The 72089-nt window shown below is 39.1% G+C and overlaps 6 protein-coding genes across 6 annotated transcripts; 5 read left to right on the top strand and 1 right to left on the bottom strand.

The window, feature by feature from the left end:
* Positions 1–1053: 1053 nt before the first annotated feature.
* LOC307166666 (uncharacterized protein) lies at positions 1054–4829 on the top strand. The gene is made up of 5 exons (XM_079885162.1): positions 1054–1305; positions 2289–2411; positions 2545–2613; positions 2970–3066; positions 3876–4829. The coding sequence occupies exons 1-5, from the start codon at positions 1300–1302 to the stop codon at positions 4094–4096; spliced, it is 516 nt and encodes a 171-aa protein (XP_079741288.1). The 5' UTR covers positions 1054–1299; the 3' UTR covers positions 4097–4829.
* Positions 4830–7474: 2645 nt separating this feature from the next.
* Positions 7475–9770, top strand: LOC307167827 (zinc finger protein 618-like; the record flags this gene model as incomplete). Its single annotated transcript, XM_079887133.1, has 5 exons — positions 7475–7535; positions 8105–8328; positions 8576–8900; positions 9005–9212; positions 9424–9770. Exons 1-5 carry the CDS (start codon positions 7479–7481, stop codon positions 9768–9770), a joined length of 1161 nt encoding a protein of 386 aa, XP_079743259.1. The 5' UTR covers positions 7475–7478.
* A 24479-nt stretch (positions 9771–34249) lies between these two features.
* On the top strand, positions 34250–35245 carry LOC307166669 (olfactory receptor 1E16-like; the record flags this gene model as incomplete). Its single annotated transcript, XM_079885165.1, has 1 exon — positions 34250–35245. The coding sequence occupies exon 1, from the start codon at positions 34271–34273 to the stop codon at positions 35243–35245; it is 975 nt and encodes a 324-aa protein (XP_079741291.1). The 5' UTR covers positions 34250–34270.
* Positions 35246–51723: 16478 nt separating this feature from the next.
* LOC307167826 (putative olfactory receptor 10D4) lies at positions 51724–52419 on the bottom strand (the record flags this gene model as incomplete). Its single annotated transcript, XM_079887132.1, has 1 exon — positions 51724–52419. The coding sequence occupies one exon, from the start codon at positions 52417–52419 to the stop codon at positions 51724–51726; it is 696 nt and encodes a 231-aa protein (XP_079743258.1).
* Positions 52420–64898: 12479 nt separating this feature from the next.
* LOC307167824 (olfactory receptor 52E8-like) lies at positions 64899–65876 on the top strand (the record flags this gene model as incomplete). The annotated part of the gene is made up of 1 exon (XM_079887129.1): positions 64899–65876. The coding sequence occupies one exon, from the start codon at positions 64899–64901 to the stop codon at positions 65874–65876; it is 978 nt and encodes a 325-aa protein (XP_079743255.1).
* A 3353-nt stretch (positions 65877–69229) lies between these two features.
* Positions 69230–70174, top strand: LOC307167823 (olfactory receptor 1M1-like; the record flags this gene model as incomplete). The annotated part of the gene is made up of 1 exon (XM_079887128.1): positions 69230–70174. One exon carries the CDS (start codon positions 69230–69232, stop codon positions 70172–70174), a length of 945 nt encoding a protein of 314 aa, XP_079743254.1.
* Between the last annotated feature and the right edge of the window lie 1915 nt (positions 70175–72089).

Below are 72089 nucleotides of genomic sequence, written 5' to 3'. Positions count from 1 at the left end.
GAACGAAACCTTCTGTCATTTTTACTCTTCAAAGTGTCCACTTGCAGGTGTTGATAGCCCCATTAAATAATAATATAGATAAACAAACGATACAAAGTATATAATTATCTAACAAAATGCTAAATGGGGGATATAGCAGCATATAAAAATATTTTCAGAACGTCGTCTCTCAGTTGCTGAATGTCGCGCAACAACGTTGCTACAGCCCTGTCGCATCTTACAATTCTACGTTGTTACAATGTTGCAAGCACGTAGACAGCGACGTTGCCATAGCAGAGATGCAACGTGCCAGAGACGTTGCCACAACGTAAATGTGTTTGCTGGGTAAGAGTTAATAGAGCTGCAAGCAGCAATTATCGGGGCCAAGCGCAAGCAGATGACAGGATATGCCAACATGGCTGAAGGTGTCAGACCAACTGCAACAATGAGCAATTAAATACAATTAAAGAGGATTTTAGGCAAAATGGCTAAAAATCATATAAAAAGTCATTCAAAATATGATTTAATGGATTATCACTTTCGACCAATAGGTGGCGCAGTTACAAAACTGATGTGATGTGGTCAGAGTGAAGTGACAATGACACATACAAAGTTTGGTGTCAATATGTCAAGGCATTGCAGAGATAAAGCCTGAATAGTGCTTTTAGCATCATGCCTCAAATTTGCTGCTACGCTATACGAAAACAGTTTCGTCTATAGACACGAAATCCATAACTTTTAGTCAGCACAGTCTGGAGATGATACGATTCGATTTTGGTGAAAATCGGACAAACGGTCTAGGAGGAGTTCGAAAAAGTAGGTTTTGACAGAAAATCAAGATGGCGGACAGGAAGTTCGGCCAAATAAGGAAAACTTGGTATCTATGTTCTTGGCTTGACCCAATGAATCTATTTATACCAGTGGCATTTCAAAAGCCAGATTTATTCAAAAGTTATTAGCCTTTTTGGAAATTTTGTCATAACATTTGATCACTAGGTGGCGCTGTCTCAAAATATTTTGGGTACCTTCAAAGGATGGTGCTGATGGCACATTCTGAGTTTCGTAATAGGCCATTATCACGCTGATACGTAGTACTTCCGCATTCAGTGATCTTTGTGCACTGCCACTTCCGGTGAATCACTCATCACTCTGGCGAACCCACAATGGACGACCCTAAGTTTAGTTATACTGCATCCCTGGTAAATTTACCCAAAATAACTTTTTCTGACGTACATCGACTAACTGAACAACATTCCATCACAGCCCGCTCCAAAGTGAACAAGGGATACAGTTTCTTTTTCGAGAACTTCATCTACGATTATGAAGGTAAGTGGCTAACGTTACTAGCTAGATAACATAACATTGCATTAGTAACGTTAGGTTAGCTTATCCTAACGTCAGTTTGGCGTCAGCTCAGATGTTCGTATGGTTATAAGGTGTTTAACCTACGTCAAACACAACTAAAGTAAGATTATTCACATTTAAATGAGGCTGAGTCAATACTACAGAGTCCGGGAAGTCATCACAATCCGTTCCCCCGTGGGCACGGTTTATGAATTTGTGGGTACAGATTTCAAAAACTGAAGGCACGGTTTACAAAATCTGAGAGCGCGGATTATAAACTCGTGGGTACGGTTTATTAATCCGTGGGCACGATCATTTGTTAAACCGAGGGAACAGTGAGAATTCGTGAGTACGGTTTATAAACTGAGCGAAAGGATTGCAAAACCGTCGCCACGGATTGTTTTTTTCTCTCCGACAGGTGACTTCCCGGGCTCCGTACTATTCACCCATTTCATTTGTATTCTGATAGGAAGAAAGAAGAATCCACAAATGCATTAATTATAGTTTTGTCTACCAGTGTCCAACATCATTGACAGGGCGGTGGTTGTCAGGTCTAGGTGTTACAGGTCGATGAGGAAGAGAGAACAGCCCCATTATTTGAAGGTTTTTTTAGGAAGCTAAGGCATAATGGCAAGAAGTTTAACCCCTTCCACTGTTGCCTGTTTACATTAAGTCAGTCAACAGCCATGTGCAATAAATTGCTATACCTTTGTGACATACGTACGGAATGCAAATATCAATATCATGATAATGTGACTTTGCATTTAAATTCTTTAATATCCTGTTTGTTGAATCCAACATGTTAATGGTGTAAGGGGTTAACTACTCTACTGTGGTTGCAGATTTCCTAGAATTTTTTGTTAATTGAAATGCTCTTTCTTAAATTTCTATATTATTCGCAACAAGATTTTCATTTTAGTTTAACTTTATCAACTAAAATTATTAGTGTTGTGTCTTTAATGTAGATTGTTTTCCAAGCTGATGCAGCTGAACTTCAAGAAACCTCATGCAGCTGTACAGCAGGCAAGGTTCTGTGCAACCATCTAGTGGCCTTGTTGTTCCAGAGTGCCCATTACAGCATGTTGCAGGTGAGGGCTGTGGTCTGGGATAATGTTTACATGGGCAGGTTGATTGGAGTGACACTGGTTCTAGGGGTCTACTTTTGATTGTTAACAAGCACATCCTCAATCCCGGTTTGCTGTTCTATCTCTTGTTCTGCAGTTGAGAGCTGTACCACCACCTGTGGCCTGCACAAGCTCTCTGCAAACATGGCATCGACCAAGGACAAAGGTAAGATTGTAGCCGCGCATTGCTGCACCGCATTGAATAGACTTCCAGTCTATTTTTCAGCTGTGGCATGAGCTGCTCCGCGTGCCACCCTTCGTTCCGCGAGCAGTGTGTCCCAAACGTTACACCTGGGGGACACTTTTCGTGGAGCGAAGCGTGGTGCGCGCGGCGGCTGAAAAATAGACTGGAAGTCTAAAGCGGTGCAGCGCGAGGGGCTGCGCAGCTGTACGTCTGGCTACATTAACATGGGGGTGAATTGGAAGCGTTGCCACTCCACGTGGTTACCTCGAGCGGTGTGTTTACACCATTACAAGCAAGATACTATTGCAATCATGGCTACTTGTTAATATCATTCCCAGGGGATCCATGCAGAGCCGGTTCAGGACTTGGTTGTTAGGAGACCAAAGCCATCTGCCAGGAGTGTATGCAAATCAACACTCTATCAAGCATACACAGGTAATGTAACTACTGTAACTAATATCATACTGTTGGCTGCCGTATAATACATAATTGTATCTTGCCACTTTTATACACATAGATTATGTAGCAAATATAACACTGCAGTGAGCAATTCTCCAGAAAAACTCTTAACATCAGAATTGAAAACCAAAACAAGCTTAGGGCTGGGTACCGACCGAATTGCCTTGATACTATCGAGTATTGAAAAATTACTTGTTTTTCGGTACCAGATTTCGATACCTAAGTGAAGAGATACCTTGTTGATCACTCTGACAGTGTTTATATTGCAATAATGACATACTGAATGTAGACTGCCGTTCAAAAATGTGTTGGTTTTCAGAATTCTTTTTCAGTAAGGATGCATTAAAGTGATCAAAAATTACCTCAAGTCAAGTCATCTTCATTTATATAGCGCTTTTAACAATGTAGATTGTTTCAAAGCAGCTTTACAGAGATAAACGTATAATTTAAGGTAACAGAGATTGTTTTGGCTTTATAGCGGTTCTTTAAAGTTATTTTCGAGCTAAAGTTAGTTTTGATTGATTCGCTTCCGTTGCAACGATCATTTGTTATTAAATTAGGGGCCGCTAAGACGACACCATTTTCTCTACACAGACTTTAAACGCGAACCTGTGAGAAACGCTGAAGGCGTTCACATGCGCATCATGAATTAATTCTATAGTTATGTGCGTTTGAATATATGTGCGCAGGTTTGTAATTCCCTACAGACCAAGTCTAATCAAAGTACAAGCTGCAAGAGATGTGTAGATAATTTAACTCTTACTGTTTTTAATTTTACGTTTCAGGATCCCTCCCTGACCCGCAAGTGTTGTCTCTTGGGAAAGGACTGAAAAACCTCAGGCCGCAACCACTAATATCCTCAGTGCTGCTTGGCTTGTCTCAACTCTCCATGGTCGACTCCTGGTTCAACATGGTTCACCCCTGTCCTACCAGTGTCCTCCTGTGGTCAAACACGGAAATTATGTCCAACACCCAGATACACCAACATTCCCTAAACTGCCTTTAGAGGGGTCAACATTTCCCACTACTTTTCCAAACTTTGACCCAAACTCCCAACAGTTTCTCCATTTGGACAGCTTAACTGTGACGCACGAGATGGCAGCTGAGAGAGAGGAGCAGACACGTGAGCAGTCTGAGTGCCCATTATGGCAAGCCTTACGCAAGCCTAGAGTGACAGCTAGTAGGTTCTATGAGGTTAGCCATGTGAAAGGGCCTTCTTCTGGCCAGACCCTGGCAGGGCGGATACTTAAGGGAGTAGGCCAAACTCCCGCCATGAAGCGGGGCCTTGAACGCGAGCCACAGGTGCTGGAACAATATTCAAAACATTTTAATGTAAATGTCTCACGCTGTGGATTTGTTATCCATCCTGATGCTCCTCACCTCGGGGCTAGCCCTGATGCAAGGGTATATGACCCTAGTGCAGTTCCCTGTTTTGGGCTTGCTGAAGTTAAATGCCTAGACATCTCTAGCATTTCTGAGGCAGGACATGTAAAAATGGTGAATGGTCAGGCAAAACTGAAGCAGAATCATAAATACCACTGGCAGGGTTAAGGTCAATTGGCAGTAACTGGATTGAGTTGGTGCGATTGTATAACAGACACTGAGGGAGACTTCACCGTTGAAAGAGTCTGGAGGGATGATGAAATGATCAAAGAGATGAAAAAAAAGGTGGACCTGTACTTCTTTGGCATGTATATGAATGTGTATCTTAAACAGAAAGTGAAATGAACTGAATGAATAAAGGATTTTATTAATTTCCTTTTTCTGAGTACATTATTTACAACATTATTATATATTTACATCATTTTAAATACTTTCAGGACAGACTGACCTGAATTGATTATAGATGAATGACTTCTCATTCAACTATATACATCTCATTCAATTATATACATCTCATTCAATATGTACAATGTTTTCAGTATACAGTTAAATGCATGTGATCGGGGGAAACACTATTCAACAGGGATGTAGCCTTTTAAATCAAGTGGTCCCTGGAAGTTGGTCATCACACAGCAGACGGTCCACAGCTGGTTGACTGTCCCAGACAAGGTTAGAGGGACAGTATGTTGCCAGATGCGGTATTCCTTGACTCTGCGTATTGCCCTTTCCACGAGGATTCGAAGTCGGGCGATTGCTTGTGTTTTTAGAGCATCCTCTTTGGTGAACTGCGCTGTGGTTAGAGATGAAATAAGTTAATTTCTATTATTTCAGTGAGTGCCTCAGCACTTTATAAACATTTGTCTGCACATCTTAATGATTATCATTTTGGTCACAGTTTTAATTTGAAATGTTCATTCTTTTCATGCCTACCTGTCATCTTGAAGGGTGGTATAATCAGCGTTGCCCCACGGTCAGCTAGCAGCTTCTCGATGGTGAAACCCTTGTCTGCCATGCAGCCATCTCCTGGCTCCAGTAAGTCGAGCAGTCCACTTCGTTCAGTCAGCTCTCGGTCAGAGATGGAACCGGTGAAGAGACTTGACACAAAAGTCACAGCACTACATGGGGCAATTCCAATTAATCCCTTCAAGGTTGTCGTGTTTTTGTACAATGAGAAAACCTCTGACTGGAGAGTGAGGGATGATGGATTCTGGCATCGCACCTCGGTGTAGTCGATGATTACCCGAACATCTGGACTGTACTGCACAAATTTGCTTGGCATGGTGTTCTTGACTTGCTGTTTACTCATCCAGATGGGAAGGGAGCCAAGGAGCAGGTAAAGGTAGTTGGCCCACGTTATAATAACACGGGAGACAGTGGACACACTGACCTGAAACATGTCAGCCAGCACCTTCTCTTGCAGGCCTGCAGCAACTCGGCAGCAGAAAAGAAAAAACTCATCAACCAGTTGCAGTCTACGCGTTGGACTGGGAGAAAGGGGTTCAAATGTCTGTCCCTTTTTCTGAGCTTTCGACCAATAAACCACCATGGAGGCAGATGGTTGAATAGCCTCCCAGAAGTCACAAAAAACATATCTTGAAATGAATCTTGTGTAAAAAAGGATGTCCTTGTCTGAGACACAAAATCGGTGAAAAAGCACTTGACTCACTTTCAGCTGTGACAGCTCTGTTGTCAGCTCCTTGATTTCATCTTCCAATTGCTGTATGCATGCAGCAGCAGCATCCAGTGCACCTGTATGAGATGAGAGAAAACATTTATTTATTTTGTCTTTGACTTGCATATTGGAAGTAGTTTGGACTAGAGGCTGACATTTTTTCGGGAATCCCACGGGTCACGGGATTCCCGTGGGATTCCTGCAGGATGGGAGTCATCTTTGCTATTAATCACGGGATTTGGACGGTACAGGATAAATGGTTAACGGGAGCAGACGGGAGCGGGAATCAACCAATAGCAAAGACGACAAAAAAAAGAAAAAAGTAAATGCACCATTTTGTAGTTTCCTTTTAATACGCCTACAATGTAACGCAATTAAAAAATAACTACACGACCCAGCCGTCCCAGAAGCCATCAAGTGCTTTTTGTCACGGCTTCCCGCCGGAATTCAAAGAGCAGTGATGGAGGGAGCTAACAGCCGCGGAGAAGTTGATGTGGCAAAAAATGATTTACAGCGCAAAGTCAGAAGTAATGACATGTCTATTAAGTTCACAGAACTGGTCGGAAAGTCTGAAATATTAATTAAGTTTATGAGAGTAGAATGTGACGGTGATAGCACGATGTACGCTGCTTGTAAGACATGCTTAGTCTTAGTCAAGTACGCAAGTGATTCAGGGACGAGCGGTCTGAAGAGGCACACTTGCAAGGCAAATTCGGGAAAGAATCAGCCAAGCGTCGCTTCGTTCATCAAGCGAAAATTGCCGTCAGGTGTCAAGTCTCGTCTGACCGACAAAATTGCTCGCATGTGCAGCCAAGATCTCAGACCCTTTGCGGTGGTAGAGGGGAAAGGCTTTACCAACGTAGCACAGGAGCTGCTCGACATTGGAGCCAAATATGGAAGTAACTTGCAGGTGGAAGACATACTGCCATGTGCACGCACAGTTTCCCGTCACGTAGAAGGGGAGTATGAGAAAATAAAACTGCTGGTCATGGAGGAGCTCCGTCAGGTATGTCACTCTGCACTATTTTTATACATAAATTGTACCTCTCACGCAGTAGTCTGTGATCTATAGATTCTAAACCCTATACACCAGATTTTCCTTACAATTTTTAAACGCCATAATATCTCCATATTCTAAACTGGTAATCTTTTTTACATGTAAGATATTTTGTGGCCCATTAAAAATATAATTCTTCCTTTCATGCAGACTAGAGACCATGCTGTAACCACAGACCTTTGGACAGAGGAAAGGACCAACACACACTACATCACTGTTACAGTGCATTACATCCTTGACTGGAAGATGGTAAACCGGATTCTGGCCACAAGAGAGATGGAAGGTGTTAAATCCAGTGACCACATCAGAAGGACTGTGGAGAGAATCCTTCAGGTATCTCTCTCCGTGTGTCTGTCTGTCTTTCAAATCAGATCATCTTTATCCACAAGGCATATGTAATTAATATTGCTAATTAATGATAAAATTGGGAAAAGTATGAGAACAGAGTGCAACAGTAACAACAACAAAAAACATGTTTACAAGAAAAATTATACAATAAGAGAAATATATCAATAAATACAACAGTAGCCATGTGTGTGTCACTGTCCCTTACTGTACTGCACATCAGTTTGTTGCAGGCAGCTGCATTTGCTGCTCTCTGTGTCGGAGGCAGTTTTACTTTTTTGATAGATTAAGGAAAACGTTTCATAAAAATTTCAAACTTTTAAAAATAGTTTTCATATTTTCATATCTTAGTGTCCTCCTGTGCTGATATGCATTAAGCATATGTGTAAACACTGTATGTTTTGTCCTAATATAGTTATAAACATTTATTGAAAAGTTCTCTGTTCAGTTACAGGACCGTTAGTCATTCTGTTTTGATGCTCTTATATCTGGGCTTCTTTTTGCAAAGCTTTTGTGTTAGTCTTTTTTGTATCTTTTTTTTTTTTTACCTCACACAGGAATTTGGCATCCTGAGCAACGACACCGCTTTTGTAACGGATAATGGCTCAAATGTGGTTGCAGCATTCAAGGACTATGTCCGACTCTCCTGTGCTGGCCATAATATCAACTTAATCTTAAAACATGTATTTGACCACTTGGACGAGGACAACCCAGTGCACAGCAACATCATCAAGCTGTTTAAGGACACAAAGACCCTTGTCACACACTTCAAAAGAGCAGGGTAAAATAGCATACAATTTTATGACTTCCTGGTAAAGCTGCTTATATAATTTGAAAGAAATTAAAGTGAAATAAATAAAAAGAAGCTACTGTAATTTATACCTGCACAGGTCTTTGTTTTTTTTACTCAATTTTAAATAAATCTCTTTTTTTTAAATAAATGTTGTTTTCCCAAAAGAGAGGCCAATGAATTGGAATTTATGTCACCGTAACATCCATTTTTCTTGTGCAATCTCTTTATATTTTAGGTTGCAAAAAGCACTGGACCAGTCACTGAAGCAATCTGTGGAGACGAGGTGGAATACCAGACTAGCAATGCTCCAATCTGTTAATGATGCTCTGAGATCTGGGAGGCTGCATGACATCCTGCTTCGCCGAAACGAGCTCCGTTACCTCAACAACATAGACTGTGAACTTCTTGAAGACATCATCCAACTCCTGAAACCTTTCGATGAGGCTACCAGGCATCTCTCCACTGATCAGACACCTACCCTTCACCTTGTCCTCCCGACCAAGGCTACTCTACTGAGGGGTTTGTCGATCCAGGATGGAGACAGTGTTATTGTAAAAGAGGTAATACAATACATTTCTGATTTTCATTTAGTTGGTGGTCATTCAAGTAGCAAACATAAGCACAGTGCAATGATGTTGCATGTATCGTCATACTCCTCCCCTAGCTGAAAGGGAAGTTAGCCCAGGCAGTGGAGATGAAATTCAAAGTCCACCTGTACCATAAGGTAGCCACAGCTCTCTCTCCTAGCCTGAGGAGTTTCTTAAGGAAAACTCTCAACGGTCAGGAGTATGAGGAGGTCATCAGCACCCTGACAGCACTCACAGAAACGTCAGGGACAGAGGAGAGAGTGAGAGGCCTTGTGGAGAAAGAGGGTGAATAACACTAGCATCAACAGCATTTGCAGAGCAAATGACAAAATTTATTTTCATTTATTTAGAGTGACACACACATACAGGAGAGGTGTGAGGATTACTTTATAGGTAATGTTTAATATAGGTGTGTTAGACAATTGAGTATGTTAGACTACAAAGAACTAGATTGTAAATGACAATGTTCTATAAGAATCTGTATTTTTTCCTGAAGATCCACCCCCAGAGCAAGGAGCTACGGAGGTGCATAACTTCTTTGCAAGTTGTGTAGAAGAGGAGGAGAGGAAGGAGGACAGTGGTGATATGGAGTCACATGGTCGCCAGTTGGTGCTGCAATACATGAATGACACTAAGTTGACACGTTTCCAGTGTCTTCTTGACTTCTGGCGGGAGATGTCAGGTGGGCTCGTACCAGTTGCCAAGAGGCTGCTAGCTATCCCCGCAACAAGTACTCCTTCTGAGCGTAGCTTCAGTGTTGCGGGAAGACTGATAGAGGAGAGGCGTTCTACCCTCAATCCAGAAAATGTAGATGCACTTTTGTTCCTACACAGCAACATATAACTAAGATGGACTCATTATGCAAGAGCATAATTGATGAAAATCGTAAACATGTAATTAAAAAAAAACTATAAATGTAAACTATAAATGTATTGTTTACTCAACAATAAATGAGTAAAATGCAGCTTTATGTGCTGTTTGGGTTTATTAAACTATTGTAGACATGGTGTGAACTATGTACTGTTTTTCTTTTATTTGCTGTCTTCCATTTTCTGGAGAAAATCTAGAAACGGGCTCAGCAGCTGGTCTAAAACAGGATGGAGAGCAGATTAAATCAAATTCTATGTATTAACTAAACACTAATTGAAGAAAAAAATATATGGGAGCGGTACAGGAGCGGGAGTCAGTTTAAACAGGAGCGGGATGGGAGTGGGAGTCAATTTACCAGGAGCGGGATGGGATGGGATTATTTTTTTAACTTTGGTCTGGGAGTGGGACGGGACAAGATTTCTTTCTATGGGAGTGGGACGGGACAGGAGTGAAAATCCACTCCCGTGTCATCCTCTAGTTTGGACCTCTAAAGCAACATGAAATAGCTTTTTATAGCTCAATATACACCTTTACGTTTAACCCTTGTGTGGTGTTCATATTTTTGTTATTCAGCCAGTGTTCGTGGGTCTGGTGGACCCACTTAATGTTTGGGTTTTTAATTCAACATAAAAATTTTATGTTAAAATACTCAACAGATGTTTACTTCATCCCAATTACAAGCAATATAAAATGCATATATGGTTAATATTTTCTCTTTACCTTTGTTAGATCACATTTAAGAATTACAACTCTGTGCGGGAACGGCAGGGAAACACAAAACTCACTCTTGCACTCACACACTCTCATTCGCGCGCGCGCACGCACACACACACTCGCTTAGATATGTGGTTTACGGGGACTTTCCATAGGCGTTATGATTTTTCTAATGTACAAACTGTATAATCTACCCCCCTACACTAACCCTACCCCTAAACCTACCAATCAGAGAAAACTTTTTGGCCTTTTTTGAATTTCAAAAAACACCATTTAGCATATTTTTTTAAGCCGTTTGGTTTATGAGGACACAGATGTCCTCATAAACCACATTTCAGAACACAAGCAAGGCGGCAAACAATGACATACCTGGTTTAGGAGCAGAACCATAATCATGTTCAGTCATCACCACCGCAGCTGCGACCTCCTCCATCGCCTCTTCCTCACATGGCAGGGACTGCTCCAGAGGAAGGGCTGGGCAAACGTCATGGCCTAAGCGAGTTGATGCTCTTTTATATGCGGACTCCCTTCTTGGCAGTCCCCAGTTGTTCCACTGGAAACGGGAGGGCACAGACCCGATTTTCAGACGCTTGATGCGACCCCGTTTGGTAAAGTTAGCCATGTCAGCTAACGCTAGCCTGCTAACGTTAGTGTAGTAGTCTGATTCACTAAAGTGCCGGCTACAAACAAACGTGCTACCTTGTTTTATTTTAAAGTTTGGCCCTTCATCCCGGCGAACCGCTTTAATCCACTTCTTCCTTAGACTCAATTCAGTCGGGAATCCATGAAAACTTAAGTAGGGTTGGCGTTGTTTGTTAGATTTACAAAGTGGAACAGAGCAGTGACATCTAGCCTTCGTTTCAGCCATTGTAGAACTGCGCCGGAAGTGGATATGCACAGAGTTGACAAACCCCGCCCATGAAACCCGGAAGCGTGATAATCCCCTATATTACAGCAATGCATTTGTTTAGTATAGCATTTTAATTCACAAAACTGTATTGAAGTCAATGGGAATTTCATGTTTTGTTCTGTTATAGCGTCACCAAGAGGCTCAGTCCCACCATTTTTTTTATGTGTCCTCAGAGTGAGCCCCCACATATGTGTGTCAATTTTGGTGAAAATATCTCAATTTGCTTCTGAGTTATAGACATTTATATATTTCGAAGATATAGACAAATGTTTTTTAAGCGCTAAATCACAATGCTACACAAACCGTAAGGCGAAACCTAGCATGTTTGGTATCGTAGGACTCGGCAATGATTCAGGAGTCTAATTAGATGAGTCGCGTTAAAATAAGTCGACCACACCCAAAGTTATAAGCATTTGAAAAAAAAAATCATCACTAGGTGGCGCTGTTTCGAAACTTCGCAGGTTCTTTCAGGACATTGTGCTGATTACCCATACCAAGTTTCGTAACAATCCGTTCATGCGTTCATAAAATACAGCATTTTAGCACATAATTCAAAATGGCCGACAGTCAAAATGGCCGATATGGTAAAATTGGATATCAGTCGACTCGGCATGTTGCCCTGAATCTAACGAGACCAATTTTATGATTTTTGGACAAACTGTTCAGAAGTTATAAGCAAAAATAGCCATTTTTCATATCTCCGGACCAGTAGGTGGCGCTGCGCCGAAACACAGCATGTAGCCTCAGGTCATGCTTGTGAGTAGAAGTACCAAGTTTGGTCTGAATACGATAAACTGTTGCGGAGATACAGCCTTACGTCTGTTTTCGCAAGCGCTACATAAAATTTGTTCGTGGGTTTATCGAAAACGGTTTGACGAATCAACTTGAATTCCATATCTTTTTCTCGGCATGGTCTGGAGATGATCTGGTTCAATTTTCGTGAAAATCGGAGAAACGGCCTAGGAGGAGTTCGAAAAAGTAGCTTTTTCAGAAATTCAAAATGGCGGCCATATTTATATGCCGGAAAATGACGTCATACACTGTAAAAAAAAAAACAGTAAATTTACAGGAAACGGTCTGTATTTTTTACAGAATTTTGCCGTTTTGTCATTATACAGTAAATACCTGTTATTTTACAGATATTTGTTGTAATTTAACACTAGAACGGCCATGACGGTCATTTTGACCGTTTTGAATTTTATATCTGCAATAACTTTGTTGAAAAAATAAATACAATCCTGCTGGCACCTGACTTTTCCTAAAAGTATCTGTATTTTCATTTAACCCTTAATCAGTGTTTGGGGTCATTATGACCCCACTGGACTTTTCTTTCATTTTTTAAAAATGTTACCTTCATCTCAGGGGCATGAAACTCTGGGACTTTTCCTAAATAACCTATCTAAACATGCACAAAAAAACTGGGCTTGATTTGGTTGTTCTAAAGGTGTGTAAAAAAAAATTTACCTTTTAAGGTGTTTGGGGTCAAAATGACCCCACATTGAAAATGAATGGGAAAATGAAAAAAATGACTTTTTTTTATTTTGTTTGTCAAAAAAATCAAATTAAATCCATTATAAATCTGAAAATTTCTACATATAAACCAAGGTCTGGTCCTAGAGCATAAATAAAAAGTAGAACGAACTTTCTATCTCATACACACACACACACAGACACACACAAACACATAAACAAACAAACAAATGTATGTTTTTGCAACAGAGAGCATTTTTACAGAATTTGGCAAATAAAATAAACAAAACTGGCATAAATCTAAAAAAAATTTACATTTAAATCAAGGTCTGGTCCTAGAGCATAAACCCAAAGTGGAACGAACTTTCTATCTCATACACACATACACACAAACGCACACAAACACACACAAACACACACAAACACACACATGTATGTCACTGCAACAGAAAGCATTTTTATAGAAATTGGCAAATAAAATAAATAAAACTGGCATAAATCTAAAAAAAATTTACATTTAAATCAAGGTCTGGTCCTAGAGCATAAACCCAAAGTGGAACAAACTTTCTATCTCATACACACACACACACAAACACACACAAACACACACATGTATGTCACTGCAACAGAGAGCATTTTTATAGAAATTGGCAAATAAAATAAATAAAACTGGCATAAATCTAAAAAAAATTTACATTTAAATCAAGGTCTGGTCCTAGAGCATAAACCCAAAGTGGAACAAACTTTCTATCTCATACACAAACACACACAAACACACACAAACACACACATGTATGTCACTGCAACAGAGCATTTTTATAGAAATTGGCAAATAAAATAAACAAAACTGGCATAAATATAAAAAAAAATTACATTTAAATCAAGGTCTGGTCCTAGAGCATAAACCCAAAGTGGAACGAACTTTCTATCTCATACACAAACACACACAAACACACACAAACACACACATGTATGTCACTGTAACAGAGAGCATTTTTATAGAAATTGGCAAATAAAATAAACAAAACTGGCATAAATCTAAAAAAAATTACATTTAAATCAAGGTCTGGTCCTAGAGCATAAACCCAAAGTGGAACGAACTTTCTATCTCATACACACACACACACACAAACACACACATGTATGTCACTGCAACAGAGAGCATTTGTATAGAAATTGGCAAATAAAATCAACTAAACTGGCATAAATCTGAAAAATGTCACATAAGCAACATGGAACAAGCTTGTTCCACACACACACACACACACACACACACACACACACACACACACACACACACACACACACACACACACACACACAATCATGTCATAGTGGTGACTTGTAATGGTTCTGCAAATGTATATAATAATTTGATAATAATTATATAATTAATATTATATAATTATAATAATTAATTTGATAATAATAATAATTAGATTTTTTATGCATTTCAAAATGTTTAAATAAATATTCACATATATATATGTATATATATATCAAATTTGTGAGGAGAAGTGAAAATGAGTGAATGAATGGTTCTCTATGGCCCTCTATTGGATACATTTGGCCATTGCACTTTAATTCCTTTCCCATAAGAAATAAGTTTTTTCGACTAACCTTTAGATGGCAGTATTCCATCCCTAACACATAGAGCAATGCCCAAAAACCATTTATATTGAATTAATATCATTATTTAAGTGATTTTTTCTTTAAAAAATCATTTTTCATGAGCCAATTTATGGCCTAGTTATGTAATTGTGCAGTAAATAGGTAAAAAACTTCAAAATTTCCACAAAAACACAGCATAAATGTATAGTTGAGAAGTAAATAAAAAAAATGATATATAGTTTTCCATATAAAAATGTATATTTCCTTATGCAATCGCTCTTTAAAAGTTTGGGGTCAAAATGACCCCAAACACCTTAAGTGTCGTCCTTTTCAAACACTGATTAAGGGTTAAAATGTGTTTCACATAAATTACACATAAGGCAAAAAAACAAATGAACATATTTACCTATTTCGGCCATAGGCGGTCAAAATCCATCAACATTCCGTGCATGAGCTACTTTCTGACATTCTAACTGAAAGTGGGTGAATATCAAAATACATGATAGAAACATTTTGTTAAACCACTTACAAGTGTTATGTTGACAACACTATTGAAACAATTACTTTTTATTACAACTGTACATGAATAGATAGGCCATTTGGCCCTGGACTGATAGGGTATTCTATTTGTCCATTCTATTGGCTCTATTCTATTTTGAAGACTTGTGCTGGCTGCACAAGTCTAATTTAAGGCTCTCACAAATAAATAGTATGGGTATATTATACATTTTCTGAGTCATCAGAGTGCCTTGAGTATTGAAGTTGTTGAGTTTTGTGTCCGTGGTGTTCTTTCATGCCACAGGGATAAAAGAAAGCATACAGTTTAGGCGGAAATTGGGAAAAAATGTGTGTTATTTCTGGTTTAAAGAAGTCATGTGACCTCTGTGTTTGTCAGACAGATTCAGTACTGGGCTTAAATGAAAGCCTAAAAGGTCCCCTTTCCAACGATACCGAGCACCATATTATAGAATATTGACAATATCCCTGAGCCTAAACCAGATATACACCAGATTTCAAAAACGGAATTTATTTTAGGGGGTTAGTAACTTCATGAGCTCAAAAAAGTGATTTCGCTACCACCGCTGCACTGCTATCGTGATTTTTCTAATACTAGGGGTGTAGCCTATACCTTGCCAAAAAACAATGATAGCATTTGCCCCCCCCCCCCCCAGAGCTGCCAACTCTCACGCATTCAGCGTGAGACTCACGCAATTTACACTTTTCACACGCTCTCACCCACACATCCATTTTCTCACGCACAGAAAAATCGCGAAGCATAGAGGACACGGAGACCGACAGACTAGACAGAGCAGGTTACATATGATATTAAAAAAATCTCAGCTCTCAGATTCTGTCACTTTTATTACGAAATTCAGACAATAAATAGCGTTTTGGCGCTTGTAAATGTGACGCGACAGATCCCTAGCAGCACGTGAACCGATCATCTCTACTAGCTAATAGTAAATAAACAACAATGTTGAAAGATACAGTACAACTTACCGAAATGTATATTCCTCATACATAATATCGACCAATCAATCAAACAAAGGGGTCAATAAAACAGCTGGAGAACAATTAGGCTATGTCACATTACATTTACCTCAGGAAATCCATTTGATGACCATAATATAGGCTAAAGCACGTAACGTTAGTTGGCTAGAAAAAAGAGCTATAGGGAGTATTTTGTTAAATATAAATAATACTGCCAGCTGATGGGGCTCTCTGTATGTTTACAGCATTAGGTGAGTTGTTTTTTTCTTGAGAAAAATGAATGCCTATCTTGCGTAGCCTACCTAATATTTATACAAATGTGTCATTATTAAATCAAATCCCAATAATTGAATTGAAATAATAAAAAAGCGTAACATTAGCTTACCAGAAATTGTACCATGTAGCCTAAACATTGTAACATGTTGTCACTAAACCTAATAAAATTCAGTTTAGTTACTAAAATGTTTTGACAATCACAATACACTTAATGTGATGCAATATTTTTTTTTTTTTACAGACGCTAGGAGACTGTCTACTGATAAGACATTCTGTAATAGAAAAAGATCTGTATTCATATAGGCTATAGCGCCTTTCACAGGCATTGTCACAAAGCGCTTTACATGAGTGTTTTATTACATTCACTTCTCACCACCGACATACATTCGCAGATATCATTCATCATTAATACAAAGTAGTCCGTTAGTATCCATAACTGACATAATCCACAGCAAAACTTCTGTGAATAGATACCTTTTTGATTTGCCTCGGGCTTTGCCTTCGGTTTGTTTTACCCTTCAAACATGGCGGCGGCTTGTTGCTACGCAGGTCACATGATTTGTGACGTAACGCCGACCAAGAGAATTAGTTATAGTCCGGGTGTCAGTCAGTCCGGAAATAACGCGCCCTTTTTCAGTGAGCCTCAGTGTTGCCAGATGTACGATAATTATCGTATTTGTACGATAATTTTGACCTCTGTACGATGTACGATCAATAATGGAAAAAATCCTATAATGTACGATAATTTCAGAACTGTGTGACACTTCAAATGATGGTCGTTGTAATAGGGCTTCTCATTGATCTAGCTGTGGATTCTACGTCTACCGGGGGAAGAACGTGTAGAGAGAGGGAGCGAGAGACCTTGCGTGTGTGTGCTAGTGTGCCTCACGAAGCGCATGTAAGGACCCAACCAATCAATTGTAAGTGCGGGCGGGCTTTTATCTATACTCCCGAATCAGAACCGTACTGTGCTAGACTAACTGGGACTTGTCTATGGAGTTAGAATCATGCCAAAACCTCACACACACACAAAACGTGTTTTACTCACACCCAACGATTCACAAACAAACTCAGTGTGGTTTGCAAATACAAAACATCACTCACAAACTAATGCATTTTGTTCTGCAAATAAAAAACGTACCTATCAAACAAATACAGTATGTTTTACATATACAAAGAAACGTATTTCTTCAATGACAAAAATATCCTCCAAGTACAAACTCAAATCTTTCAAGTACAAAAAAAATCCTTCAAGTAAAAAAAAAAAATCCTTCAAGTACAAAAAAAAATCCTTCAAGTACGAAACAAAATCCTTCAAGTACGAAACAAAATTCTACAAGTACGAAAAACTGTCACGTGACTTTTGGCACTAATTTTTCGCCTTGCTGATCCACACACATGCTCGTAAACGGTCATGTAATTCACACTCCACAACAGCAGGTGGCGCTGTTACCGACTTGCTTAGCGCCGCCACGGACATGGAAAGAGGAGAGAAGAAGAAAAGCTAGCGTGGGGGACGTATTTTGAACAAGATGAGCGGCCAACAGGTGAGTTTGCAGTCGTTGCTGGTGAAAAATAAAATGTTAGAAATGTTAGTATATTTAGTTAGTAAATATCAAACTCCAGAAATGTCTGTCGTGGGTAGGGTGAATGGCCGTAGCCAGCTATGAAGTCACCGAGGTCCGGACCTCGGTAAAAAAAAATTATATTCAAAAATAAAATTTCAAACTCTCTGAATGATTAATTAGCCTTTTAAACCACTTCATATCGCTGCGAGAAGGTAACGCTAGAACAGTGAACGGGGCTTGAGAGCGTGTTGAGTGAGGGCGCGGGTGCAGCCTCCGTGTTGCCAGATCCACCTATTATACGTCTTTTTGGACTCGTCTTTCCCATTTATTGTGACACTTTAGGAAGTTTTTTTTTTTATTACCTTTCCAAGTTAATGTGAAGTGGCGAAGTTATGAGATGATGATAACAATAGAAAGACTGGTAAAAATATGTCTGGCCATTTTATTTGTTTATGTTGCATATAGTTCAATTACCAGTTAATCTACAGTTTACAGTAGTTTGTTGTAGTTAAACTGCAGTGCATTTAAAATCTCTGTAGCTTTTTCAGTAGTTAAGTACTTTGGATCATGTAGTTTAGCTAGTTAATTAAAAACTGCAAATTCATAGTATTCAAATAAAAAATTTTTTCACCCTATAAAGCCCACAACAATAGGAAAAGTAGTTGATAAGGGAATGGGGTTTCACTTTTATGTGTTTTTGTAGTGCTGTCATGAAAGCTATGTGGTTTTAACCAAATTTGAGTATATAGAAATATGATGTCTGAAGTATTTTGTATGCATGTCTTGATGTGTCATATTTTGCAGTGTTAACAATGCACTTAAGATTGCACCCATGTGTTAAGCTTTTTTAGAGCAATTCAGGAGAAAAAAAAAATACAACGTAAGAAAGTTAATACACACGTCTTTGCTGAAATGTATTGTGCTGTTGTTGTTAACAAGCCATGGTTCATTTGCTCTGCCCTTAGGATTGCAAGTGTCCTGTGACAGGTGAGGGTGTGAGTGGGAAACCCACTCCTGAAACTTGGCCCTGGTTTGTCCTCATGGATGAGGTGTTGGGACAGAGGCATTGCACCAACCCCCCTGTCCTCATCGCCTCAGTCCCTGAGGACACACCAGGGCCGAGTTCAGCAGTGGGTGCCCACGGTGAGGAGGAGCCAGGGGCAGCATCAGCATCAGCACCACCAGTAGGAGCACCACCAGAAAAACCAGCACCACCAGCAGCAGCACGAAGGCAGCGAGACAGAGGCCAACTAGAGAGGGAGGCAGAGGCGAGGAGAGCACAGGAGGAGAGGAGGGAGAGGATGGACAGGCTGTTTTCTCTTCTTGAGAGAATGATTGAAAAATATATATTTTTTATTTTTGTTTAACTTTTTTCACTTTTATTTTTTAAAAGGAAAGAAAAAATCTGTACATTGTTTTTATGCAACTTTAAATGTGTAAATAAAAGAGAATGAATTGTTCTGCATACCTGCAAACTTGTCGCTTTTCGGTGACAATCGCCATTTTCTTGGTCAATTGAGTCATTTACGTGAATCGCGTAGAACCGGAGAGTTTTTTTTGGAGGGGGGGGGGGGGTATATTGTTTCTCACAGTAACTGCCATGCAGGCTAGAATTGCGAAACATTATTGGATAATTCTTATAATTGACATTTCTCTGGGCCAATCGGAATCTTAGCACTTTTTCTCTTGGCCAATTGGAATCTTAGCACTTGTCAGAATCTTGAAGCACACAGCGTCACTCAACTGAGGCTGAGCTCGCATTTGATGAGACGCCTGGCTACCGTGCGAGTCTAATGGAAACTCACGCATGAATTTTCCTGCATTTTAGCGCCCACCAAAGTGATTTTTTGTCCCGCCAAAGTCTTATTTGATCGGTGAGTAATGTAGATGAACGGCTGCGTTTGTGACAGGGCGTATGTTTAACTGAAAGAATGAGCAGAGAGAGAGCCGGTCGCGCGCGCGCACTCTCTGTGTAAACGACTTCACCGTCTCCAAACTAGGCGCTGTGTTGCTCTCTCTGTGAACTCAGGTGACGTCTGAATCGGTGTAACTAATCAGTAACACTTTACAATAAGGTTATATTTATTACATAAATTATATAAAAAAGTACAGTTTGCTAACTCAAGCTTAAACTTTAAAATAAATAAAACCACTTGTTTTTTTAAAAAAAAGAGCATATGACTACATTTTTCCACACAGTGCTATCAAGAATCGATAAGAGAATCGATAAAGAATTGGATCGATAAGCAGAATCGTCAGTGGCATTATTATTGATAAAATCTTATCAATTCCCATCCCTATGTGAAGACCGTAAAATTATAATCAAACATTAAAGAACATACATGTTTTTTTTAATAGTTTTTTTTTTTTTAAGAGTTAAAAGATTAAAACATTTTGCTAACATGAGGTCTTATTGTGTCACTGTCAGTCTTTTTACATCAGTGCAAAACTAGGGTATGCAGATTAATTATTATTATTATTAGTATACATTATTCATCAGCATGCATTGATTAATCCCAAGGCATGTATAAAAAAAAAAAATATTTTTTCTTTTCTTTTTTCAAAGAGTATATTTCTGAAAAAAGTACTTTTAATAACTACTAATACTGCATTGGGGGGAAACTACTAAAACCTTAGTTAAGCAAAATTATCTTGCATACTCTAATGCAGGGGTTTTCAACCGGTGGTCCGCGGCCCCCTGGTGGTCCGCGGCGGCATTGCATGTGGTCCGTGACATGCATTCCAGCCTACGTAATTTCACTATTAAATAATTAATTTTTCCAAACATTTCCAGAATATTTGCACATTGGTGTGAATACACTAAATTTTATGAAAATATCAAAAATAATATAGAGGAGTTGAGATTCAAACTGACACAGGATAGGCTAGCTTTGCACCTATCAGGTCTATGCTTTGCAACGTCATATACGTACACATTCATCTTGCGCGCGAAATAGACCAACATCTCGGAGAGTTAAGGAAATACATTATTGAGGTTTCATTGAAAAGACGCTTAATATTGGTGAATTTAAATTTGGAGTGGAGTGGAGCTGTTAGCTATAACGTTTCTAACTAAGGCGAAGATTGCTAGTCAGCACCAAGCATGGATCGCTTTTTAGTGAGGAAAGTGACAGATGTCAGGACAGATGGACAGGCTTCTGCTGCATGCTCTTCAGACAAAGCTACAACGTCGGAGGAAACAGGGAAACGTAGTGGGAAACGAAAAAGAAAATACAGTGAAGATTATGTTAAATATGGATTTACAGTAACGACTGACAAAACAGGAGAGGAGGTACCACTGTGTTTCGTATGTTCAACGTTGCTTTCAAATGAATCCATGAAACCGTCGAAACTTTCTCGTCATATGGAGACACATCACAGCTTCTTGAAGGCCAAGCCTATTGAGTATATGCAACAGATGTTGCGTGATTTCAAAGGACAGCAGACGCTCATGAGAAAGAGTGCAAAAGTCAGTGAAAATGCACTGAAAGCCTCATATCTGGTGGCTCTCAGAGTTGCGCAATGCAAAAAGCCTCATTTAATTGCAGAGCAGCTGATTTTGCCAGCAGCTATAGACATGTGTAAAACCATGATGAACGAAGAATGTGCTAATAAATTAAAAACTATTCCTTTGTCAGATAGCACAGTCGGACGTCGAATTGAGGAAATGGCAAATGATGTGAAAGAGCAGCTGATAGAGAAACTTCGATCAGTACAGGGATTTTCAATTCAATTAGACGAGACGACAGATATAACAAATGACGCGCAACTTTTGGCATTTGTGCGATACGAGGATAATAGTGCGATGTGCGAGGAATTTCTCTTTTGCAAACCACTGCCAGGGCGAACTACAGGTGCCGAGATCTTTTCAGCCCTTGATGACTTTTTCAAAGAACACAATATTTCGTGGCAGAAGTGTGTGGCGCTATGTAGCGATGGAGCCAGAGCAATGAGTGGCAGCCAGACTGGATTGATTGGGCACGTAAAGAAAGTAGCACCGGCGATAATTTGGACACACTGCATGATTCATAGAGAAGCTCTGGCCGCCAAAGATCTCAGTGTTGAGTTCAGCGAGGTGTTTGATGCTGTTGTTAAAACTGTAAACCTGATAAAACGAAAAGCATTAAATACACGCCTGTTTGCATCCCTATGTCAAGGCTTAGGAAGTGAACACACCTCTCTCCTTTACCATTCAGAGGTGAGATGGCTGTCTCGCGGCGCGGTGCTCGCCCGTGTGTTTGAACTACGTGACGCTATCTATACTTTCTTGTGCGAGAAGGAGTGCACTGAACTGGCTTACATGTTCAAGGACAGCCACTGGTTAACTAAGCTGGCGTATCTCACCGATGTTTTTGCAGAGCTTAACAAGTTGAACACTTCAATGCAAGGGAGAGATTCAAACGTCCTGCAGCTCTATGAAAAACTAGAGGCATTTGTTAAAAAAATGTCAAGATGGATAGAAAGAGTGGAGAGTGGTAACTTGGCTATGTTCCCTTCAGTTGAGGAATATTCTGACAGCACTGACATTAAAGACATTGTGTGTGAGCATTTGAGGAAGCTTGTGCTTCAATTCCGAAAGTACTTCAATGATTCTGATGAGTGGCGCTGTGACAGCAAATGGATCCTGCTCCCATTCAGTGATGATGCAGCAGCAGGGTCAAGCTTAACTACTGTAGAAGAGGATCAGCTCATAGAGATGTCCACAGACTCTGTCAGGAGGCATATGTATGATACACAACCCCTTGTGAAGTTCTGGATAAGTTGCCAGACAGAATTTCCAGAGCTTACAGTAAAAGCAGTGAGGTGTCTTTTACCCTTTCCAACTACATACCTCTGTGAGAGCGCTTTTTCCACACTGGCATATCTAAAGAACAAGTACAGGGCAAGGCTGGAACCAGAGAATGATATGAGGCTGTCACTATGTACCACTATATCACCACAAATAGACAGACTGTGTGGAAGTCACCACGCCCAGAAATCCCACTAACAGGTAAGGAGTACCCCCCCCCCCCCCACACACACACACACACACACACACCCACACACACACACAATAGTGGGCCGCCGATTACTTGTTAGTCAGAATGGTGGTCCCTGGCACAGAACCAGTTGAAAACCCCTGCTCTAATGTACTTAAAGTATCAAGAGTAAAACTAGAGGTATGTATTCTGCAGGGGAAAAAACTTCTTGTCAGGGTTTTTATTATAGTTTTGTATTTATATTATGCTACTACTGCATTTTACTTCTGTATATTTTCAAGGTTGTTACATTATATAATTGTGTAGTTTAATGTAAAATCATATGTGTGGGAAAAAAAGTACTTCAGTAGGTTACTTCACATTTGAACGTGAATACTTAACGAAATATGCAGTTCCGAAAATTAAAGAAACAAAATGTAGGTCTATTGTCACAATATTAACAAATTGTTGCTAACTAAGGGCGCATCTGAAGCGTTCGGACCGGTCTAGCCTACGGAGGACTGTTCTTGTCGCGTGGCAACTGTGACAGCTGCCGATGACGAGCGCGAGAAATACTGGACTTTTTTATATTAAATTGGGTTTTATATTCAAACCGGGCTAAACCGAAAATACATGACCTGGCAGCACCGGGGCTGAAACATCCTCAACATGTCCTCCAGTAAAATATAAAACTTAAAAAATACAATAGCCAATTCTGGCTCCATAGCTGTTTACTCAATTAGGCTATATCAAATGAATTATCAGGATGGCAGCTGTCCTCTCGCATCGTTGCTTGGCACCAGGAGCGGTGATCAAAAACACCGCAATTAGGTTGCGCAATTAGGAAATCCTACGAAGGCTACATGGTGCGTCCTTCGAAGGACGAATATAGGCTGCATCCTTGAAGTCTTCAGTCCTTCGAAGCATGCAGCCTTCACGTTGGGACACAGCTATCATGTTCAAAACATAGACAGTATATAAGGGTTCAAAACGTCCCCCACGCTAGCGTTTCTTCTTCTCTCCTCTTTCCATGTCCGTGGCGGCGCTAAGCAAGTCGGTAACAGCGCCACCTGCTGTTGTGGAGTGCGAATTACATGACCGTTTACGAGCATGTGTGGATCAGCCAGGTCGGAAAATTAGTGCCAAAAGTCACGTGACAGTTTTTCGTACTTGTAGAATTTTGTTTTGTACTTGTAGAATTTTGTTTTGTACTTGAAGGATTTTGTTTTGTACTTGTAGAATTTTGTTTTGTACTTGAAGGATTTTGTTTTGTACTTGTAGAATTTTGTTTTGTACTTGGTTTTACTTGGAGGATATTTTTGTCATTGAAGAAATACGTTTCTTTGTATATGTAAAACATACTGTATTTGTTTGATAGGTACGTTTTTTATTTGCAAAACAAAATGCATTAGTTTGTGAGTGATGTTTTGTATTTGCAAACCACACTGAGTTTGTTTGTGAATCGTTGGGTGTGAGTAAAACACGTTTTGTGTGTGTGTGAGGTTTTGGCATGATTCTAACTCCATACTTGTCACTGCACTTGTTGCTTTTTATTAGCTTTAATTGTTATCTTAATTGGTAAGTCACTTTGGATAAAATGTCATTGTAAATGTTAAAATAAGTTATACTGTAAAGGTATACGGTAATTGCCTTTTATTGTGGACATTTTTACATGTTCTAAATTATATACTAAGCTTCTATTTCCTATCAATCATTTATCTTGATGTTTAGTGTTTGTTCAATTACTAATACTGTAAATGTGCAGGTATTCTGTACTCATACATTTAGTTAACCCTCAGACGGTCTTCGTTTCGGAGTCACATCCTGGGCCTTCCCGGTCAGAAGTGACCGGAGGCCTAAAAATGAAACTTCCTCCATCCCAGTAAAACCAATGCAATTTATTTTTGTTCTATAATATTTATTCTTTTTAATTTTGTATTTTGAGATAATTTTATTGAATTTATTAATATTTATGCAATATTTATGGTCTATTTTTGCCATTGAAAATAATTAAAAAATTTATATAAATATATGTATTTTTTTTTTTTTAAATTATACAGTATTTTAGTTTAATATAGAGTCTAGGCCTTCAAAAAAAAAATGTTTGAAGCAGATTAGCACCATCTGGTGAGAGTATGGAGAGAAAGCGTAGGAGCATGGTGTAACCACTAGATGGCATCTACAGTTCTCTATGGAGAGGCATGTGAATTCCCCAGCTGTTTATGGACACATTTACTTTTTTTTTTGTACAGAATTTGTAACAAAAAATACAATTCATTCAATTATAACACTTTTTGTAAAATAATATTACATTTTTTTATTTTTTTATTTATTTATTTATTTTTTTTTCAATTTCCCATTCATTTTCTATGGGGGTCATTTTTGACCGAAGACCACAAGTGTGACTATTTTTTTTACGACCACTTAGCATGCTCGAATCATGACCTCAATTTTTTTGTGTGTGCACATACCTAATGCCATACAAGTCACCAAGTTTCGTAACATTCCAATGAAGCTGTGATTTTTAAAAATTCAAAACAGATTTTTTGTAATCAAAATTTATTGGTGTTTATGTGTATAAAAGTGTGTGTGTATGTGTGTGTGTGTGGGTGGGTGTGTCTTTTTTGTACTCTTGATGTTGTAGAGTGTCACCCCTTTACAGCGGTGTACTTTTTTTTAGGATTGAGGCCGATTTGTAGATTGTACACACAAAAATTCGGAGAATTTTTTTTTTTTTGTCAATTTCCCATTCATTTCCTATGGGTCGGTCATTTTTGACCGAAGACCAAAATCGTCACTATTTTTTTTACAACCACTTAGCATGCTCGGATCATGACCTCAATTTTTTTTTGTATTCACATACCTAATGCCATAAAAGTCACCAAGTTTCATAACATTCTGATGAAGCTGTGATTTTTAGAAATTCAAAACAGAAAATTTATCGGTCAGAAATGACCGAGGACCGTCTGAGGGTTAATTTAAAAGAAATTGACTGTACATTTGCTATTATTAAGAACTTAATTAGAGATTGGTCAAAGTTGTGAAATTGGATCTGTACAAATAAAAATTAAAACTGTAAATTTACAAACATTTGTATTTGAATTTATGTACTTGTGTGCATTTTTATACATAATTTCATTGTTATTTTACACAGAAAAACTATATTAAAAGAAAATTACTGTAGTTAGACAGCATTATTATACAAAATAATTGTATAAAACCTTAAATTTACAGTATTTAATTGTTTTAAAGGTGTATATGTCTTTTTTAAACGTTAAAAATCCCAATAATTACATAAGATTGAATGTAATATTAAAGATACAATCTGTTATTTAATTATGGGAAATTACTGTATTTTAACGGTAATTTTTTGGCGCCCCAGCTGCCGGAATAATACCGTTTTTTTACAGTGTAGGGTGCAATCGAATTGGCATGAGCTTAGGAATCAGAGGAAAAAAGAATTTTGTTGATTAGCCAAACGGTTCAAAAGTTATTAGCAAAATAAAAGTGAAACTTTGGACAGGTGGTGGCGCTAGAGGGAATGACTTAGAAACACCAAAATTGGTGTATTTAATGTTGGGACTGTCCTCTATCAGAATGTCAAACCAAAACAACTTTCCCGCAATCGGTTCTATGGGCTGCCATAGACTCCCAGTCGGAAGAAGGAAGAATAATAATAACTAGAAAAATGCATTTCCGGAGGAACTGCAAAGTGTGCTTGCTCGGGTGCAGTGCACTAACGTTAGCAGGTAGTGGATAGATGCGAGATGCGAGAAAAAATGCGAGAAAAAAGATGTCAAACTGTCTTTTATTTTTTAATTTAATTCCTCAATCAGCGCTGGACCGGCATTTTCTGTCTTCCGCTGAGCCCTGGCCGTAGACAGATCATATGTTTTACGCTGTCAATGCAGTGGTCTGCGTTGCACTGATCTTATTCACACTATCGAGTGTAGGTGCAGCATTCTAACATTGAGTCATAATGAGCTGTTTGTGAAGAAATTATCCGCTTCCAAATTATGTCATTTTAATCACGAAATTGAAACATTAAAAAACAATTTGCTCTTTATGGTGTGCGCGTGATAGAGCGCAGCAGCAACGAACCATCAGCTTGCAGCGTAACAACATTGAATGCTCGGCCCAACAGCTGATCATAGCTGTACAGGGCGCCTTATTATTTTCCATCTCCATAAATATATCTAGTAGTAAAGCTAATGCAAGGGCTAGAAATCTATTCATCTTTTGCTGATACTTCCTTAGCTGTGTCTGAAACTGCTCACTCGTTCACTCATTCACTAATCCCGTATAGTGAATGGCAGTTGAGTGCACTACATCAGCAAAGAATTCGGACGCTGACATAATTATCACGCGCCAGAGAGCTCAGACAATTTGTCATAAACATTACCTACCCATCTTTAATATTTCCATTTTTTGGCTGTATGAATTGTATGTAACAATTGTATGTATGTATTTTTCACGTTTATTGCGTTATTTGATTAAAAAAAAAAAAAAAAAACACTTGCTTGTCATATTTATTTACTTTTTACATTTATATGTGAAAATAAAAGAGAACAAAACACTACACAACACATTTGATTTTTCAAATATAGATATAACGGTATATATAAATAAATAACCAGGCGTCTGGTCTTATAAATGATTGTTTTCTAACTCGCGTGCACCGTTGCCATAGTGACATTTTTGTTTATTTTTCATTCGCGCTCTGTCGCCTTATCGTGTTGGATTGTGGGAAATACTGTCTCAGCAAGTGTACATCGTACACTCGAATTCAGAGAGGATTGGGTAAAAGTAGTGAAGAATGGAGGGAATGATGTCGTTCACTCAGAATTCGGACACCTCTACAAAATGGCCGACACCCTAAATAGTGCACTATATAGTGGATAGGGAGCGATTTCAGACACAGCTCTTGTCATCATGGAGAGTGCAGTTCATGGTTGCATAGCAACAACAGACGCCACAGGAGAACAAGCGCTTGTGGAAAGGAGACAGCGGCGCGCTCGCGCTTTCCACTTTTTTTACACGTCTAAAGGCCCTTTCACACCGGATGCGTAACGAAAAAGCGAAACGAAAAAGCGAATAGTTCGTGTGCGAATAGTTCGCATCAAAACCATTCACATCAGCCGCGACGCGAATTTGCGACGTCTGTGACGTTCAGAGAGCTTCAACATTCCAAAACTTTCGCGCGAATCGCGCCGACAGCTGAGAAAACATGGACACTTCATCATCATCATCATCATCATCCAGTCATAGTCATAGCATCCAGTGAAGACGAGCTTTTCATTTTATTTAAAAGACAGAAAAGAAGGTTTTGGGTGCACCCAATCTTACAGAACAGAGAGTCTGAAGGGGAGTATGCTTATGTGCACAGTTTTGTTTTGTTTTTTGCGTCTTCAACAGTGCGTTTTGTAATGTAACTACACATTACATGTAACACACGAAGTAAGTAAGTTAAAAATCATTCGACTAGAAACTGTAGATATCACACAAAGAATGTATAGTATAGCCTGCTAAAAGCAGCCCTAAATAGTCTCACTGCATTTTGTTACGTGTTCAAAGTAAACACGGTCTCTGTCTCTATCTTTGACGATATAGTGTTAGCTTTCTATCCCAAATGTAGTTTGGTCTGCTAGTCTACACAGCACAGGACTATACAACGACTAAAACTATCACACAACACACTCACAGTCGTGATAACCGGTTGGTTGGCAATGCTACGCCACACATTGTCTTTCAAATCATTGTTCTTGTAGTATGTGATTGGCTGAAGCCTATTCTGTCACCGCAAAAGTAAAAAAAAATCGACATCGAAGCGAAAAAAATAAAAGTCGTTTTTTCGCCTCAGCACATTCGCGTTCGGTGTGGAAGCGCTCATTACACAAACAGCTGATCAAAAAATAAACCCATCGCGCGAATTATTCGTGCGTCAAAATCGCGTCCAGTGTGAAAGGGCCTTAATGTGTGTTCCATTCGACAGGGTCCATATGCAGTGTTCACTGCTCCCCTACTCCCTGAGCACAGTATATCAGTTGAAGTGGACTTCACTGACAATAACCGCTCATTTGAAACGCCCTGCAAATGTCATTAAAGAAAGTCAACGACGGAGTCGCGCAGATTATGATATGACTACATTCATATTTTCATTTTTATTATTATATTATATATTTACAATTATATTGCACTATTTTACAACTACCTAAAATAAAATCACTTTACTTCACAAACTAGCTAAGCTGGCTGCATTCACTGAGGTAAATTATAATCATCAAAAATAGTATATGTAATATTCACAACAATAACCGTTAAAAATACTGTCATTTGTATAACAATGGCGAAATGTATGAATACTTACACACATACGTAAACTCCTCCATCGTTAGTTATGACCGTTCTGACTGGTGATGACGTGGTGCGCGAAATGACAGTTGGGTGTGTGATCATCGCTCTCCACTTCCTGTGAAGTGATGTATCGATGTTCCCTTATTCCCTATGCCGTGCGCAGTGCCCTTCGAACTGAACATGTTCGCTCCCTTCGGATTAGACTCTAATTTAAGATGGCGGAAAACCCTGTGAAGTCCACTTCGCAGTCCACAACGCATCTCTAGAGCGACTTTGTTGATTGTTTGAGCATGTGACTGCGCGTTTCTCCTTGTTTTCTATTGTTATGCGCAGCATATTTCCCGTACGCACAAACACAGCCACAGACAATGAATTGTTTGTTCGGTTATCGAAGAAGAGCATGATGTATTTTGTATAAAGTTTTTATTTTTTATTTTTTTTTATTAACTGCTTTGAGGATTGGAAATGCACAATTCATGCATACAAATCTGTATATATTAATAAATGAAGATGATTAAAATAGACCAATGCAAAAAACGAAATTCATGCCTGCATTTATTAAGACAAACCTGGTAAAAATGAATGCAGTCTATACACTGACTTGGCTGCTCTGTGAAATGTAATACAACAGTGCCACCTACTGTCTAAATGCATTAACATTAAAAGTGTGAGGTGAACTCTTGCATAGACATAGGTAAATGGGTTTGTCTATTAGCCTAAAATAAAAAAAATAAAAAAAAATTTCAGATCTTGTGCTTCCTCACATTGGAGTCCCGAGTTCATGTATAAAGTTTGGTTTCGATACGTGACAGAGCTCCTGAGATATGGACGACTTCCTGTTTGGCGACTACGCCGCTGATTTCGTTTGGCTGTGACGGGCAAACGCTTCCGAAAATCAAAAATCCTTCTAGTAACTTTTGTGAGGCTTGGTCCAAGGATCATGTACGTCCAGTTTCGTGAAGTTCGGACCAAATTTGTGACCTGTGAAACTTTAGTTTAGCTTTCTGTTCAATCCAATATTGCGGACAAACGACATGGAAGAAGAAGAAAACTTAAGAAGAACAGTAAGTGTGCTGCTTTCAGCAAGCACACTTAATAAGAAGAAAACTTAAAGGGGGGGTGAATTGCTGTTTCATGCATACTGAGTTTTTTACACTGTTAAAGAGTTGGATTCCCATGCTAAACATGGACAAAGTTTCAAAAGTTAAGTTGTACGTTTGAAGGAGTATTTTTGTTCCAAAAATACTCCTTCCGGTTTGTCACAAGTTTCGGAAAGTTTTTTTCGAGTATGGCTCTGTCTTACTTAAGATAGAGCGGAATTTCCTTATATGGGTCCTAAGGGCACTTCTCCGCGGCCGCGCGCGCACTCGCAGACCAGAGAGAGAAGAGAGCGAAAGCAGTACGTTACCTCAAAGCGCTATGCTCGGCTTTTAGGGAAGTCAATGTCACCAAAGAAGTGGGTTTTTGGTTGGCAGGGCAAGACAACCCTGCACAGATTCCCAAAGAACCCAGCGTTAGGGGAATAGTGGATGGAGTTTGTTTTTTCGAAGCATCAACGGAGGTTGTGCACGACTCTTTGTTCCCTGCATTTCGACAATGATTGTTTTATAAACAAAGCCCAGATCGACTTATTTGCAGATCGTCTAATGCTTAAGGATCGAGCAGTCACGGTGAGTAAACTACTTCAAATGTCTCTCTGTGTTGTTGTTAGCTCGGTTAGCACAGCTATAGCAAGCACACCGCCCACACGGCCCGCCCCCAGCCGCTCGGTTTTTTCCGGAAAGACTCGGTACAGCCAATCTTTCACCTCTAAATATAATAAAACTAAAGACGTTTTGGAGATATGAAGGATGCAATACTACTCTATAGGTAGCCTACTCAAGATTAACAGGAGATTGAGTGAAAATGAGCATTTCACCCCCCCTTTAAGAAGAACTATAAGTGTGCTGCTTTCAGCAAGCACACTTAATAATAAGAAGAAAACTTAAGAAGAACAGTAAGTGTGCTGCTTTCAGCAAGCACACTTAATAATAATAATAAGAAGAAAACTTAAGAAGAACAATAAGTGTGCGCTTTCAACAAGCACACTTAATAAGAAGAAAACTTAAGAAGAACAATAAGTGTGCTGCTTTCAGCAAGCACACTTAATAAGAACGGGAACAGATACAATAGGTGCCTACGCACCTTCGGTGCTTGGCCCCTAAATAGACATGTATTAGCCTAATATAAAATGTTGTGTAGACTATGAGTTATTCACATATAGTCTGGAATGCCAGTGTGTTTTAAAGCAAAGATGGGCCATTAGGCCTAATAATTAAAAGGTTTGTGTGTTTATGTGACATTTAATGAAGACAGAAGATGCAACTGCAAGAAGTCAGATTTATTGAATGAACACGTAGAAAGTGGTAGAAAACACACAGTCCAATGAGCCCTGGCAGCGCAGGGGGCAGATGGGCAACCCGACAATCCGCTGAGTGATGAGATGAGACAGAATCCTCCGATGATGGCTGGCAGACAGAATGCAACCCGAACCCGTGGTGAGATGAGAAGAGACAAGATCCTTCTTCTTCTTCTTCTGTTAAGTTTTATGGCAGTTTACAGTCAAAGTGTATTACCGCCATCTACTGGACTGAGGTGCAATCAAATGGATGTCATTCACACACACACACACAAAAAAATATCAAATCCTATTTGCTAGTTGTGTTTCTTTGATAAATGTTATCATAGCATTAGTGAGGTTTTCTGATCTAGGCTCACATAATAAAGTTTCTAGTTACTGCATTCACTTCCCTCTTCAGTTTCTCTCTTTGTCTGGAAAATCTTATGCACCTCAAAAAAATATGATCTACATCCTCTCTCACTCCACAATTCTCACATTTCCCAGATGGATGTTTATGTAAAATGTATAAGCTGTTATTTAAACCAGTATGGCCTATTCTCAGTCTTGTAAACCAAACCTCTTCCTGTCTGTTTGAATAACTATATTTGTAACTTGAGATATATTTTTGTATATTGTATAAGTGTCTACCTTTTTTATCCTTATCCCATTCAGCTTGCCATATTTTATTAACTTTGTGATTAATGAGTACCTTGACTTCTGATTTACTGAGTGGAATGCTTAATTGAACTTCCTCTTCTTTAGTAGCCTCTTTTGCCAGCCTATCTGCTTCCTCATTACCACCAACTCCTTTATGGGCAGGAACCCATACAAACTGGATTAATATTCCCTGTTGACTAATTGCAAATATGATATTATTAATTTCATTCAATAAGTCCTGTCGGCATGATGATTCTCCATTTTGAATGGAAGTGAGAGATGACATAGAATCAGAACAAATAGAGACGAGATCCTTAGACGACCAGGAGCTTAAGAGATTGCTGATCAGAATCAGCTGGCGCTGATGACAATCAGCGGCTGATCAGCGACCACGCGCACACACACACTCACACATATACACAAACACAGCGCGAGAAAGAGTCAGTGAATTCATGAACCATGACAGTTTATGAGTTCAGTCTTGAAAGGAGGCCAGTTGTAAGGCCCATTTGTTATAATAAAATAATAAGAATGCATAGTAGTGCATCAACATAAAATGTTGATATAGTTGATTGTGAAACAATAAACATGATCTTGACTTTGATCTACATGCAACAGTAGCCAATGGTTTACTTTTACTCGTAGCCTTGAGTCTTGTTGTCCAGGGCACAGGAAATTGTTAATCCAGCCCTGATCAGGGCCCTTCACAGCCCTTCAAGAGGTATGCAATGCTGCTGGTTGGGCCTCCCCACACACTTTTATAAGATACTACAGCCTGGATCTGCCCTCCACGCCAGGTTCTGAAGTTCTTACTGCCTGAGTTGTGCCATACATGCTTAACACCAGGGCAGGCACTAGTCAGTGTGGCGCAGTGGGTATTTTGTTCCCTAAAGTGTCGTCTTTCCTCGAAAGGGAACGGCTCGGGTTACGACTGTAACATTCCCGCGTCCCTTTGCCACACCTCCTGAGTGCCTGGGAACGAATTGCTTCGACCTATCAGAAGCTTACGCTGTTATGAGCCGGCGTCCCTTTATAGCTTCACGTGACATCATGACGCAACACCAATCAAGATTGGACTAGTTCCATACATGCTTCAGACGCTATCACGCTGGAGTAGTTCCCCAAAACTGTCGTTTTTTGACGCAGTGTTTCGTTTTTCTCTCTCGAATATTACACACACACACACACATTTTTTTTACTACACAGGTCCAAACCATATTCTGACATCCATAACAACACACCCACACAATTATAACTGCATAATTTATCCAATTGGTTCTATAATATGCAGAAGCAGAAAACAGGAATTGAGTGAGTATTTGTTTTATAGGCCAAACCTGAGAAAATGGCACCATCTGATGAATAAATAGTAAAAATTTAATTTTGAAGCCTTGCCCACAAAATGAAAGCCTATTAACAAAGACTGCATCATTTTATAGTTAAATGGCAATGGGATTAAAAATAGCCGTTTTAAGGGGTTTCAATGAGGATTTTTCTTTTTGTTTGTTTGTTTTGAAGGTCCGGTGTAACTATTTTGTATTACTAGTGTAAAATAGATTTTTTAAAGGAAGTGGGTGTGAAATAGTAAAATTCCAATAAAAATACACACTTGTGCCAATATTTATGCAGGAAAATATATAAATATAAATTATATATAAATAAATAAAATGTCCATAAGGACACAGAAGGGTTAAGTATTACATCATTGTCTTGTCTGAAAGCTCTCAAGAGATGAATCAGAAGATATATTTATTTGGATGGAGATTGCCAGTGATCTGTGCAGCATGAGAGAATAAGGACAAAAATGTACAGAGGAGTAATTTAATTCAAAGCAGCTCACAATGGCACAGTCATTGTCTTAGTTTTCTCTGGCTCTAAAACTAGAGTATACAAATCTGTGATTCAAATATTATGCATTACATGAAGGTATATATATATATATTTTTTTTTAATTATAGTTGTAGTTAAAATATCCTGTTACAGGTTTGAAATTACAATTTTGTAAATTCTCTAGATTTTGCTAATGTCTAATGTCTTGTAATTTCTATTTTCAGTTTGTGCAAAACACCAAACTAAATGCTGCCATGAGCTCTGTAAATGCAAGTTTTTCACAGAATATCTCCATTGTTCATCCTCAATACTTTTTCATCATTGGACTAACAGGTATACCTTATAGTGGTTATTACTATATATTCTTATTTATAATATATTTTATAACTGTAATTGGCAACTCTATAGTCCTTCTGATTTTAGTTCTTCATCGGAGCCTGCACAGTCCAAAGTACATTGGTGTGTTTAACTTGGCCTTGGCTGATCTTGGTGAAACTAATGCACTGATTCCTAACATGATGAAGACTTTTCTGCTCGACTCACAGTACATCTCCTTCAATGCTTGTTTGGCAAACATGTTTTTTGTTCACTTCTTTAGTACTATGCAGAGTTATACTCTAGTTGTTCTGGCATATGATCGCTTCATTGCAATTTGCTTGCCATTAAGATATCATGCAATTGTTAACAATACCAGTGTGGTTTTGGTTTTCTCAGCAATTTGGGCATTTAATTCTTCTGTGGTGGCCTTGATGGTGTCTGCGATCACCCGGCTTTCTTTCTGTGAATCTAATATGATTCAGAGCTACTTTTGTGATCATGGGCCAGTGTATAAGTTGGCATGCAATGACTATAGCATTAATAGGATTATGGCATTTCTCATCACAATTTTATACCTTGAAGCACCATTGATTATTATAGTCCTGTCATATCTGGGCATTTTTTTTGCTTTAAGCAAAATTACAACTTGGCAAGGACGTTTAAAAGCGTTGAAGACCTGTGTTTCTCATCTGTTGTTAGTAGGGGTTTATTTCCTCCCCATAACCTGCACATACATTGCTGCATGGTTGGCTTCTCTCACACCCAATGCAAGGATCATCAGTACGTCTCTGGCATATGCTGTTCCAGCAATGTTAAATCCCATAATTTATGTATTAAACACAGCTGAAATCAAAGACATAATCTGGAAAGTGGTTAAAAACAGATCTGAACCAATTAGAGAGAACATATAAAAATGACTGAAATGTCTGTTTGTTTTTAATTGCTTTTAAAAATGAAAATATATATATATATTTAAAAATAATTAGCCTTATGAAGACTGCATGCTGAAGCCTCACAGAGGTGAACAATATCTTTCCAGAAACATATACTTTGAAAAATTTACTTTTGAAAGAGTAACCGAGATAAGTAATATTTTCTTTATTTTCCATTATGAACTCAAGTTGTTTAAAATTCTGAAAGAAATACTTGTATATATATGAATAAAAATAGTAATGGTAATAGTAATAGTAATAGTTAACAGTAATGCTATCTAATATACTTCCTAATCTAATTATTTATTAATCCATCTGATTTCAAGTGTACGGCTTGTGTTGCTTGTCACAAGACAAATCTAACAGGGGGGGGGGGGAAATGTTTTGTGAGCTGTCTTACTATGGTGACATATTCATGTTACTTTAAACACATAATTCACTGTCATCTATAAATACATTTTGATAGATTTTCTGCAAAATCAACTGATGAGACATGACTAAATAAAATAATATTTCACAATGTATTCCTTTTTGAATTTGTAATACAGTGGTGCATTTCAAAATGAGCATGTTGGTCTGAGATCTGCTGATGAGGCTCTTTTTGATTTTCTCATTTGGTGTTTTTCTGTTTTTCTGTTTTTGTTTTGTTTTTTCTGATAGACCCCAGATAGACACAAATACACATGTGCATGTTTCAGTTTATTGTGTCACCCTTTTTAAAGGGCAATCACAATTATGTTAGGCCTATGGCTTTGATTAAAAAATGACAATGAAAATGTACTTTTATAATTTGATACTTTTAATACTTGTTTAATTTGCTTTACTCCTGGTATACAAAGGTGTGGGCATAGTTGTGTGCCCTGTGTCTGTGTTTTTGCCTGCTGTGTGTGTCTCTAGGCTTGTTCGACTTCATAGAGGGCTGTGCAGACTGATCGGCTGCTGACTTGAAGCAGTGCATCCTGGTTAGAAATTGTGTCCGACTTGAGACAGCACATGACTGTGACGTATGCCATCAAAGTACCGCAAGAGAGATTTGAGAGCAGCCAGCTGATTCATTCTGCGCAGCTTCTCCATAGCGGCTGCACGAGCTCTGATGACAACACAATTGTTCCACGATTGTCCAAATCCATCACATGGCAACGATCATGTGTGTTTCGTGTTTATTTGAACACCTTCAGTTCCACTAATGTTCACAAATCTGTTTTTTTTTTATAACAGTAAAAGCTATTTTCATGTAGTCGCAATGTTATATTGTGTCATGTTTATCAAAATAAAACTGATTTTAATGGAAACGTATCTGAAACGTCTGTGTATCTGACAAATATTGCATTTATTTCACTTCCGCTGTGGTAAAGTATAGAGGCGGCTGGCTAATAGAGGGCCCTAGGGCCATCAACATCAAAGCACAATACACATAACTAAGGGTAGAAAGTAATTGTGACGAGCAGGACGGCGCGAGGCCAGTGGCGTGATTGATAATGAGCAATCTGTGAGACGCACCGGTCTCGTATCTCTCACCGCCTCCTTCTTCCCACAATAACAAACTTTGTTACAGTAAGATACAGAGGTCACTTACAAAGTTAGGTTAAATTTACAAACAAAGAGGGATTCAAACAAATAACATATTCATAACATGGTAAAATTCACAGACTGTGAGCTGAAGTTTGTTTTTTAAGAGGTTTTTGAAGGAGAGAAGGATGGATGCTTGACGGATGTCTTGAGAAAGAGCATTCCACAACCTGGGAGCCACAACACTAAATGAACTGCTCCCATGGATACCAGACTATTGAAACTGACTTAATATGGCACAACCCCACCTAGGATATCTCTCGCAGATTGGTTACAAATGTGACGTAACATCTTACGTACCATTGCACGTGGTCGCATCTCGCATGTCAGCGTTATCTATAGTCACGACAATGACGTTGTGTTACGACCAAGAAGGAGGAGGCATTTCAAAATACACGCAGTAGAGGAAATATGGCATTGAGAAATTTTGTGAACAATTGCAAATGATTTTTTCAGGAATGCGCTCACTTGTGTCTATCAGACAATGTGGAAGAGGATACAATTCAGTCCATAGTTTCAAAGTCGTACGAATTAGATCATTTCATCTATAAAGCGGTTGTGTAGAAAATGTCCTCGTCCACGTTTCAGTGCAGTCAAATCATATTTCTTTAATGTTCAGGGCTCAGATTCACTCTCCCCCAGTTTAAATCTAGATTAAAGATGCATATTCACATAATGCCAAGAATTCACATAATGCATCTCATTACCTATACTCCATTTATATATCAGATCAAATGTACATTATTATCTTTGCTTAAAGGAATAGTTCACCCAAAAATGAAAATTAGCCCATGATTTACTCACCCTCAAGTCATCTTAGGCAGTGTTTGTCAGTAGCGTCACTCTTCTAGTTTAACTACATTTCTCAGTAGCATGGTGATAGCGTCGCTGTTTACTGAATCAAATAGCTTTTCAGTAGCAAAGCTGCTTTGTCATCAAAACTACTTTTGATGAAGTACTGCGGTACCATCCACACAAGCTACATTTTCCCAAGCATTTCTAAAGCTCAAGCTCAAATCGGAAATACAACTGCTAAGTATCACTGATGCTGGAGTGCCTTTTTCTTTTGATACTACTTTTTGTCCCTGTTTTTGTACAGCAAGGGAGTTGAGGGAAGTTTATGTTTATTTTTTCTTTCTTTTAGGTTAGTTAGAACTACTCCCAAAATTAATTAGTGGGGTGTTTTGTTTGTTATATTAGGCCTTGTTCTCCCCTGAGCCTGTGCTCCCCTTTACCTTATGTTATGCTTTTTTTATTAATTAATAAGTATTATTCTAATTAGTAATAATTAAAATTAAAACGAAGTGGAGAAAAAACGTTTCCAAAGTCTTTCAAGTAACATTTCACGATACAATCAATGTCACACATTTCTGTAAAATCACAGCTGCATAAATGGTCTTTTACTGTCATCTAGTGGTAAATTCAAAATGGTGTATGTTGTTTGTTTCTGTGTAAAATCCTAAGATCAAAAGCTTGACAAATTAATTTAAATAATATAAGGTTTTCCTCTTTAAATTTTGAATCTAAGTGTCCATTCAGACACAAGCATTTTTGTGTAACTGTTCATTTAATATTCTTTTGTCTAGTCAACTCATCTTCATTTATATAGCGCTTTTAACAATGTAGATTGTTCCAAAGCGGCTTTACAGTGATAATAGGAAATTAAAGTAACAGAGATTGTTTTGGCTTTATAGCAGCTCTAGAATAATGTTATTGTCCAGCTAAAGTTAGTTTTGATTGATTCACTTCTGTCGCAATGATCATTAGTTATTAGCTTACGGGCCGCTAACACGACACCGTTTTAACAGAAAACTCTTAAGTTCTTTCTGCATAAACTTCAAAAATGCGAACCTGTGCGAACCAACTAATTCCATGCTTCCTAATGATATCTCCCAAGGGTAGCATGTAGAGAGTGAAAAGCAACGGTCCTAGTACTGAGCCTTGTGGTATGCCATACTGAACTTGTGATCGATGAGACATCTCTTCATTTCCTGCTACAAACTGATAACGGTCAGATAAGTATGATTTAAACCATGCTAATGCAATTCCACTAATGCCAACATGTATCCTAATGATACAGATGAATTAATGATATTAAAAAGAGGATATATGACCTCTGGAAGCATCTCTTTTAGTAGCTTAGGGTCTAACATACATGGGTAACACTTTACAATACGGGTGCACTAATAAGCATTAATTCATGCTTAACTAATGCACAGATAATCATGTGTTAATGTATGACTCATGAAGAACTAAACCATTAATTAATGATTACTGCATCAGCAACTAATAAAGATAATAAATGATTAATAGATTAAGTAATATATGAATTGTTATTAATTAAATGTGTCATAATGTATTAATTCCTTAATAACTTATTTTATTAACTAAAAGTGTAAATTAATGCGTTAATTACCACAGTTGGTCAAGGCAATGTTCTTCAACTTCCAGTTGTCTGCTTTAATTAATCATTAACTAATGATTTGCAAATGTATCATTATGTTATGACTTTACTTGTTGAGGCACATGACTATTAACTAATTGTTAAGTAATATGCCATTTATGAGTTTTGACCGTTGCACATGCAGTGAATGTAATGTCGGTGAATGTGTGTGAAGGATGGGTAAGTTGGGCCACACACAAATATTAGCACACCAGAATCTGAACTCCTGACGCTGTTACACTGTGTTTACACTGGACGAGACCAGCTGTCTACACTGGACATGACAGACCATCGCAAGTCCATTTGTCCTTCGTAACAGAACTAGCACAAGAGCTCTGAGTACGTCAGAAATAGAGTGTGGCATCAGTTTACTGTCGGGGTTTTGTTGTGTAGTGTCGCGCCGCATCCAGTGTAGTATCACTGACTATAATGGACGTTCTATTGTTTTTGTCCAGACACAGTGTTATGAAATAGCAGAGCTCGACCGCATGTTCTCAGTGTACCACGACTGTTATGAACTGCTCTGAGACTTGAAGGTGAAGATCCAAATGCAGCTTTATTACAGAGTAGCCGTACAGGCAGGGTCAACAACAGCAAACAGATCAATGGAGGAAACACAGAGAACATCCGAATAACAGGCAGAGGTCAGGGCAGGCAGCAATTATCAGAGTCCAATAAACAATCCAAGTCAGGCCAGGCAGAGAAACAATCAGGAAACAGTGAAACAGTCCAAGGTCAGCAATACAAGAATCAAACACGAGTAAATAACGCTCAGAAATGCAGTAACAGTACAACAAGACTTCGCACTGAGTGAATGTGAAAACCAGAAACAAGGTGATAAGACACAGGTGAATGAGATGATGAGTGCTGATGAGTCCGGACAGTGAGTTATGAGAAATGTAGTTTGTGAGGAAGTGATCATAGTCTATTGTGGAGCGCCCTCTGGTGGCTCTCGAGGGCACTCCAGCTGGTGATCGTTACAACGACCTCAAGCTTAACCTGTCATAGTCCTGTGCCATGAACAACAAGGTTCATCAGACTCAGTGAAATCTTGGTTGTAGATGGTTGGAAATTGAAATCCGTGGCTTAGTGTGGATGTCAAAACCAAAATGGCATATTACTAAACAATTAGTTAAAGGGATACTTCAGGATTTAGCATTAAGCTTTGTATTAGTAGAAAACCTGTAGTATTTTCGAATTACCATGCTTTCCACCCTCATATCCCCCTGAGACAAGAGATTTATGTATTTTTTGTCTGGAAAAAATCCTCCGATGACGCAAAAATCGTCATTTTGCGTCATCGGAGGATTTTCTGGCCAGAGGCTAAAGACTACAGCCAGTAGATGGCGTTGTTCCGCATGTTTTCAGCCCGCCCATAGGAGGTGGGATTTCACTCACAGAATGTACACAGTGTCAGCCGTCTTTCTTTGGAAGCTAAGCTAGCAGGCTCTTGTTCTGTGGAGAAAGCTGAATAGTAGGAGAAAGCTGAGTAAGTAGGGTTATACCATCCTCCTTTTCCCGGACTTGTCCGGCGGGCGAGATCGTTCCAAATGTACGGGATTCAGCTTTTGCGTTCTGCGGTCGCCATGTTTACATGCACATGCACCTTTTGTTTCAATCTAACTGAATTCATTCCGATTGGTGAATCTGAATGTAGTGTTTACATGAACGCTAAACAAGTGATCGGTTGATGTGCGTTTTACCATTGCTAAGAAAATTCCCGCTCCTCCGTGAGAGATGCGAGACCCGGCGCGTCTCAGTAATGACGCCACCGGTCTCGCGACGTTCTCCCGCGGCCGTCAGCCTCGTCCTGCTCGCCACAGTAAACATGATGAATGGCGACTGTAGAACGCAAAAGTCGAATCCCGGACATTTGGCCGATCTCTAAATCACTGGCAAACTCATCACGTAGGCTAAGTTAGCCTTGTTGTTTTTAACTACGCACTCTTACCGGTAGGCGTGGCCTCCTAAGGCAGCGAAGCAAGTGCATTCTGGGAGTTGTTGTCTTTCATCCACATAAGCCAAAAATACATTTTCTGGCTTTTCTCAGTCTAGAAAGCTCCAAATTCAAAAATTTCTTCACATTTCTTCTACTTAAATGACCTATTTTAAATACACATTCATCTTCCCAGAGGTGAAGTATCCCTTTAATAGTCATGTGCCTCAACAAGTAAAGTCATAACATAATGATACATTTGCAAATCATTAGTTAATGATTAACTAAAGCAGACAACTAGAAGTTGAAGTACATTGCCTTGACCAACTGTGGTAATTAACGCATTAATTTACACTTTTAGTTAATAAAATAAGTTATTAAGGAATTAATACATTATGACACATTTAATTAATAACAATTCATATATTACTAAATCTATTAATCATTTATAATCTTTATTAGTTGCTGATGCAGTAATCATTAATTAATGGTTTAGTTCTTCATGAGTCATACATTAACACATGATTATCTGTGCATTAGTTAAGCATGAATTAATGCTTATTAGTGTACCCGTATTGCACCCGTGCACCCATTGATTCCATGTGATAATATTAGATCTAGAGTATGATTACGACAATGAGTAGATCCTGACACATGTTGTCTAACTCCAATAGAGTTAAAGGGGCATTCCACCCATTTGAACATTGTTTTTTATTTAAAGTGGGTCATATATGTAGTCGAAATGTAAAATAAATTTTGAATTTGGTGCCTTCGTGACCGAGGAAAGACAAAAAATAACTTCAGGACGCATTTGTATGAAAGACAACAACTCCCACAATGCACCACATTGCACAGCTCCGCAAGCCACTCCCACTAATCCAGAAAGCGCATATCTGCCTATAAGAGAAATCACTCTTCCGTCTACAAGGCTAGCTACCACCAGAGCTTGAAATTCATTTCACATTCACACAAAATGTCTAGTTAGTTGGCGAACTCATTAGTGCATTACTCCTCGTTTGTATTTCTTTCGAAAAGGTGAATTATTGCATGGTACCTGGATGTTCAGTCAGAACATATGCGGTGCGAAACTAGGATAGTTCTCAACACAAACGTCCGTGTCCTCGTCTGATTCAGAGATTTCGTCCAGGAGAAATTGTCATCGTTGAAATTCTTTGCCGCAGACAAACTATCTCTGTGTTCGTAGTTGCATCTTACAGTCTATGAGTTGCATAGTGAGATCACCGGCGCCACCAGTCCGCCCTAACTCGAGCCAGTCCGGGCTCCTCGTCCGCGGCAGGCAGGTCTTCTGCCTCGGCTGCTCTTCGCTATAATGCGGCTTGTAAAGGTAGCCACAAACACCTGATTCAAGCATCAGACTTCCGAAATTCTCTTCTTCTATATCATATTGAGTACTCTCCTCCACTATTGTCATAACTGTACATCTGTCTCCACAGCGCCTGTTAGCTTAGCTTCAAACAAGATGGAGGATATTGCTTTCAGTTTCAGAGAGTAAAGTCCCACCCACTGATCTGTAATAGGTCTGTAGCGTGAGCGGGTCCCGCCCCCTGGGAAAGATGAGGAACTAGTGCTTGTAGTCTCAACAGAAATCCCCCCCTCTTACACTTCCTCCTACAATGACGCAAAATGACGATTTTTGCGTCATTGTAGGAGGAAGTGTAAAAGGTAAATAACGGATTTCTCCCGTCTCAGGGGAAAATGAGAGAGTGTTGCACGACCATTCAATAGTATGACTGGGTTTCTAACAATGCAAAGCTTAATGCAAATGGGTGGAGTGTCCCTTTAAGAATGTCTTTAAATACCAATCCCAATGCATATTTTCCGTTATCTACATGTATATTAAAATCACCAACAATTAGGACTTCATCTGCAGTACTAACTCTGATGGAAAGTCAGCAAATTCTTTGATAAAGTCTGTATGGTGCCCTGGTGGCCTGTATACAGAAACCAGCACAAATCTCAAATGTGATTTATCATTTACATTATATATTGTTACATTAAGCACCAACACTTCAAAAGAATTACATTTGAACCTAGACTTCTTAGTAATTTTGAAAATATTACAGTACTATAAATTACAGCAAAACCTTATCCTTTGCCTTTCAGACAAGGTTCATGTTTATAACCATAATCTTGTGGGGTGGACTCATTTAAAGTAATTGTTTGTTTTTAGCCAGGTTTCTGTCAAACACAGCACATCTAGGTTGTAGTCTGTAATCATATCAAGTGCTTTTGAAGTAAGGGATGGAATATTCAGCAACCCTAGAGTTATCATTTGCTTATTTGTATTATATCTGTTTTTTGATTTGTTGAACATCAATTCAATTTTTACCCTTAGATGGGTTTGGAAGTTTTTTGTATTTCCTAATTTGAGGAACAGACACAGTCTCTATATGATGATATCTAGGTGAAAGAGGCTCTATGTGATGGGATTTATCTGACCTTGGTGACGTGAGACAGCTAGCAGACGGTCGGTTTAGCCAGTCTGTCTGCTTCCTGACCTGAGCCCCAATTCATGTTTGAGCTCTAAGACTATGTGCCATATTACTAGAGAGAAGAGCAGCACCATCCCAGGAGGGATGAATACCATCTCTTTTCAACAGGTCAGATCTGCCCCAAAAACTTTTCCAATTGTCTATGAATTCTATATTATTTTGCAGACACCACTTAGACAGTCAGCCATTGAGTGAGGACAATCTACTAAGTTTCTCATCACTCCTGCAAACAGGAAAGGGGCCAGAGCAAATTACAGTGCCTGACATCATACTTGCGAGTTCACACACCTCTTTAATATTAATTTTGGTGATCACCGACTGGCGGAGTCGAACATCATTAGTGCCGACGTGAATAATAATCGTAAAGAATTTACAATTAGCATTTGTCAGCACTTTTAAATTTGCTTTGATGTCAGGCGCTCTGGCTCCTGGCAAACATATGACTATGGTGGCTAGTGTCTCTATTTTCATGTTCCGTGTAATAGAATCGCCAATAACTACGGCACATTCAACAGGATTCTCAGTGGGTGTTTCACTGAGTGGGGAGAACCTGTTTAATGTTGTTATCGGAACAGAAGAGCAGTGTTTTGTCCCGCGACTACAGTGCCTCACCGTCACCCAGTTGCCCTGCTGCATGGGCTCTACTACAGCCGGAACCGAACAATGTACAGAGTTCACTAACCTAGTCGCATCTAAAGCAGTATCTAAAGCACTTGCACTCTTACAATTAACCTCGATTAAAGTTTGGATGCGTGTCTCTAGATCTGAAATCTTCTCCGCCAGCCTGACTATCTCCCTGCATTTATCACATGTAAATCCTGTGCTGGCAGAGAAGGCTATGCTATACATGTTACATGAAGTGCAAGTGACAATAAGAGAAGAATATGACATGACTCACCGTGTTTGTTGACTGATCCTTCTCAACTAAGTTGGTTGATGAACTCGTAAAAGGCATGCACGGATGCACGCTAACAGGCTAGCGAATTACTAGCGTGTTGTGCTAGCAATAACGATTTAGATTGAAGCTAGCGATGTCAGGTTAATGTGTGATGTTGAGTAAGCTATATTTAGCAGTATAAACAAGAAGGACTGATAGTAAATAATGATTAAAAACAGAAAGATATACAAAGCTTACAGACGCAAGCCAGCTCAGCAGCAGCAACGAGGCAGACAGGAGCAATCGATCAGACTTTTGGTTTATGATGAATGAAATTATTGACAAGGATGGCCTAATATTTGTTAATAACACTAGGGCCTGGTTTCACAGACAGAGCTTAGATTAAGCCAGGGTTAGGCCTTATTTCAACATTTGAACATTTACGTAGTTTCTATAAACAAGCCTTAGGTGAAAAAAAACATTACTGGTGTGCATCTTGAGACAAAACAATGGCACGGCCATATTTTAAAGGGCACCTATTATGCAAAATTCACTTTTACATGGTGTTTGAACATAAATGTGTGTTGGCAGTGTGTGAGCAAAACCACCCTAGAATGATAAAAATCCACCCAGTAGTTTTTTTACTATCTCAATAAATCATAAGCACTGTCTCAGAACACCCTGTTCTAGATTTTCCTCACTGTGACGTAGAAATGAGCTAAGCCCCACCGACGTGATTTGATTGACATCTGGTTTTGGCATAGACCCCGCCCTCGGTGATCTGCATCCTCCATTGTTTCAGCGACAGCCGGTAATGTCTCCTAAGAAGTGTAGGTGTTCTGTTGTGGGATGTAAGAATGGACATACTAGTCTTCACTGACATCAGAGCCACTGAAAACGCAGCGGATGGATTTTATTTATGAAGAAAAGGCACCACTTAAACTTCCTAAATACGAGATTCATTTTCTGACTGACTGTTAACGAGGGTCAAAGTTAATCCTAGAGTGTGGATCGTTGCCTAATTCGCCATCCAACGTCACCTCCAGAAAAAGTAAGTGTATTTTATGATTTTTGAGCAAATAGTCATTTCAATCGATGTCAGCCAGTTCAACAACAAATGCGTCTAAAGCTATTTATTGTCGTCGTCATAGGATGTCTCAACAAACAACGTCAGACAGTTTTATGTCACGTAGGCATTTTTGCAGCAATAACAAATGTAAATAAATTAAGGTCTGCTCTATCTCCATAGACAGTAGGCTATATAAACGTCTATCTCCCTCCCCTTAAGAAAAAAAAAAAAAAAATCGTTTGTACTTCACAGTAGTGTGTGTGTGTGTGTAGTTTCAAAAAATTGCGCGAACGTTATCACAGTTTGTGTGTGTGTGTTGCACATCCATAATGGCAAAAGGGACGCGATTAAAACATTGTAAGTACATAAATGTATCAAATAACCATTCCGAGACGTTTAGTCCATTCGTGTTTATTCTGTGCCGGAGTCTCTTCATCATCTAGGTCCAGCAGCAGGGCGGGGATATGCAGCTCATTTACATTTAAAGTGGTAGACGCCAAAACAGCTCTTTTTAAAACAGGCCCCAAAAATGACATTTTCAAATGGTTATAATAAATGAACTGTGGGGTATTTTGTGCTGAAACTTCACAAATACATTCTGGGGACACCCAAGACCAATATTACATCTTCTAAAAAGGGGCATAATAGGTGCCCTTTAAGATATGTCTGCAAGTTTCTTTCAGTTAAAACAGCTCAAACATTTTATTTTAGTCTGCGACTAGGTTTAAGCCTTGTCTCTGAAACCAGGGGTGAAACAGGGGTAGATCTAAATTAAAAATGTTTAACTATCAGGGATGGTAAATACATTTATATAAAGCGAAGTGAATTCTTTCTTACAGCTTTTCTCGATTGCTTAAACAGATTTTTTGAAAGTATGCCTTATTTTCTCGAAACTCTAAACACAAATCCATAACACAAAATGAAGCTCTCCACTCAAAACCATTAAATCTTGCTGAAAAACCAAACTTTGCCCTCAGACATGACACACAATCCCTCAAAAACACCTGCACTACAACACAGTCTTACACACTGGTGTGATAAATTCAAAACACTACAAAAACTGGTAATACGCAAGTTATCTTGCTTGTGGTTCTTCCTCTCAAAAACCTATTCAGATGACACGCAACAAAAGACACAACAAATGTATGGGGGGGGGGGGGGGGTAAAATCCACTTGCATGCCTGATCCACCCCTGGCACACATATACACAAAAATGTCTAGGCAGGCCTCTTCCATTCCATCATCTCTGTGAAGCACTGATTACTTCTCCCTCTCGCAATCTGCGATCAAGTAGGTTTATCTCATTAACTACTACCAATGTTCGTACTTCCTTTGGCTGTTTTTCTTTTCAGTTTTCTGCCGCTAATGACTGGAACGAACTGCAAAAATCCTTAAGGCTTGAATCAATTGTACCGTTATCCGCTTTTAAACGATTGATATCTAACCTATTATTACATCATTGTTCATGTTAGCATTTCCATTTTCTCCCCTGTGCAAACAAGTGCAATTATTTTAAGGTTTTTTTTTTCTTTTTTTTCTGTATTGTTATTTGTCAACGCATATTGCACTTTACTTTACACACAGTTTAATTATCTAGTATGTTTTTATTATTGATCCACTAGGAATACTGTCTAGTTGTATTTTGATTTATTTTGTACGATGCACCTTTGACTGAACAACTGTCTGTAACCTGTATTACACTGTCTTGTCTTTTATGTGTAACTTTATGTTGTCTGCACCTTGACGCTTTATCTTGGCCAGGTCGCTGTTTAATTTTTAAAGTGGCATAATTTTTATCCGAGACTGCTTGTCTCCTTGCCCTTCTCCTCCTCTCTGGTGTCATCGACCTCTTCCTTCACGTCTCTCTGGATCCATTGTTCCAAAACTGAGTGAACTGACCCCTATGAATGAATCGGGCCCCTATTGAAGGTTCTAAATTGGTGTAAATTTGGACTCTTATTGTGTGCAAACTGAGCGAAAGCTGTGATGACTTGAGTGAACAATATTAAATGGTCTAAATGACCGCATGGTTGAGAAATTAAGGGATTTGTAGTTTTGCAGTGACAGTTCCACAAATCTGACTGATATGTCAAAACAGGGTAATAGTGTTTATAGTTTAGAAAAATGGCTGGGCTTTTTAAAAAAAAATAGCATTATGGTTTTGAAATTTTAGCTCAAGCAATCGAGAAAAACTGTAAAATACACAGAATGAAATCATATGCTTTAGTAAAAATGCAGACAAAAGCAGTGATGTTTGTGAATTCATTATTGAACATTACATATTCTGTTTATATGCCGCAAAAGACACAAACTGATCGAAATAAAAAGAATTTTCAGTTTTCATATCACTATTTTATTTATCACATTTTTGTCTGTGATTATATAATTTAGATTGTACATCACACACATTTACATTCATTGTATTTGAAATTCAGAAAATATACAGTATATAAACAAATAACCATTTACTGGTACTGTTACGTCAGAAACGAGGATACAATATGCAAGTAAAAAGCTCTTTATTAATAATCAGTAATGATGATGATGATGAATAATCCGGGTGATACAGGCGGTGGCGCAGGGACTTCGATGGTCAGACACGGAATGATGGATGAAGTGCAACGTGCTCTGATGAGTGATGACGTGATCCAGACATGAAACGTAATCCAACAAGACGCGAAACCGGAACACAGGAACTCAAGATGGGACACGAGGCACGGGAACAGGATCAGACAACACAGAGACTTCATGCAACGATCTGACAAAGGAGATGAGAAAGTGGTGAGCATTTATAGGAGATGAGATGAGTGGCAGCTGGTGATGATGAGTGATTGCAGCTGGATACTGATCAACAGTAACGATCCGGACACACCCACTCACACACTCACACACATGTAACAACAAAGCACGAGACTAGAGAGAGACATTGGATCTATGAACCGTGACAGTACCTCACCCCCCCCCCCCCCCCTTTAATTTTGGATACATGAAAGACGGGGTGAATCCTCCTGTACGCTGGAGGAAGGTTGAGGCGGACTGCCACCGGACTAATGATCTTGGTGACAGTAAACAGGCCAATGAATTTGGGAGCAAGTTTATTAGACACGGAACGGAGAGAAATGTTCTTGGTAGAAAGCCACACTTTTTGACCAGCGATGTATATGGGAGGCCTAGACCGGCGGCGATCGGCTTTGGCCTTGGTGCTCAACCCCACCTGGAGTAGAGTCTCACAGGCTCTAGTCCACGTGCGGCGACACCTCTGGACGAAGGCGCGAGCGGAGGGGACCGCGTTTTCGGATTCCAGACTAGGAAAAATTGGTGGCTGGTACCCTACGCTACACTCAAACGGAGATAGGCCCGTAGATGACACTGGCAACGTGTTGTGGGCGTACTCCACCATAGAAAGTTGTTGACTCCACAAGGAAGGATTCTTGGAAACTAAACATCGTAACGTTCTTTCCAAATCCTGGTTGGCTCTCTCAGTTTGGCCATTGCTCTGGGGGTGGAACCCTGAGGACAGACTAACAGTCGCCCCCAGAAGCGTACAAAATTCTCGCCAAAATTTGGATACAAACTGGGGTCCCCTGTCAGAAACCACGTCTGTCGGGAGGCCATGTAACCGAAAGACGTGGTCAATGACAATCACCGCTGTCTCCTTGGCTGAGGGTAATTTGGGCAAGGGAATGAAATGGGCCGCCTTCGAGAACCGGTCCACCACGGTAAAAACTACCATGTGACCCTGAGAGGGTGGGAGGGCGGTAACAAAATCTAGAGCGATACGGGACCAGGGTCTCGAAGGGACCGGCAACGGTTGGAGTAACCCATCTGGGGGTCGATTGGAAGTCTTACCAGTGGCACAAACTGAGCAAGCCAAAACAAAATTGTGAATGTCACGAGCCATGAGAGGCCACCAGAATCGTTGCTCGACTAAAAATCTAGTGCGACTGACTCCTGGTGACAAGCCACATTGGAAGAATGCCCCCACTGAATGACGCTGGACCTAAGACCCTCAGGCACAAATAAACGATTCGGTGGGCAACCGACCGGGGGGCGTTACCCCTTCTAAGGCCTTCTTGACCTTCGATTCGACCTCCCATACGAGTGTGGAGATGAATAGAGTCTCCGGTAAAATGCACTCGGGAGTAGACGGGCGTTCGGAACGATCAAAAATGCGCGATAAAGAATCGGGTTTGATGTTTTTAGAACCCGGGCGGTACGAGAGAGTAAAATCAAAACGACCGAAAAAAAGTGCCCACCGAGCCTGCCTGGAGTTCAATCTTTTAGCAGTCCGAATGTATTCTAAGTTCTTGTGATCGGTCCAAACGATAAAAGGTACCCCCGACCCTTCTAACCAGTGCCGCCACTCTTCCAATGCTAACTTGACTGCCAACAACTCTCTGTTCCCAATGTCATAATTGCATTCGGCAGGAGATAGACGATGAGACAAAAACGCGCAAGGATGCATCTTGTCGTCTGAGAGAGAGCGCTGGGATAACACTGCTCCTACCCCCACCTCTGACGCATCCACCTCCACCACGAACTGACGTGTTGGATCAGGGGTTGTCAGAATGGGGGCTGAAATGAAGCAACCCTTCAGTTTGGCAAACGCAGCCTCGGCTGCGTCTGACCACCTGAACCTCGTTCTGGGGGAGGTCAAGGCGGTCAGAGGTGTGGCTAGTTGGCTGAAGTTGCGAATAAAACGCCGGTAGAAATTGGCGAACCCCAGAAATCTCAGTAGGGCCTTACGAGATTCTGGACTTGGCCACTCTACCACAGCCTTGATCTTCTCAGGATCCATGCGCATACCCTCAACCGACACGATGTACCCTAGGAATGGAACAGACTGTGCATGAAAATCGCATTTCTCCGCCTTGACAAAAAGCCCATTCTCTAGCAACCTCTGAAGCACTCGTCGGACGTGCTGCACGTGATCCTGGAGAGAAGAAGAAAAAATCAGTATGTCGTCCAGGTAGACATAAATGAACTGATTTATCATATCTTGCAGCACGTCATTGACGAGTGCCTGGAAGACCGCTGGACTGTTGGAAAGCCCGAAAGGCATAACCAAGTATTCAAAGTGTCCCTTGGGGGTGTTAAACGCGGTCTTCCACTCATCCCCCTCCCTGATGCGGACCAAATGATAAGCATTACGTAAATCCAATTTTGTGAAGATGGACGCTCCCTGCAACCTCTCGAAGGCTGCAGACATCAACGGCAAAGGATAAGTATTCTTTACCGTGATGTTGTTCAACCCCCGGTACTCAATACAAGGTCGCAGAGATCCGTCCTTCTTCCCCACAAAAAAGAACCCTGCCCCCGCTGGAGAAGAGGAAGGGCGGATGAACCCCGTTGCTAGAGAATCAGAAATATATTTCTCCATAGCCTCCCTCTCTGGTGTCGAGAGTGAATATAACTTGCCCTTGGGCGGAGCCGTACCTGGTAATAAGTCTATGGCACAGTCATAGGGACGATGCGGAGGGAGAGAAGCAGCCCGAGACTTACTGAACACCTCCTTCAGGTCCAGGTACTCCGCGGGCACGTTAGACAGATCCACTGCCTCCTCCTGCAACACAGGGACAGAAACAGACGGACAGGCAGACAATAGACAAGACTTATGACACTGATTACTCCACGAAGACACAGACTTGAGCTGCCAGTCCACTTTAGGGTTGTGACGGGTGAGCCAAGGGTGACCAAGGACAATGGGTGCAAGGGGAGTGTCCAGGATATAGAAAGAGATGATCTCGGTGTGATTGCCTGATGTGAAGAGGGTGATGTCTTCTGTGGCAAAAGTGATGGTGGGAAGTTCTTGTCCATTAAGTGCATGTACAGCAATCTGATGTGTGAGGGGTTTGAGGGGAATCTTGAATTGACGTGCGAATGAGTGATCCATGAAATTACCTTCTGCCCCGGAGTCCAAGAGTGCTTGACAGTCGTGAGTGAGTGTTGACCATCTCAGTCTTACCGGAAGGAGGGTAGATGTTGATGAGGTCTTCTCGGCGGAGATCCCACCCGATAGTAGCCTCATACTTACTATCGGGCTTGGCCTTTTACCGGACCGTTGTAAGCATAGTGTCCGGCTCCTCCACAGTATAGGCAAAGGCCCTGGGACCTCCGCCTTTCCCTCTCCTCCCGGGAAAGCCGAGCTCGACCCACCTGCATGGGCTCGTGATGCCAGTGTTGTGTGTTGTGATAGCAATATGATCACAGTAACAGTGCACAATGGTGTTACTTGCACAATAAGGAAGAGGGTAAGCTCGAATGACCATCATCAAAGGGCCTACCAAACCCAACATCCAAGAGCCCAGAATCAAAATGAGTACATTTCTGTTTGTCATGATACTATGATATCGAAGTGGGAAACAGATTGCTGCATAGCGATCTATAGCCATTACTGCCAACAAATGTGCAGTGACTGAGCCAAAATAGTGCACAAAAAACATCTGAATAAAGCAACCCAAGAATGAAATGGTTCCATCTTGGAACCAATACCTGCTAATTATCTTTGGCAATGTAGTGGTGCTGAATAGTACATCACACACAACAAGATTTATAATGCAATAATAAACAGGCTTCTGAAGGCTCTTAGTCATTACAAACAATGTAAAAAATACAGCATTCCCAACCATTGTAAACACATAAACAAAAAACAGAAGTGCTGATAAAAGGCCATAGTAATGAGGCTGAAGTCCAGGAAACCCAACTATGACAAAATCCTTTACAAAGCTAACGTTTCCCACTGGCATGATGAATTAAAGTCTGTAGAACAGTTTTGGAGATCTGTGAGTACTCAATACATAATTCACAGTTTAAATGTAAATACAACATTTTTCAAAAGAAAAAAAAAGCAGACAATTTTGATATTGTAATCAACCAAAGGAGTTTCGTTTGATAATTCCAGAATCAACCTGTCATCAGCTGGTTAAGAAAATTTAGAAGGAAGGCACACAGAGATTGCATACCTCTTTCACAAGGTACCATAAAGTGCACTCTTCTTCAAGCACAGATAACAGAATTTTTTTATGAATACATAGAAGGGAATGATGTAAAACAGCTAACGCACGGCTCCAGGGATAATCAGTTCTTTATACACTCTCAGAAAAAAAAAGTTGTCACTGGGGCGGTACAACTTCGCACATTATTTTGCCTCTAAAGGGTGTATATTAGTACTTTAAAGGGTTAGTTCACCCAAAATGAAAATCCTGTCATTAATTACTCACCCCCATGTCATTCTAAACCTGTAAGACCTTTGTTCATCTTCGGGAACAGATTTTAAGATATTTTTGATGAAATCCAAGAGGTTTCTGAACCAGAGTTAGGGTTAGAATGAGGAGAATGACATGGAAGAGAAGAGATTGTTGAATAAAGTTGATATTTTTTAAAAATCAGGGCACCTCAGTTGTGATTATGAGAGTGGAGGAGAGCACTGTTCATTCACCCCACCTACATTTCCTGCCAGTACTGAGACTCAAACCCATGAACTTAGATTACAAGTCTGACTCTCTAACCATTAGGCCACAACTGTACACTCAAAAAAGTTGTGCAACTGCAAAATCAATGTCAATGAATTTGACTCATTGACTTTGATTTTGCAGCTGCACAACTTTTTTGAGTATACTGTAGAATTTAGCGTATTCTTTGACCTTTTGGGCTTTTGCAGACATTCAATACTATACAATATTCAATACAATGCAGTACACAATATTTTCACCCTACAAAATTATGATTACTATACTTTTTATGTAATTTCGAAATTAGTTTACTGTACACAAGATAAATGTTTTTCTGTAACTACATGATCTAATGTTTTTGATGTTGTGTTTAATAAATGCTATAGTGTTTATACACTGAACAAAATTATAAACGCAACACTTTTGTTTTTGCCCCCATTTTTCATGAGCTGAACTCAAAGATCTAAGACTTTTTCTATGTACACAAAAGGCCTATTTCTCTCAAATATTGTTCACAAATCTGTCTAAATTTGTATTAGTGAGCACTTCTCCTTTGCCGAGATAATCCATCCACCTCACAGGTGTGGCATATCAAGATGCTGATTAGACAGCGTGATTGTTGCCTTAGGCTGGCCACAATAAAAGGCCAGTGCAGTTTTATCACACAGCACAATGCCACAGATGTTGTAAGTTTTGAGGGAGTGTGCAATTGGCATGCTGACTGCAGGAATGTCCACCAGAGCTGTTGCTCGTGAATTGAATGTTCATTTCTCTACCATAAGCCGTCTCCAAAGGTGTTTCAGAGAATTTGGCAGTACATCTAACCGGCCTCACAACCGAAGACCACGTGTAACCACACCAGCCCAGGACCTCCACATCCAGCATCTTCACCTCCAAGATCGTCTGAGACCAGCCACCTGGACAGCTGCTGCAACAATCGGTTTGCATAACCAAAGAATTTCTGCACAAACTGTCAGAAACCATCTCAGGGAAGCTCATCTGCATGCTCGTCGTCCTCATTGGGGTCTCAACCTGACTGCAGTTCGTCGTCGTAACCGACTTGAGTGGGCAAATGCTCACATTCGATGGTGTCTGGCACTTTGGAGAGGTGTTCTCTTCACGGATGAATCCCGGTTTTCACTGTACAGGGCAGATGGCAGACAGCATGTATGGTGTCCACTGATCTATATAATGACTGGATAGCTCATGACGTTCTAAACTGCCAGTAGGTAGTGAAGCCACCGGAAGTGTTCGAGCGGCCATCTTACGATTCCCTACCAGCAGAGGGCTCCAACGGCCGTTATACAGAGATTGGTAGCTCCGACGGCACTTTTAAGATGACCCGCTGTGCAGTAAACAAGTGTAAAACGACGTTCACAAAAGGATGTAGAAAAACTGCCCACAGATTGTAATTCAAGCCCTATAAGTAATAATTTATATGCAAAATTGTCGCTATGCCCGTGTTGTTTTATCCGAGACAAGAGTAATGCTGCTGCTTCTTCAAAAAACAACGATAAAACAGTCAACAGTAGCCTATAAGAAACCTCAGGGCAGCAATAATCACAATTACGGTAAGTGTCCAATAGCGACACCATTTGACAGCTTCAAAAGAGCTTCGTGCAGACTCCGTTTGCCGTTACATTAACGTTAACCCATACAATTTGTATTATGCATTTCCTGAACATGTACTTGCTAATCAAACACTTTATATGAACAAACTACTAATCTATAAAACACAATCGGTCTTCCGACCTTTTACTATTGTGTCAATTGATGTTGATATGCGCGAGGGAGAGAGAGCATACAGCGCTCGTGTTGTTTGAAGGCGGTGAGAGTGCGCGCGCGCGGCCGGGGCTCTCTCTCTCTGCTTGTTCTTATGCGCCCTGTCCACTGATCTAAATAATTCGTTGTTACGACGACATATTTGTTCCCTCGTTTTAATAAATTAGTGGACACGTTGAACTAATTCCCTCCCTCATTTTGATTTAACGAATTACAACGTGGCCACAAGATAACGTGCTGAGGTATTATTAATTTGTGGCCACGAAACAATATTCACCTGAATATTCACCAATTCACAAAAATATAGGTCTTTAGCATTCACTATTTAATTAATATTATCTAACTGTTTTTCTTACCTGTGAAGATAGCTCTTCAGTGAAGGCCGACTAGTGTTCTCGTACAGCTTTTTATTCCTTTTGCAAAGAAATTGCCGTTTTTTAATAAGCAGGAAAAGTTTCCCGACTTTAAACAAATACCCATTTAAATGCTTAGGATGTTTGCGTTGTGAGAATATACAGGGAGACTTTAGATTTAAAAACTGTGTCTCATTAGGCAATGTTTTCTCAGTCAAATCATAAAATTTCCTATTGATTCAATAGAATGCGTGAGCTCACTAGGGAATACCAATTCCGCGGTGCGGTGGCTTCACTGTTTATGACGTCATGAGCTATCCAGTCATTCTATATAGATCAGTGATGGTGTCGTGTGGGTGAGCGGTTTGCTGATGTCAACGTTGTGGATCGAGTGGCCCATGGTGGCGGTGGGGTTATGGTATGGGCAGGCGTATGTTATGGACAACGAACACAGGTGCATTTTATTGATGGTATTTTGAATGCACAGAGATACCGAGATCTTGAGGCCCATTGTTGTGCCATTCCTCCACGACCATCACCTCATGTTGCAGCATGATAATGCACGGCCCCATGTTGCAAGGATCTGTACAAAATTCCTGGAAGCTGAAAACATCCCAGTTCTTGCATGGCTAGCATATTCACCGGACATGTCATCCATTGAGCATGTTTGGGATGCTCCGGATCAGCGTATATGAGAGCATGTTCCAGGTCCTGCCAATATCCAACAACTTCGCACAGCCATTGAAGAGGAGTGGACCAACATTCCACAGGCCACAATCAACAACCTGATCAACTCTATGCGAAGGAGATGTGTTGCACTGCATGAGGCAAATGGTGGTCACACCAGATACTGACTGGTTAGGGTTAGTATCTAAAAACTAACCCTGGTTTTCGGTGTATATTGACTGGCTATGTATGATCTGAAAGCATTGTTTGATTTTGAGAATAGGTGAAATCATTTTGTGGCAATTGTTTGATTTTAAGAACAGGTGAAATGGTTTTGAGGCAATTGTCTTATTTTGCCATAAGAGTCAGGGGTTTTGTGAATATAGTTTGAAGACTGGTTTTGTATTTAATGTTGTGAGAAAATGAGTGAAGGTTTCAAGAAATGTGTCTTAGCAATTGTGAAAAACTGTAGTAGCCTACCTAAAGCAGTACCTCAAGATTCACTTTCCTAAATTAAATCCAACCCTGATCAAACTCACCTGCCCATAGCTTTCAAAGGATGCATCTCAATAATCCCTAGATCAGTAGTCAGGGCACTAATCAGTGAATCTGTCATTTTAAGGGCTACCTCAATCGCAAAATACTTGCAGTGCACTGAAACGCTCACCCCTAAAATGCACCGTGAAAACTAGGGAGCATCGATGCTGTCACATTCTGGGTTTTGTTTCTTGTTCCTGGTTCTCGTCTTGTCATGTGATTCCCTGTTTGTCATGTGATCCTGACGTATGTCTTGTTATTGGTTAATCGTCTGATTATTACCAGTTACCAGCTTACAGCCTTTATTTTGTTTATTATTATTAAAGTTGCATTTGGGTCTGCTCCATCTTGCCTCCAGAGGATTCATTCGTTACAGCATACTAGACCTAACCATGGACCCAGTAACTAAACTCTGCTCCATCTTCCAGGATGGCCGCTCCATAGAGGACTATGTGGGTGAGTTTGTGGCTTGTTGCCACCTGGCCCCGCTGGATGACAGGGAACTCAAAGATTGTTTTTGGATGGGACTGGATCAGGACTTTATTTAGTCTTTATTTGCCTGAGGTTGACCCCAGATGGACTCTGGCTCAATATATAGATTTTGTTTTGCTATTTTGTGGGTCTCCCTTCACAGTGGGCGAAGCTGAGCCCGCTCTTCCCTTCTGCCCTGCCAAGTCCATTCACCTTGTCAGCCTAGCCAAACCCACTCAGCCCGTCAGCCCTGTCAAGTCCGGTAAACCAGAGCTCCGTAACCGCCCTGGATCAGACGCTGGGATCATCTGGCCCCGAGCCCGCAAGCTGGTGTCGAATAGCGCTGATCTGTCATCTAAAATGTTCGACCCAGCCCTTATGTCTGTCAGGGGGGCCTTCAAGTATGCTACTACAGCTGATCCAGAGTCAGTCACCAGCACTAGCGATCCTGCACGTCACGCCAGTCATGCTGAGCCCGCATTCAACGCCATAGAGACTGAGAACGTCACGCCTGCAGAGAGGTTCTTCTCGCTGGTTCCGCCTGGCTTGGATATCCCTTCTCCGCTGCTTCCGTCCAGCTCAAAGCCCTCTTCATCGCTGGTCCTGTCCAGCCCTGAATCGCCTTCGCCGCGGGTCTCGTCCTGTCCCGAACCGTCTTCAAAGCAGACTGCCTCCAATCCTGTGAACTTCCCCAAGAAATGTTTTTGGGGGGGCAATAAGTCCTCTGGGGGGGACCGTGGAGGCCCTGCCGACTCCGCTAGGACCGCCGGAAGGGTGGTCTCCTGCTCTGCTATGGCCGCCCGAGCCAGTGTCTCCGGACAAGATGGCCGCCGCCGAGCCAGTGTCTCCGGACAAGATGGCCGCCGCCGAGCCAGTGTCTCCGGACAAGATGGCCTCCACCGAGCCAGTGTCTCCGGACAAGATGGCCGCCGCCGAGCCAGTGTCTCCGGACAAGATGGCCGCCGCCGAGTCAGTGTCTCCGGACAAGATGGCCGCCGCCGAGCCAGTGTCTCCGGACAAGATGGCCTCCACCGAGCCAGTGTCTCCGGACAAGATGGCCGCCGCCGAGCCAGTGTCTCCAGACAAGATGGCCGCCGCCACGTCGCCTGAGCCCCCAGCAGAGATGGCCGCCGACACGCCTGAACCTGAGCCCTCAGCAGAGATGGCCGCCAACACGCCTGAACCTGAGCCCTCAGCAGAGATGGCCGCCAAATTGCCTGAACCTGAGCCCTCAGCAGAGATAGCCACTGCCACAGTGTCTGTTCCAGTCCCTGAGCCGGTGTCCGCTCCTGTTCCTGAGCCATGGACGCCTGAGCCGGTGTCTGTTCCTGTCCCTGAGCCGGTGTCTGTTCCTGTTCCTGAACCGGTGTCTGTTCCTGTTCCTGAGCCAGTGTCTGTTCCTATTCCTGAGCCGTTGTTGGTTTCTGAGCATGTGTCTGTTCCTGTTTCTGAGCATGTGTCTGTTTCTGAGCATGTGTCTGTCTCTGAACATGTGTTTGTTCCTGAGCATGTGTCTGTTCCTGTGCCATGGCCGCCTGAAGGGTCGTCTCCTCGCTGGCCTCCTGAAGGGTCGTCTCCTCCCTGGCCTCCTGAAGGGTCGTCTCCTCCCTGGCCTCCTGGAGGGTCGTCTCCTCCCTGGCCTCCTGAAGGGTCGTCTCCTCCCTGGCCTTCTGAAGGGTCGTCTCCGCCCTGGTCGCCTGCACAGCCTGATCCGCCCTGGTCGCCTGCACTGCCTGCTCCGCCCTGGTCGCCTGCACAGCCTAATCCAACCTGGCCTCCCATCCTGCCGCAGTCTCCAGGTCCTCTGCCGCCCCACGGGACTGGCCCTCCATCCCACCCCCGGGTCCGCCTCCGCTCCACCACCCTCCTGAACTATTGTTTTTTGTTTTGATGGGCGTCGGGAGCCGCCCATAGAGGGGGGGCTATGTCACGTTCTGGGTTTTGTTTCTTGTTCCTGGTTCTCGTCTTGTCATGTGATTCCCTGTTTGTCATGTGATCCTGCCATGTGTCTTGTTATTGGTGAATTGTCTGATTATTATTCACAGGTGTCCCTTGTCTTGTCTTTAGTCTTGTGTATTTAAGCCCTCATGTTTGCCCTGTGTCTTTGTCTAGTATTGAATGTTTCTAGTTGTGTTTATGCCTTGTCCAGGTTCTTGTTTTGAGTTACCAGTTTACAGCCTTTATGTTTGATTTTGTTTATTATTATTATTAAAGTTGCATTTGGGTCCGCTCCATCTTGCCTCCAGAGGATTCATTCGTTACAGATGCTCCCTATGTTCCCATACAGAAGTTCTGAAGCACGAAACATAAATCACTCAAGCCAACTCCACACATAATGCACATCATAGATGTTTTGAAAAAACAAACAACCCGTTATTTAATTATATTTCAGTATAAATGTATACATTGCTAGATCGGTATTACCTAAATGGTACATATTTGTACCTTTTGAAAAAAAAAAAAACTTTTCTACCATTTTTTTAAAACATTGTTGTTATTATTATTATTATTATTATTATTAATATTATTATTATTGTTGTTGTTGTTGTTGATGATGATTATGTCAAGTATGTTATGAGCTGAGAATGTTGATAATTTTTAAATTGCTGTTTATTTAGCACTTGGTGTTTATAGTGTTTTTGTGATATTTTGGTAACTTTTTTTTTTTTTTTTTTTCAAGATTCACATTTTTTTTTAATTCAAACAATTTTGGTTCCATTAGTTAACTTTAGTTAAACCATTAACTAACATTTAATACTGAGCAAAGTTTGTTACAGTATTTATTGATTTTAACGTTAATGTCAGTTAATAAAAAATTCAACTGTTCATTGTTATTTCATGTCAGCTCAGGTCCATTCAATAATATTAACAGTATTCTTTTGATATTCATAAATGTTGAAATTAACATTAACTAAGGTTATATGCTTTATTATTAGTGCATGTTTACTAATGAAGCTAATAATAAATAGAACCTTACTGAATAGTGTTACAGAAAATGCTTATAAATTGTTTTAACTTTTGCCAGTTTTATCAAAAAAAGAGTGAAAAAATAATGTAAAAGTAATAAAAACCAACTATGGCATGCTTAATGGGTTATAGTTTGCTGCAATTAAGGCAGAACAGAACACACATGCTGATTTTTGACCTCTCAGCATGTGCATCTTCCAAATTATATGAGAGCATGAGAATGCCATCAGTTTACTACCACTGAATCAAACGGGTGCTAAAGTTGGCAACAGTTCTACCTCACAGCAAAGAGTAAGTGGGATTATTTGGAAAAATTTGATAAACTGATTTATGAATATACAGGGAATGTTATTTGACTCTTTGTTGCTTTATATGTCCATTTCTTTCTCTGCCATCCTTTCTCTTTTACATGATATGCTGTTTATCGTAAGAGATACAAACAGACACTGTATCATAAACTTAGTGATGTGTGCCATTTCCCCATAGTCTTCATTTGCGACTTGTTTTTCTCAATTCCCAATGAGCTTTGAGAATGTGCCGTCGTTAGCAAACATACAGTTTCAAAAGTCTCTGAGGTGCCATAGGTCATCAACAAAGCCTCTGGTGGCATACTAATCAAGTATACTAAATTACAATGTCTGTATACTACATGACAAATATCTGTATACAACATGACAATGTCTGTATGTAGAAATGAAATGATTCTACTCAAAACAGCAAGAACTTGTTCGTTACACTGTCATGTGTCAGTGATTGTTTGGACTTTAAGTTTGTTTTGATTGGTTCCTGTTTTCCTTTGTTCTTTTCCCACCACTCCTTCGTTTCTATGGTTACTCTCATTTAGTTCAGCTGTATCACCTGTGTTTAGTTAATCATCATCATCTGTATCACCTGTGTTCCGTTAATCAGTGTCATCTGTGTATGTATTAGTCAGTCTTGGTCAGATCTCAATTATATTTAGATGTTTATGCTACCTGTTTTGCTGACCTGTTTAATTAAAGTAAACATTCGTTTTGGAAAACATATCCTTGTCTCCATCTGCCTTCCTGCAGCCCACCGTGACAACTGTATTTTAAGGTGTCCGTGTTATTTAAGTGCTGAGAAATAATAATTAACTACATGTACTTACTATGTATGGGGTCAGAGTTAGGATTAGGATGTGGTTTAGGGTTACTTGCATGTAATTAAGCACAATTTATAGTAATTACTATAGTAACATGTAGCATGTGTAACAAACATACAGTAAAATAAAGTGTTGCCCATTGTTCTTACTGAAAATAGTTATCCTACACATACAAACTGCAAAACCATTTTTCTTATAATAAAAATAAAATTAGAATTAAAAAGTTGCTTGTGAAATGTGGCTTTAATATTGTGATTAAAAAAGGCCTTTTAATAATTTTTATTGTGAATTATCATGATAATTTTTCTTTTTGATGCAACAATCTAATCAACAAAATACAACCCAAAATCAAGAAAGGTTAGGACATTTTGTAAAACGTAAAAAGAATCTGTGATTTGTTAATTATCATTCAATTTTATTTAACTGGCAAAAGTACAAAGAAAAGATTTCCAATGTTTTTACTGAACAACTTAATCGTATTTTGTAAATATAAACAAATTTTTATATTTTTTTTATTATGTTTACCACTGTGTCACATCACCTTTCCTTTTAATTACACTTTTTAAATGTTTGGGAATTGAGGAAACTAATTGTTGCAGTTTTGCAAGTGGATTTTTTTGCCCAATCTCGGCTGATATAAGACATCTGCTCAACAGTCCGTGGTTGTCCTTGTCTGGTTTTCCTTTTCATGATGGGCCATACATTTTCAGTAGGAGACAGATCTGGACTGCAGGCAGGCAGTCAGTACATCCACTCTATGGTGTAAAGTGTCTACAAAACCATTCTGTTTAAGCACATGCTGAATGAGGCCTGGCATTGTCTTGCTACCCAGGAAAGATGTCATCTCGATGGCAGTATACTGTATGTCTCCGTACAATCCCAAAATATGCCTCCACGTCAATGATACCTTCACACACATGCAAGTAACCAATGCCGTTTGCACTGATGCACCCCCATACCATGACAGATGTTTGCTTTTGTACCTGTTGCTGATGAAAGTGGTCCTTTTCGTCTTTGGGACTGAGAACTCAATGTCCATTTTTCCCAAAAACAAGCTGAAACATGGATTCATCTGACCACTGTTTTGGATCTGAGATGATCCAACCCGATCTCACAGCAATTCATACGAATTTTACGAGGTGGCTAATGCATACAAATTCATGCGACCTCACTCGTACGAATTTGTACGATTTTTGCTAAATCGTACATATTTTACGAGTTGCCCAATTCGTATGAATTCGTACGAATAACCTACCCCTGACCCCGCCCCTAAACCTAACCGTCACTGGGGTTTAGACAAATCGTACGAATTTGTACGAGTGAGGTCGTACAAATTCATACACATCAGTCACATTTTACTCGTATACAAATTCATACGAATTAGTCGTGAGATAGCGTTGGATGATCTCTGTCCCTGAGAACTTGCCTGCATCTTTGCATAGAACTGATGTACAGTTTTCTCCTTGCGTAACAGAGATTCAAGTGGCATTCTTTGATGCAGAAGCAAATTGTGTTAAGTGACAACATTTTTTCAAAGTACTCCCAACTCGAGCCCATGTGGCTATTTAACAGAGTAGCATTACAGTTTCTCGTGCAATGCAATCTCAAAGGTCACACACATTCAACAGAGGTTTCCATCCTTGCCCTGCATGTCTTGAGATTTCTATGGATTCCCTGAATTTTTTCAGAATATTGTGTATTTTTTGGAGTGTGTTGCAGGTATCAAAAACTAAATTTATCTATATTTACAAAATAAAATTAAGTTGTTCAGTGAAAACAGAAATCTTTTCTTTGTACTTTTGTCAGTAAAAATAAAGTTGAAAGAGAATTAACAAATCAGAGATTCTTGATTTTATTGCATTTTACAAAATGTCCCAACTTTTCTTGATTTGGGGATGGATATAAAGTAAACCTTTGTAAAAGCTAAAAGAAAATGGTACAAAAGAACATCTATGTGTAGTTATGTGTAATTTGTTATCATTTAAATAAAAAATCATTAAAAAGTAAATAAATCAGTATAATATATAGAATGTGATATTTATGTCACTGTGTGACTATGTGAGCTGAGAATGAAGGTCATTGTAAAAATAAATTCATTATCTTATATAATATCTCAGGATATTTTGAACTCCAGAGAGATTATTATAATGTGCATCTGGGATTAATAGTGATAATAGCACTAACAAGACACATACTCCCAATCCAGCTTTTATCCAACATTTTGAGGTTTTATTTTTACAAGTTAGGATAAAACAAGTTTTTTTTTGTTTTGTTTTTTTAAAGAGATCTTCATGATTTTTTTACCACAAAGGAGAACTAAACATAAATTGCATCACTTTATAGTTCCAATGCTCTCATGAGATGTGTCAGCAGATATAAATTGGAATACAGTGTCATACTGAGTCAGTGACTTGGAAGCAATTAAACAGAAAAGTTCAGTAAGGACAAGCAAGATTTGAAGCGATGCAGGACTTTTGTCTGACCAAACATATTTTTTGCTTTTTTGCTTCAAGTAGGCCTATGTGTGCATTTCTATGATTTCACAAAGATAAGTAGAATTGACTAGTAGTACATAGCCAAATAAAAAATAAAGAATATTGCAAAAGGGGAAGAGACATAGAATTGAAGTGAAATTCCCCTCATTAAGTTAGCAACAGAAAGGTCTCCTCCTGTTCATATAAACTATACATTTTTGTTTTTATTTTCCCCACACTGACCACGTTGTGACGCTCAATGTAAAGACCACGCCCTCTTACTGCGTCACAATCAGAAGTCACGCCCAATGTGCCAATAACGCCCCACGCTGTTCATTCAATAAGTCCGATACCGCAGAAGTGCGCCAGATGCATCTTATAGCCTCAGATCTTATTTTTAGTGCCCTCGCACTTGTAGGCCTACTTTTGCGCACAGAGAATTGTATTTGTGTTTAATTTCTCAGACATTATGTTGACAGGGTTCATGATAAACTGAAAAACAACATATAAACGGACAGCGACGCGGTCTTTACTTTAAACATAGCTGGAGCAGATCTCGTGCGTAAGGATAATGAACAGCAGGATTGTCTTTCCGACTTAACGATTTAATTTCATTGATTGAGAACAGTGACTGTGTGATTTTGTTCGCGTGGAGTCCTATAGCCTATATTTAAAGCTCAGTATAATCATATTCTACTTTCGTATAATAAGGAGCAGATCATGGTTGTACCAGCCGTAACCTGTAAACAGAATATTGTTTAAAATTCGCGCATTTCAGTTTTAACTTGTTAATACATTTTTATTTTTACTAAAATTATTGCAATGGTAATCGATTTAAATTATATTTAGATAAATAATCACTAGCAATAAGCCTAACAAAGTAGCCTATGTAAACACTAAACATTCAGAAGTATAGGCTATAATAATTAGGGATATATATTCAACACAATGGAATAAGAAGGGTCATTTTGTCCTTTATTTATTTTAATTTATATTTGTATGTAGCCTATATAGAAAGTGTTAGAGTGAGCATACAGAAAAAAAGTGCAACGTTTAGATTGCCGTGTGGCTGCTAATGTCATCACGAAAAGTCCTCTATTTTAAAATAAGGCCTTGAAGTGTCATTAAATTGCAAATGTCTAGCCTGCATATTTAACTTAGTGTCCAAGCTACAAATAAGTTAAGTGGCTTCAGTGCAAAAAAATCAGAATTTGTATAGGAACCTTTCATTAGTGTGTCCTCCAGATTGTTTGAACGCTATAGGCTAAGACTGAAATAGTTTAGATAATTATTTAAAATTGGCTACTCTGTGAGAAATAATATTTTCACACTCTTATTATTTCTGATATTTTTATATTTCTTTTATTTTCAGCAGGACAAAATATCAAAGAAAAAGTTTCCATGGGTAACTTAAATGCCAGTTTTTCCCAAAATATCTCTGTTGTGCATCCTGAATACTTTTTAATCAGTGGACTTTCAGGAATACCATACAGCAACTATTACTATGTGTTCCTGTTTTTCATTTATATTATTTCTGTAATTGGAAACTCTATTGTCCTTTTAATTATAGCTCTTGACCAGAGCCTGCACAGTCCAAAGTACATTGGTGTGTTTAACTTGGCCTTAGCTGATATTGGTGAAACTAATGCACTGATTCCTAACATGATGAAGACATTTCTGTTTGACTCACAGTACATCTCCTACAATGCTTGTTTGGCCAACATGTTTTTTGTTTACTTCTTTAATACAATACAATGTGTCAGCCTTGTTGTCTTGGCATTTGACCGCTTTATTGCTATTTGCTTGCCACTAAGATATCATGCCATTGTAAATAATGTTGTCATATGTTCAGTTTTCTCAGTATGCTGGATTCTTAGCACTTTTCTAGTGGCAACGACGGTGTCTTTGGTCACCAGACTTTCATTCTGCAAGTCTAATGAGATACAGAGTTATTTTTGTGACCATGGTCCAGTATATAGAATGGCATGCAATGACAATAGCATCAGTTCGTTTATGGCAAAACTCAGCACAGCGGTCTACTTTGCTGCTCCGCTGACAATTTTCCTGTCTTACCTTTGCATATTTTTTACCTTAAGTAAAATTACAACATGGGAGGGGCGTATTAAGGCCCTAAAGACCTGTGTTTCTCACCTGCTGTTAGTTGGAGTGTGTTTCCTTCCCATAATCTGCACATACATTGCTGCAATCATGCTTTCTCTGTCTCCCAATGTGAGAATCATCAGCACATCTCTGGCATATGCTGTTCCGCCAATGCTAAATCCCATCATTTATGTTTTAAACACAGCTGAAGTTAGGAACTTTATCCAGACAATAATTAAAAAGAAGTCTGCATCCATTGCCCACAGTGTTTCAGATTGATTGCAAAAAGTTTTTTGTGCATCTTCTCAAATAAGTTGTTTATTGTGTTTTTCATTTTGTATTCATCTTGTTGTAATTAAGCTAGATACAGCAAACCTTTATGAAATTAAAAAGAAAAAATAATGTCTGCAAGTAGGGCATGTTCTGTTTTTGTCATGCTGATTTGTACCATCACTACATGCTGGTATGATTAACATTAATTTGGCTGTTTCATATGTATGTCTGCATGCTGTATTTTTCTGTCACATTGTAAGAAATGAATAACCTACTACTGTAAAGTGTATAGTATATGTGATATATATCATAAATATGCTACTCTTAGTTTTTCATACTAAAAAAAAGTATGAAATGATATTTTTCACTCTAAAAATAAAAAAAAAAGATGGTTTGTTAAAGGTTCTTTGCATGAAGTAACAGTTCTATTTAGAACCGTATCGTCTTGAAGAACCCTTTATATTCTGAAATGGTTCTTTGTGTTAGAGTTTAGGGTTATTTTTTCCACCGCCTTTTTCTTTTTCAAATCTGTAACTTTCAAAGCCACCTCATTACTGATTTTCTGGAGCTCAGCCATCCAATTACACAGACTGTCAACATACTCTCAACAGGTAAATCATTTCTTTCTTAAAATATCTATACATTTTAACTTTCAAATTGTAACTGGTTTCCTACCAATTATGTCTTTTTCTCTTTTTTTTAGTTTAACAGAACATGTAAGTGTGAGCAGGTTTTTCCAGTTAAGGATAGGCTTCTTCTCTTCTCTTCTCTTCTCTTCTCTTCTCTTCTCTTCTCTTCTCTTCTCTTCTCTTCTCTTCTCTTCTCTTCTCTTCTCTTCTCTTCTAATTAATATTGAAAGTATGATCCATATTGTTAGATTTAAAAAAAAAAGATTATTTTATGCATAAACATACCCAGTCACAAAAAAAAACATTAAAGCTGTTCCATGACTTTATATCACTTTTTCATTTTAACATTGTAGAGTGCTCACATACTGTCCATTTTTGCTCATTTTGGCCTTCTTAAACAATTGTTTTTACATAAACAAATGGAAGAGACACACTGTAACTATAAACCCAATTGTGTATTTTAGATGCTGTCACATCACACAACCTCATCATCTGCAGAGAGAAACTCCCACTCACAATACACACAATAATGGATGTAACGTCATCATAGAGGATTGAGAAAATATTTCACTGGAACTGGTCTTCATTACATCTATATCATGTTCAATCATGTTCAATGTCAATTGTTAATTGTGTATTCAGTTAACAACTGTTGTTAGAGCACTGTCATTTTTTGCTACAATTTGCCATGTCAAAAAAAAAATAAAAGTACCAAACTGACACAACATACTGTTTTTTTATGCAAACTCCAAAATAGAGGCCACAAGATATTTTACGACAAGGAAGGTAGAGGGGTAAAAACAATATTAATAATATATAAAAAAATGATATTATTAATAATAATATTAATAAAATAAAGATACTAATATACGAATATTAATGAAAATAAACTATTTTATTAATAATAATATTAATAAAATAAAGATACTAATATACAAATATTAATGAAAATAAACTATTCATAAAAAGTTTATGTATTACACCATTAAGGTCCTATAGCACTGAATGGTTCTTAATGGAACCTTGTAAAAAAAAAGGGTTATATTTAGCACCAAAAAGGGTTCTGCTATTGTTACAAGCTGAAGAACCCTAATTTGGTACTGTTTAGAACCATTTTTTCTTAAACATAACCAAGTCTCTTGTTTTTAAAAGGGACTGTCAATCACCCGGTTTTCTGCAAATTGACAAGTACTGGAAAGTTCTTTTTTTTTTTTTTTTTTTTAAGTATCTATTATAGCATCTTGTTGACGACTTTGCAGTTCAACATTAAATGTAACACCAATTTAGTTTTAAATGTCTTATTTTTGTCTTAAATTATAGCTTGAACCTGGCATCAACCTGGTAGCTTTTGATAACATGTAATTAAGAAATGTGAATACATTCAAGGTTTAAAAAATGTAATTTAAAATGAAAAAAATAGATGTTTTTCATAGGCAAAATATATTCTGCAAAAATAATTTCCAGTATTTAAGCATACACTTTTAGATTTCAAAGTTTTTTAAGATAAAGAGAAAATATATAATAAACAGAAAAGTGTGTTCAAAATTTTAACTGATCGTATAGTGAAAAGGCTATCTGTCACATTTGTTACGTTTCTTGTTGAAAAATAAATCACTCAAAGGTGTTTATCCATTCCATGATGAAATACTCCCATTGGAAAAAAGATTAAATGGAAGTGGACCTAAGGTCTGGAGACTCTCTTAATAAATGATCCATGGAGATTATTTAGAATTCTCCTGAACAAATCCCTAAGCATCATTCAATTAATGATTTAATACAATTATGCACATTCCCCATGCTTGTTTTTAAGATGGCATTTTAAGCTAACCAGTAGTCCTACATCTTTGGACAGTATTAATGAAAATATAAACTATAAAAATAGGCCTACTTTGGAGGGTCACTTCCTGAAATTGAAATGTGTACACATGGTGGTTTAATAATGTAAAAAAAAAAAAAAAAAATCAAAAAATACTCTTGATTATACATAAAAATACTTAATTTCATTCTTACTCTTTGTTCGGTATTATTGTGAACATCACTGATTCGTTTAGCTGTAAGGCTTGATTTACAATGAGGGAATGAGTGAATGGCATGAGCTGCCAATCATGCAGGTACTGTGGCACAATAACACACTAATGAGTCTTGTTTCCCCAAAGTCTTAATCTACCTGTTTTTTTCCTCTTGATGAGCTGAAACCTGTAGTGGATGAAGCCATAAAGAAACACGACCCCTCAGTATTCTCTAAGGATAGGGCACATCATTACAGCATTGAACTTTGAACTTTTCAACAGTGTTCTCTCACAAACACACAATTCAATGGAGTGAGTTTCTATTAAAGGAAAAACTGTCAAACAAACAAGAATCCCATTGCTATGGGGCCATAAATATACACATAAATACACATATATATATATGAGAGATATATATCACCCATACAAATCTGACATTTGCATGCTGGAAGAATGACATAAGGTTTTTTTTTTTTTTAATAATCTAAGCGATAGGCCGATAAAAAACGCAAATCTGAAGAGAAGCCTTACACCTTTCTGTGACTGAAGAGAAAAGAAAAGAAACAATGGTGGACATCATTTATTAGATGCCAAGTAATCAATTCAAAAGAATATGCCAGAGAATTCATAACGTATTTGTTTATTTACTGTTTTGAAGATTTGGTTGGTTACTAACGTTGTTATTATTATTATTGTAAAGATTGATTTGCTACAAAGGACCATGTCCTCTCAAAATATTTCAGCAAAAAACATTTCTGAGTTTGTAATTTCGGGATTTGACACAGTAGAGCACAAACTGCCCATTGGAGTTGTGTTTCTGGTGGTTTATGTGCTTGCAATGCTTGCTAACACTGCAAACATATGTTTTGTTGCCATGGACAAGCATTTGCACCAGCAACCCATGTACATTTTCCTTTGCAACTTGTCATTAGTGGACATGCTGTATAGCAGCAGCACCTGTCCAAGTATGATCAGCAACCTTATCGTCGGTTATAAAGCCATATCTTATATCCCTTGTGTTCTTCAGATGTGTGCTTTCCATTTAGGTGGAGTAATGGAGATGTTTGCAATCGCTGCAATGGCAATGGATCGTTTGATTGCCATAAGCAACCCTTTACGTTACCACTCCATTTTAAACACCACGCATACTGTTGTAATTACTGTGTTGCTGTGGATGGTGGCAAGTGCTATTTTGACCATCATCCCAGCTACTGTTCTTCCTCTGCCCTTCTGCTCTTCCACTATCCAATATATTTTTTGTGAGTATGCTTCTCTTGTGAGGGCCACCTGTGTGAATCCAAATACTTATTTTACTATGATATCCACTGTGACCTTTGTACTGTTGTTTGGGACATTCTCGTTCATCTGCCTGTCCTATATAAGGATAGTGATCGCTGTTATTAGAATGACCTCAAAGGGTGACAAGAAAAAAATGTATCATACCTGCTTTACTCACTTGATAGTGGTAGTTGGTTTTTATGCTCCGATGTTCATACGAATAGTCTTGACCCGGATTGGTGTGGTTTTAACATTAGAGGAACGTAATGGATTACTGGTAGGGTCCATCCTCTGCCCTTGTCTTGTAAATCCTTTCATATACTGTTTCAGAACCAAAGAAATCAGAAACAAAATTTTTAGAATTGTGTCAAAAGTTGAACCTAAATAAAGACTTGGTAAAGCACAGACAATTTGTGATCGGTGGAGGATTTTTTCCTAAATCATTCATACTGTATTTTATCTGTAATGTGTAAACAATATGTAATATGTTTATATGTAAATATATTAAAACAAGGGTGTCCAAAGTCAGTCTTGGAGGGCCACCAGTCTGAGCCTCCACACAGCCTGGAAGTTTCTATATGCCTTGTAAGACCTTGATTAGTTGATTCAGGTGCATTTAATTAGGATTGGAGCTAAACTTTGCTTGTCAGTGGCCCTCCAGGAGCAGGTTTGGATACCCCTGATTTAAAAGTTTGGGGTCAGTAAGATTTTTTAAATGTTTTTAAAAGTCACTCTTGCTCACCAAATGCTTCATCTATGTAATCAAAAATACAGGAAAAAAATAAATAAATATTGTGAAATATTATTACAATTTAAAATAAGTTCTTTCTATTTTAATATAATTTCAAATGTAATTTATTTCTTTGATGGCAAAGCTGAATTTTCAGAATCATTACGCCACAGTGTCACATGATCCTTCAGAAATCATTCTAATAGGCTGATTTGCTGCTTAAGAAACGTTTCTTATTATTATGATGTTGAAAACAGTTGTGCTGTTTAATATTTTTGTGGAAAACATTGATACTTTTTTTAGGATTCTTGGATGAATGCACTCAAAAAAAAAATTTGTGTCTAAACATAAGATTTATGTATTTGAATTGCATATAAAATTTCCATGCATTTGGATTACATAGTTTTAACATAAACCAATCAATAATCTGAATGTGATTCATATTTTTAAGTCATATATAAATGAAACAGATAAGATTTATGTAATTGTATTAATAAACTGAATGTGATTCATATTTGTCAGTCATACGTAAATGAAACGGGTAAGTTTTATGTAATAGTACACAGAAAAACGCCCATGTTAAATTAACACTGCTCAGTGTTCATATGTGTGCACACTACAGAGTTAAAGCAGTGTTGAAGTTAATGAGATAATTAACTGATATTGAGCATTAATGATGAACACCTGCTGTTAACAAGCAGAATCACTGAAGGAAAGAGAAACACAAGAACTACAACTGACTTCAGACACAGCCTTAGATGAAATCAACTGAAGAGAAAAGAAGACATTAAATCTGTGAAGATCTCAGCAGAGGAGGATTAAACAACTCCACAAACAGCATTACCAGCTTCACTTATTACTAACCAGACTGACTTTATTTCATTTCCGTTTTAATGAAATCAATAGTTGTATTTTAAGTCACCATGATGGTGGTTAGCGTTTGCTTTAGTTGGGCTCTTGACCATTGACTCTTTAATATAAAACTGTATCTGGCTGCTATAACTGTGTATTTATAAAACACATTTGTTGTAGCGAAAAAGCCAAGAAAACATGAGATCAGGTGATGTTGGCTGTTTATTGATGATGGTGTAATCATCATATTGTGGCCTGAATCACTTATCTTTTTCAGTGTCTAATGCTTTGATTATTGGGGTTATGTGATTTTATTTTGTTATATTTATTATAGTAGCTGTGTGACCTGACAGCATTAGATCCAACAGTTAATCGAATAATATAAATAATTTTAAAAACATTTCATTTGTGCTTTGGGGTCAATATGACCCCAAGCGACTTTTCTTTCATTAATAATAATGGTTCCCTTCATCTCAGTGGAATAAAATTTGGTGACTTTTCCTACATTATCTATCTATACACACACACAAAAACTGGGCTTGATTCGGTTGTTCTAAAGGCATGTAAAAAAAAAAGTCACACTCATGACCTTTGGGGTCAATATGACCCCACATTGAAATGAATGGGAAAATCGGGAAAAAAAATGTTTTTTTATTTTTCATTTGTCAAAAAAAATCTATAAATCCAGAATAAATCTGAAAATTTCAGTACCACAATGAAG

This window comes from Squalius cephalus (assembly GCF_949319135.1).
Source record: "Squalius cephalus genome assembly, chromosome: 11".
Taxonomy (NCBI): Eukaryota; Metazoa; Chordata; class Actinopteri; order Cypriniformes; family Leuciscidae; genus Squalius; species Squalius cephalus.
This window is presented reverse-complemented; position numbering and strand designations above follow the sequence as displayed.

Bases quoted from the DNA above. Each gene is read 5' to 3' on its own strand.
- LOC307166666 (XM_079885162.1), top strand. The intron at 2,614-2,969 runs GTAAGATTGTAG...TATCATTCCCAG, and splicing joins GGCATCGACCAAGGACAAAG to GGGATCCATGCAGAGCCGGT. The intron at 3,067-3,875 runs GTAATGTAACTA...TTTACGTTTCAG, and splicing joins ACTCTATCAAGCATACACAG to GATCCCTCCCTGACCCGCAA.